General features: G+C 25.1%; 3 protein-coding genes across 3 annotated transcripts; all 3 read right to left on the bottom strand.

Moving 5' to 3' along the window:
- Window positions 1-29145: 29145 nt before the first annotated feature.
- Window positions 29146-46764, bottom strand: LOC145844188 (staphylococcal nuclease domain-containing protein 1-like). The gene is made up of 22 exons (XM_082951557.1): window positions 46640-46764; window positions 45745-45894; window positions 45201-45315; window positions 44594-44681; window positions 43831-43991; window positions 43538-43619; window positions 43135-43312; window positions 42412-42518; window positions 41516-41698; window positions 39492-39627; window positions 36786-36876; window positions 36497-36623; window positions 35799-35915; window positions 35146-35237; window positions 34738-34847; window positions 33130-33318; window positions 32449-32622; window positions 31950-32114; window positions 31641-31754; window positions 31158-31271; window positions 30201-30332; window positions 29146-29598 (listed from the first exon to the last, which is right to left on the bottom strand). The coding sequence occupies exons 1-22, from the start codon at window positions 46733-46735 to the stop codon at window positions 29527-29529; spliced, it is 2793 nt and encodes a 930-aa protein (XP_082807683.1). The 5' UTR covers window positions 46736-46764; the 3' UTR covers window positions 29146-29526.
- LOC145844189 (EEF1A lysine methyltransferase 2-like) lies at window positions 46762-47919 on the bottom strand. The gene has a single exon (XM_082951558.1). The coding sequence runs from the start codon at window positions 47906-47908 to the stop codon at window positions 47201-47203; it is 708 nt and encodes a 235-aa protein (XP_082807684.1). The 5' UTR covers window positions 47909-47919; the 3' UTR covers window positions 46762-47200.
- A 9862-nt stretch (window positions 47920-57781) lies between these two features.
- LOC145844457 (calmodulin-like protein 4) lies at window positions 57782-64317 on the bottom strand. Its single transcript, XM_082951860.1, has 7 exons — window positions 64260-64317; window positions 63923-63953; window positions 63425-63466; window positions 62703-62801; window positions 61459-61559; window positions 60043-60133; window positions 57782-58241 (listed from the first exon to the last, which is right to left on the bottom strand). Exons 1-7 carry the CDS (start codon window positions 64260-64262, stop codon window positions 58144-58146), a joined length of 465 nt encoding a protein of 154 aa, XP_082807986.1. The 5' UTR covers window positions 64263-64317; the 3' UTR covers window positions 57782-58143.
- Window positions 64318-72089: the final 7772 nt, after the last annotated feature.

The following is a 72089-nucleotide window of genomic DNA, read 5'->3' as shown; positions in this document are numbered from 1 at the left end:
GAAATGAGTGGGAATTGTGCGCGGAAGAATATTGATTATACCTTTCTGATTAAACATATTTCTTTTTTGTATAATCAGATTTAGAAAAAAACTCTTAATTTTATTTATTTTTTAATCAATTTAGTTAGTTGAATTGAGTGAATAAGATAGTAAGTAGTGAAGAAATTAATAAAAAAATAGTTAAAGGAAATCTAATTTAAAAATACATTTGATGTTGATTATTGAACGATAAAAAAACGCTAAAAGTGAGTGGTCCTAGGATATGGTTCACAAAAAAAAACCTTTTGATTATCGGACCGTCCACCACTTAGATACGGTTTGACGTCATGTCCTAGACATTTGTAAGATGCAATATTTTTGTCTTATAAATTTATTTAACATTAAAAGTTAAAGTAAAAAACTTGACTATTAATTTTCAAAACGAATAGCTTTTATTTAAAGTAGCTTCTAAACCCATAATGCATATTTTTTTTTTCTTTTCGCTAAAAAAGGTTTGTTTTCAAAATTTAATTTTTGCAAGATACATTAACTTCATATCTAAATAGACGTCTACGGAAAGTTATTAAACTTAAAAAAAGTTTAAAAGTATTTTCTGACAATTAGTAAAACTAATAAAACATCTTTAACTGTGTAGTTACTTATCTAAAGCTTAGATTTGTTTTTTTTTTGATTTTTGATTATTCAAATCTACTACTTTTGACTTTTTGATAAGGTGGTGTAATAAAAGTAGTTCAGATTTTTTGTCATATCTCTCAACTTTTTTTAAGTGCTACAATTATTTTTAGTATATTTTAACTAAGTAAAGTTAAGCGACAAACTATTGTGTATTAAAGCTTTGAATGTTTTATTTAGCTTAAATATTCATATCTTATCAACTAAAAAGACATGTTTTTTAAATTTATGAGTATTGATAGCTTTATTCACAAAACTTTGATAACGTCTAGCACATTAAAAACCAACAAAATCTAAGTTAATCTAAAAACTCTTGTCCTGGACATGACATTAAACTGTATCCAAGTGGTGTACGACTCGATAGCCGAAAGATTCTTCGTGCAACAGGTCCTAGGACCAAATATTTTGAGCGTTCTTTTTTTGTCGTTCAATAAAATACATACTCAAAATAATTCTTCAAATCATTTGAATATAACAAACACAACATCTATAGTAAAAACTTTAGATTACAATTTTTTAGTGTTTTAGAAAAATGAAAAAGGGTTTTGGTTTTTTTTTTTTTTCTTGTCTGTGTTTTTATCTAAAAACTTCTGTTAACTACATTAATATACAATAAAGTACTACTTATTATCTGAAACCTAACAATAAAACAAAAATAAAAAGTTCAAACTTAATCCAAATTACTTTTTTAAATACTTAAAAGCTAATATGTTATATATAAGTTTAAACTAGTTTTAATAATGATTTAACAACTTTTTACAGGCAAAATATCAAACACGTATATCTAAATTTTGCAAAATTACATTAATCGTAAATCAGCAAAATTTATCACAAAGTACAACTGTTCAACTTTTTTTATATAAAGTTTCTCAGCACTGTATTATTAAATTAAACTACTGAAATTTTCCTTGGGTATAGTATTTTCGTTTCATATTTAACAATTATACATAATCATTTGTCAAAAAACTATAAAAGAACTAAGTTTTAACATTAACGTTTTATGTATACTTTGCATACATTTTTCTAAAAAACTATTAAATTAAACCTTTTTTATTGGTTAATATCTTTCTATTACATCTTTTCTAGAATGTTTGAAATGTTTATGGGTGAAAGATTAAACAATATTTCTATTAAACAATTAACTGCATAGCAGATAGTCTAGGAAAACATTACAACTTAACTTTCGGTGAAACAGATTATTGATGAGGTAATTGTAGATACTGAATAAAATGATTCAATTTTCTACATTTCTAGACTTCTTAAAAGCATTTAACACTGTTAATCATAATAACCTTTTCTTGAAACTTAGAAACTTTAATATAAAGATTCGGTATAAAAAATTTTTTGGAGTTATTTTATAAAAATTAGAAGTCAATCTACTCTAGTAAATAATGCTGTTTCTGAGCGTTAAATTGTAAAAACGTTGAAACACCTCGGGGTTCTTGTTTGGATACATAGTTGTTTCTTCTGCATTTTGATGATACATTTTCTTTTACAGATGATTTAAACGGAGATTTTCAACAAAACGATTCTGATCATGTTAACAGTGCCATTAACAAAGACTTGAGTAGTTTCGATAATTGGCTGAGTGATAATAAGATTGTTGTAAAACTCAATGTCGATTAATTTCCTGTAATGCTTTACTTAAAAGTTTTCTTAAAAACAAAATTAAAACTTTAAAACCATCTCGAGTTTGCTTTAAAATGTCAAAATAAACAATCAAAAGTCAATCAAAACAACTAAAACCAGAATTAAAACGATCAAAAAAAAATTAAAACGAATTATTAATGTTGAGAGCCTGAGAGAACTAATTACGTATTAAAATTTTCTAATAAATCTTTGTTTTAGAATATGTGAGAATCGAAACATCGAGTTTTATTTTGGGGATTTACCCGGATTTTGTACCCGAACTCTCTTGCGTTTTCAGCATTTTAAGCAACTTAAACTTTCCCTGGGTAGGCACTTCTTCAAAAGGGGTTTTCCCTAATTTATAAATTTTTCATTACATAACATATACTTAATAGTAGATTTATATTTTTTACTTCTTAGCTGCTTAAGTTGTTATTAAGCTGAAAATGAACTTACTTGTTTTAGTAAAAAAATAAAGTGCTGACTAATTAGCGCATAATAACCTAACTCTCAATTAAAAGAGATAAGTAAGTAATCAATATAAAATTCCAAAAAAATAACATTAACTGTTTATTAAAGTTTATTATATTACAGCAATAAACTTGTCAAACAGTAAAAACTAAATTTATTTAACAATAGTGAGACTGATTTTAAGTCGCTTTTAAAATAGTTCTTAACTTATTCTTAAAATATTATCATTTTTAGTTATTCAATTTCGCGTTTGTTTATAATCCAAATCAAAAGACTAGCTTGTATACAAACTTCAATAACCGAAAGGTATTTTCGTACACGTCCTTAAAGCAAATTGTTTGAAAGCTATTTTTTTCTTTTAAAAAACAATATTGTATATCTAAGTATTTTCAAAATTTTATTAAAATCAAATTTAAAGATTATTTTTATGTAACCTGGTGTAATGAATACGTGCATATTCATTATTCAAAGTTGAGCTCAGAGAATATTTTGAGTTTGAAAAGCTTCATTGCACTAGCCAATGAGAATCATCTGACGTGTTTCAAACTAATTCTGATGCAACTAAATATCAGAAAATGACAGCCAGTGTATTTGTAAGCAGTTAGTTTGGTGTGCAGCTGGAAGCAACAACATATTTGAACTGATTTGTGAATTTTGATTGTTAGTATTGTTTTAAAGTGAATATTTCAACTGGTGTTTTATTGTTTGAACATTTAAGCCAGGTTTATATTTTAATAGTTTGTTAAACCTTTTAAAGTTTATTGTTTACTAAAAGTTTTATTGAATTTTTAGTTTATTGTTTTAAGTCTTTTGATAGATTAAAATAACTTCCAGTTTTTGTATATGCTTGTATTTCTTGTTGTGTTTTATATAAAAGATTCATCACTCAAAACTGTCTTGTCTGATTTATATAAAGTAGCATTAAGTAGTGTATAGTTATTATGTCCAACTATAATAAGATAAATGAGATGTATGAACAAAAAGGTCAGGTTGACTATCTGCCCACAGGAAGTCACCCTGACCCAACTGAGGCTTTAGATGTTGGGCCACCAACATCGTTAGCCCACAATGGCGTCCTCTTAAGTAGTGAGAACTACCAATCCTTTAACCAACAGTTAAATAAGTCAGAGTTTGAGGAAAATAAGATACAAACCACTTGTAATAAAATTGGGCCCTACAGAATTGAAAATGAAAGTAAGGTAAGCACCAATAGGCAGCAGCAGGCTTTAGATTATGAAAATGCACTAGAAGTGGAAGACTTGGAGATAGAGAAACTCACAAAGCTAGTAGCCCAAGCTAAAATTTTAGAAAAGAAGGCCATCTTAAAAAAGGAATTAAATTCTATTTATAAAAGATTAGATGAAGGTCAAAACAAATTCCAAAGTAAGATAAGTTATAGTGACAGTAGTCCTGTATATACTTCTTCCAACACTGTAGGGGCTACACATAACATCAGTCTGAAACAAAGGACTTTAGAGAACTGCAAACTTTTTCCCCAGATTGAAGCCATAAAGGACCCTGTTATTGAGTTAAGATTTTTTGAGGATAGGTGTAGTACTTATGGCATTACTGATGATACTGAAAAGTTTGAAATACTTCAAAGAATCTGGCCACGTAATCATATAATAGATTTTTTTGAAGCTTATGATGAGGACAGAACATACTTTAATCTTTTCAAATTTTTAGAAGGCAAAGGCAGTAAATTGCCAAAAATCTTGGGAGCCCATCCAACATGGGTGGGGCCAGTAAAATTCCAAAATTTATACTTGTCAGCAAAAAAGTGGGCAAAATCAAATGAGCAAGATAGAATAAAGTATTTCATGTATGTTCATGCCCCTGATAAATTAAAAAAGAAAATTAGGGAAAGTTTTGGGTTAAGATATGAGGAATTTTTAAGGCACACAGAATCAATATGTGAGATAGAAGAACAGAGAGTTGTAGAGCAAGCCAAAAATGTTTCATATGAACCTCACAAACCATACTATGGTAGGAACAGAAGTAAAAGGCACAATAATGTAGGTTGGCAGGAAAACCAAAATCTGTTTCATAATAACCACAGTAGTAACCAGCCTAATCAAGAGTACCATAGGCTGGGAGAAAACCAATGCATAAATAATGGCAGAGACCACTATAACAACAAACAAAATGAAGGCTATCAAAACCAAAATTTTTCCCAAGTACATGAAAAAAATGATAGAACAGTAAAACACTGTAATTTTGCAACAACAAAAACTCCTTCAGTACATTCAACCAGAAAGGCACAAAAAATTAAACCAAAAACTCCTAGAAAAATTATAGCATATGGAGTTACAGGCCGAGTTGTGTGGTTTAATATTAAAAAGGGCTATGGATTTATTCATTGTGATAATAAGGACAGTGATGTTTTTGTTCATCACACTGAAATTAGTAAAAACAACCCTAACACGCTTATAAGGTCACTTGCACAAGGTGAGTTAGTTGAATTTAATGTTGTAATAAGTGAAAGAAATTTACCACAGGCTGTGAACGTAACAGGTCCTAATAACAAACCGGTTAAAGGTTCCAAATATGCTCAAAACAGGTGGCCAAACTATAATCAGAGTTTTAAAAGGCAACAGAGGCCTCAACAAAAATGTTATTTTGTCAGTGACTATTGTAAAGTTAAAAACCACCAGCAAAGAGAAGAGCAAAAATGTTATGAGATAAAACACAACCACCAATTAACCCACCAGGTTCAAACAACTGATGATAGACAATTTGCAAAAGAAAGTACCCATACTGATTCTCCAAATGACTTATTAAAAATTAGCTCTACAGGCTATCAACCTATTAACAATGAAAAAGAACAGTTTGAACCTCAGAGTGAAATTTTGAAATTAATTTCAGAAAAAGATGAGTTGATTAAAGAAGGTCTAAAAATTGAAGAACATGTTGAAAATATTAAACTTAAAATTAACAAATTAAGAAATAAAGTTTTAGAAAGGCTGACTTAAAATTCTTTGTATTCTAGGGTTAAGTTAGGCATGACAGTTGAGTGATGATTCTGTATGACTAAAAAAAAAATTTTTTTTTTTTTTTTTTTGTGAAAAAATTTTGATTCTAATACCAATTGATACTATATTGCCTAAGATTTTTTTTTGAGTTTAATATTTTAATTAAGAGTTGTTTATCTGTTTATAGTAAAAATAATATTTAGAATTGTAACCGTAAATTTATTGATATTTCATTTTATTTATTTTGCAAATACTATTATGTTAATACCATTTTTTTTTACCATGTTGTCTAAGATTTTTTACTGAGTTAGTTATTCTGATAAAACTTTTGTTATTATATAAATTTTTTTTTATTATGTGAAAACCAAATACTTAATTTTTCTTTCTCCTATTAATATTCTACTTAAGTTTGATTTTTAAATTAGTTCATGACTATTTTGAATTTATTTGTTCTTTACACTGTTCCTTTTATTTTGTTTTTTTGCTGTTTACCAATTAGATTTAGGTGAACATCACCTTAGAATTCTTCTAGCAGGAGGCAAGCAGAGGATAGAGTGATATTCCTCTTCAAAAAAAAGGACTACAGAAGATAGTGTAATGAATACGTGCATATTCATTATTCAAAGTTGAGCTCAGAGAATATTTTGAGTTTGAAAAGCTTCATTGCACTAGCCAATGAGAATCATCTGACGTGTTTCAAACTAATTCTGATGCAACTAAATATCAGAAAATGACAGCCAGTGTATTTGTAAGCAGTTAGTTTGGTGTGCAGCTGGAAGCAACAACATATTTGAACTGATTTGTGAATTTTGATTGTTAGTATTGTTTTAAAGTGAATATTTCAACTGGTGTTTTATTGTTTGAACATTTAAGCCAGGTTTATATTTTAATAGTTTGTTAAACCTTTTAAAGTTTATTGTTTACTAAAAGTTTTATTGAATTTTTAGTTTATTGTTTTAAGTCTTTTGATAGATTAAAATAACTTCCAGTTTTTGTATATGCTTGTATTTCTTGTTGTGTTTTATATAAAAGATTCATCACTCAAAACTGTCTTGTCTGATTTATATAAAGTAGCATTAAGTAGTGTATAGTTATTATGTCCAACTATAATAAGATAAATGAGATGTATGAACAAAAAGGTCAGGTTGACTATCTGCCCACAGGAAGTCACCCTGACCCAACTGAGGCTTTAGATGTTGGGCCACCAACATCGTTAGCCCACACTGGGAACAAACAAAGAAAAAATCAAAAAAAAAAACTGTAGAAAACTATGAAACTAAGCAATAACCCTAATTTTTTAATTTATTTTTAAAGTTTTAAACTCTATAAAATTGGTTTAGGTTGATAATTACAATAGTTTATATGTTTTTGTGTTTGTGAAAATTAAAGATGTGCAAATATGAGTTAAAATTGTTTAACTTCAATATCTCCTCTTTCTAAAGAAGTTTAGATATTACATATATAAGTTTGTATGCTTAAATAATTAAATTTAGAAAACAACTTACTACTTTTAACACACTTACTATAAAACAATAACTAATTAAAGACTAATGAGTTTTCGAAGGAAAGCAGGGTGTTTTTTTTTTCTTCATTGTTGTTTGTTTTGTATGCTTAAATAAAATAAACGAAAATGTTAAAATATTGTCTGTATACACACACTACTTGATAAAAAAGTTTTTTTTTAGTTTTCTTGTTTGAGTTATATTATATAAAATCAAGTTTTAAAAGGGTGAACACTGTTTTGATGTCTTAAAATTTTAAATAAAAATGTATTAAAACTGTGTACATTTTTTTCACTTTTTTTTTGTTCTATAAATGTTTTTTTTTTATTAATATAACAAAACATATTTCATTTTTCTTAAATTTGTTTGAGTACTTTCGTATTGAGGCTCGTCAGAAATTGTATCTTACTAAGTTTAATTGAATTGATATTGAAATAAATTTATTCTGTAGAAAAAAGTTTTAAAATATAAAATATCATAATAATCGAATGTTATAATTAATTAAAAGCTTAAACTATAGAACTTTGCTGTACTAATAAAACTCGTTAGATTAAAATCAAACTAAACTAAACCAGCAATAAAAATGAAAATAAAACTACACTTAAAAAACATTTTAACGGAAAACCAATTACTTTAGAATTACCTAATATAAGGAATCAAAAAGTCTAGTCTGATATATAAACTTTTTCTGCTTACATATGCTTGGCCTCAAAAATAGAATGCATAAGGCTTCCAGAAAATGTAGCTGAAAAGAGTTTTTCGCTCTCACTAAGACTGAAAAGCTTTCCTTTTTATAGTTTTTAACACAGTCAGGATTGTCCAACAAATGTTGCCCAATCGCCGAGAAGTATTTTTTCGTTGGTAACATTGTTTTTTATAAACTTTTTTTTCTAAACCTTTAACTGTAAATAAAAGTATTAAAGAAAGCATTTAAAACTTAATTTAAATTTTACACAATGTTAAAGAAACTAAGATACAAAATAACAAAGCTTTTAATGTTGTTATAGTTAGAATAATAAAACCAATATTTACATTGTAAATTAACAACAATAAAACTTTTTCTCATTCAATTGAAACTGTTTAATTTTGTACTGGTTTTCATTGTAATTGAACCTTCAAGCAGACTTAACAGATTTTGTTAATTTTTATAAACTAAAATGCCTTGAGTTTTAGTTTCTTGGTTAAATTTTGTTTAAAACATTTTAAATTAATTTATATTAATATTTCGATTGGTTTGTATGTTTTATTTTACTTTTTTTTTGCTTTGAAACAGATATACTGTTATAACTAGTCTTGTACAATAGCTTCACGTAATTTGTTGATTTAATACGTTTATACTTTATTTATTAAAAACAAAAGTGAAGACTAAAGAGCGATAAGTATTTGGTAGTACATACAATAATTTCTTTTTTAGTTACATACAATAATTTCTCTTTTTATTAAAAAAGAGGTATACATCATAAGTTCAAACTTATCATGTTGAAATGTTTAAACAGTTTTTCTATAAAATAATACAGCGTAGGTATTAAATTAAATTTTTATGCAGTTTTCCTGTTTTGTTAATGTTTCCCTTTTTAACAGTTTAAACTAGGTTAATATTCAAAAATACTTTACATAACACATTGATGCATTAAAACTTGTGTTGAAATTTGAAGTAAAAGTTATTTGAGATTAGAAATACACAGAATATAAAAAATCTTGAATTTTTAACGTTATTTATTTTGAGGAATTGACATAAATTAAACTAATATAAAGCAAAAGTATTACAGTTATTTCTTTAAAAAGGCAAACTGAAACTGTCTTTTTTTATTAAGCAAATTACTTCTTTTAACTTAACATAGATTTACTTGATAAAGTGTTAAGAAATAAAAAAGTTTATAATTCGTAACATTTTTAGTATAAACTTTTGCTTTAATATGCTTAAATAAAAATGTTCTTTTAAAAAGACTTGACTTATGATACTAAGTAATTAATTACATATGTAAGTTTTAAACTGCTTTTAAATTGAATATTTTCTCTTTTTATTTCAAACAAAGGTTTACTTGATAAAATCTTCTTACACGCTATTTTAATTTATTTTTTCTCATAAACTCAATTAATTATATTAAATTACAAAGCTTTATCGCATTTATGGTTAAAATAATTAAACATAATGCTTATACGGTATAATAACAAAAATTTTTTTTTTTCTGTTGTATAATTAAGTTAAGATAATAATATGACTATTGTTATATTTTCAACTCTATAAAACTTGAACAAAAAGTACCTTTTTATATATTTTATAAGTTTGCGCAGTTTTTTTTTTAATGTTTTAGTTGGTTGTAATAACAACTAATTTGCCAGTATTCAAACATAAGTTGATATAAGATGATTTTCGTTAACTCTTATTTTTATTTAAAATTTAGTATCACCTAAATCAAAATAACAGAATTCTCGTTTTTCTTAATTTATATTTGCATATAAATATATTTAGTTGAATATTTTTTGTTTATTACAGTCAAATTATTTTTAATTAATCAGAAGTATGTGTTAAACTGTTTCTCAGGTAGTTTAGTTAATTTTTTAGTTAAAAACAACGGATTACATGGCCTAACTCCTTATAAAAAATATAAATTTATATCTATACATTAAAGTCCATTAACGTAACTAATAGATAAAATTAGTTTTTTGACGCGTTTACGCTTAAAATCGCTCAACTAACTCACAATTAATAATTAAAGGTAGTTGAAACACAAAAAAAAATTGTGTTTCAACAACATTTTATATTTTTATTTTCTATTCAAATATTTTGTTCAGCATTTAATTTATTTGAAGTATTTATGAAAAAGACACTTTTTTGTTGAAATTTATGTTAGATTAGCTAGAGTTTAAACAATGAGTAAACCTACAAAAAAAATATTCTATATGTAATTATAACAACAACGATTAATATTAGTTTTATGGCTGAAATTATACAATTTAATATTCATACTTTAGTAAAACAAAATTTAAAAAATTCAGCTTTTTCATAAACTTTTATGTATAAAATTGTTTATTCATATTAATTCATGCAAGATAAAAAACTCACTTATTTTTTTTATGCCAATTCATTTTTTATTTTTGTTTCAAACTAAATAAGATTTACAGTTTGAAACTTCTAATAATTTTATACTTAATTTTATTTTAGTTTGAAATGTATATTCATATTAAGCTTAACTTATATCACTAATAGCTTTTTAGTAATATTAGTTCCGTCTTTTCTCTTTATTGAATTTAATAACTTAAAGAACTGAATTGTAAATTAATAAATTTTGATTAAGTTTTATAACACTTATTAGTTAAAAGTTTTTAGTTTGTTATATATTTTGTATTTTTAAATTGAACAACTATAAAAAAACCTAAAAAATTGTTTTCAAGTATAATTTTGTTTAAACATTAAAAATTTATCAGTGATTGTTGTTTAATTTATAACTGTTATATAAAAAATATATATGTTTTAAAACAAGAAAGAAAATCATTAGTTGTAGATGTAAAATAAAAGGTAAAAAGTATTTTCTTTTTTCAAAACAAAAATTGATTAATTAGAAGTAAACCTCATTATAGCTAGCTTAGTAAACAACATACTTTTGAGTTTGTTTTTTAAGTTTGTTTTAGTTCTAAGAGAAATAAATGATTTAAATATTCATTTCTTACTTGTTACTTTTTTGTTCAAGTCATTTATAATTAATTTTTATATTGTGTGTGAACTATTTGTTTAATTAAAACGCTTTCTTTTTTAAACTCTTAAGTAACTTTTTTCAATTGAAAAAGTATTTTTTTGAACTTGACTTCTAACACTAACTGAAAGATTACATACAAGTCAAATGTTTGTTTTTAAGGTGTTTATGTTTGCATATCGTTTGTTGCTAAAAAAGCTTTACGAAGTTGAACAATCAAGTTGAAATTATTACCATTTGTCAACAAAATGCTTTTTACAGCTGATACTTTATATAACTTTAGTACTTTATTTATCAATTATTTAAGTACTTTGTATTTTGTAACAAAAACAAATCGGGATTTTTTTATTATAACATTTAGAAATTTTACAAAGTTTTATTTTACGTTATTATTCAAAAAGTTTACTTTACGCTTAATTTTATTAAAATTTTTCTAAATCAAAAACTATATATCTCTAGATTAATCAAAGACTATATCCTAAATTATACTTAAGTAAGATTTTAACTTTTTTATAGTTATAGGTTTCTAATATCTTCATCATATAAAGTAGTATATACAACTAGTAAAAGTTATATAAGAAAGAAACATTAACTTTCTTCTTCAAGCTTTGTTTGTTTTAAGACATCAAAACAGGCCGTGTCTAACATTACTTACAAAGATTAAATAAAAAACTAAACAAATATTTTCTTAAAAGTACTTGTCTTTTATAGAACACCATATAGTATTTAATAATTTAAGTTTTACAGTTTTTAAATGTTCTTATCAATTAAGATCAATAAACAATCAAAAGTTAAAATAAACAATCAAAAGTCAATCGAAACAACTAAAACCAGAATTAAAACGATCAAAAAAAAAATAAAACGAATTATTAATGTTGAGAGCCTGAGAGAACTAATTACGTATTAAAATTTTCTAATAAATCTTTGTTTTAGAATATGAGAGAATCGAAACATCGAGTTTTATTTTGGGGATTTACCCGGATTTTGTACCCGAACTCTCTTGAGTTTTCAGCATTTTAAGCAACTCAAACTTTCCCTGGGTAGGCACTTCTTCAAAAGGGGTTTTCCCTAATTTTGAAATTTCTCATTACATAACATATACTTGATAGTAGATTTCTAGTTTTTACTTCTGAGCTGCTTAAGTTGTTATTAGGCCAAGAATGAACTTACTATTCATAGAACAAACATTAAGTGCTGACTAAGTAGTTATAAGCGCACAATAACATAACTCTCAATTAAAAGAGATAAGTAAGTAATCAGTATAAAATTCCAAAAAAAAGAATAGTAACTGTTTATTAAAGTTTATTATATTACAGTAATAAACTTGTCAAACAGTAAACTGAAATTTATTTAACAATAGTGAGACTGATTTTAACTCGCTATCAAAATAGTTCTTAACTTATTCTTAAAATATTATCATTTTTAGTTATTCAATTTCTGGTTTGTTTATAATCCAAATCAAAAGACTAGCATGTACACAAGCTTCAATAACCGAAAGGTATTTTCGTACACGTCCTTAAAGCAAATTGTTTGAAAGCTATTTTTTTCTTTTAAAAAACAATATTGTATATTTAAGTATTTTTAAAATTTTATTAAAATCAAATTTAAAGATTATTTTTATGTAACCAGGGAACAAACAAAGAAAAAATCAAAAAAAAAAAACTGTAGAAAACTATGAAACTAAGCAATAACCCTAATTTTTTAATTTATTTTTAAAGTTTTAAACTCTATAAAATTGGTTTAGGTTGATAATTACAATAGTTTATATGTTTTTGTGTTGGTGAAAATTGAAATGTATAAATATTAGTTAAAGTTATTGAACTTCAATATCTCCTCTTAATAAAGAAATTTAGAAATTACATATCTAAGTTTGTATGGTTTAAAAATTAAATTTAGAAAACAACTTACTACTTATAAAACGTTAACTAAATAAAATATCTTGTAAAGGTTAATGAACTCTTCAAGGAAAGCAGGGTGTTTTTTTTATGTTCATTGTTGTTTTGCTTTGTATGTTTAAGTAAAATAAACGAAAATTAAGAATATTTTCTGTTTACACACACTACTTGATAAAAAAGTTTGTTTTAATTTACTTCTTTGAGTTAAAATTAAATTTAAAAGGGTGTACACTGTTATAAAATTTATAAAATTTCAAAGAAAAATCCATAAAACTGTGTACACTTTGTCATATCTTAATACTTTTTTTGAAACACATTTTTTTTCAAACTTTTGTTTTTCAATCTTTAATTATTTAACTTTATAGAAAAAATTTAAAACTTAATTTCAATTTTGCAAAATATGAGAGAAATTCAGATACAATACATTAGAGGTTTAGCGCTACTAAGGTTAAAATAATAAGACTAAATATTTACATTGTAAATTAACAACAATAAATCTTTTTCTCATTCAATTGAAACTGTTTAATGTTGTACTTGTTTTCATTGTGATTGAACCTTTAAGCAGACTTAACAGATTTTGCTAATTTTCATAATTTAAAATGCCTTGAGTTTTACTTTCTTTGTTAAATGTAGTTTGAAACATTTTAAATTTATAGTAATTGATATTTCAATTGGTTTGTACGTTTTATTATACTTTTTTTTTTGCTGTGAGACAGATATATTGTTATAACTAGTCTTGTACAATAGCTTCAGGAAATTTGTCGATTTAATACGTTTATACTTTATTTATTAAAAACAAAACTGCAAACTAAAGAGCGATAAGTATTTGGTAGTGCATACAATAATTTCTTTTTTGGTTTTAAAAAGAGGTAAACATCATAAGTTCTAACTTATCATGTTGAAATGTTTAAACAGTTTTTCTATAAAATAATACAGCGTAAGTATTAAATTAAATTTTTATGCAGTTTTCCTGTTTTGTTAATGTTTCCTTTTTTTTAACAGCTTAAATTGGATTAATATTAAAAAATATTTTTTATAATAGTTTGATAAATTAAAACTTGTGTTGAAATGTGTAGTAAAAATTATTTTGAGGTTATAAAATAAAGAGAATATAAAAAACTTTGAACTTCTAACGTTATTTATTTGGAGCAATTTAAATACAAATTAAATATCATAAAGCAAAAGTATTATAGTTACTTATTTTCAAAGGTATACTAAAACTGTCTTTTTTTATTAAGTAAATTACTTCTTAAAGCTTAAGATTGAAAAAAGGTTAGCTTGATGAAGTGTTATGAAATAAAATATCATTTCAATTAGTATCACTTTTAGTATAAATGTTGGTTTAATATGCTTAAATAAAAATTTTCTATTAAATTCGAATTAATTAATTACAAAGGTAAGTTTTAAACTGTTTCAAGTTAAATGTTTTTTTTTTCAAACAAAAGGTTACTTGATAAAATCTTCTTACACGCTATTTCAATTTATTTTTTCTCATAAACGCAATTAATGTATTAAAATACAAAGTTTTATCACATTTATGGTTAAATTAATTAAACATAATGCTTATACGGTATGTTAGCAAGAGTATATATGTTTTTTCCTATTGTATAATAAAGCTAAGAAAATAATATGACTGTTTTTATATTTTAAAGGTTATATATCTTTAACAAAAAATACATTTTTAAATATGTTAATACTCTGTTCAGCTTTTTTTAATGTTTTAGTTGGTTGCAATAACAATTAATTTGCTTGTATTGAAACATAAGTCGATATACTTTTTATTAAAAAGATTTTTTTTGTTAACTTTTATTTTTATTTAAAATTTAAATTACAAAATTCACGTTTTTCTTAATTTTTACTTGCATACTAATATATTTAGTTGGTTGGTTTTTGCTTATTAAAGTCAAAATTGCTTTAAACTAATCAGAAGTATGTGTTAAACTGTTTCACTGGTAGTTTACTTAATTGTTTAGTTAAATACAACGAACTACATAGTATAATTTTAAAAATATAATTTTGGATATATACATAATAGTCCATTAACCTAACTAATATACAAACTATTATTTTTAACGCTTTTACGCTTAAAATCGATTGAATAATATTAATAATTAAAAGTGGCTGAAATACAATAAAAACTTATTATGTTATTTCTCTTAAATGTAGATGATAATTTTTTTTTTGTAATTGTTGTATGCGTTTTAAAGCTCATTATTTGTGTTTTTTTAGGGTGCAGTAAACATATTTCATCGGATTTTACTTCTACTTCAAATTAAACTACTTTGCTTAGCATTTACTTTATTTAAAAAGTTATGAAAATAGCACTTTTTTTAGTTGAAATTTATGTTGAACTAGTTTGAGATTAAATAGTTAGTAAATCAAAAAAAAATAAAAATAAATGTAATTAAAGAAACAACGATCATTGTTAGTTTCGACTTTAAAAGTAAATACAAAAACTACTTTGAAATTTTTATGTTAAAAGTTCTGAAAGTGTTGTTAGTAACACAGATAATTGTTTTACTTTTGTTATAATATGTTTTTAATATGCTATTATAATTTTATAAACTTTAACTCTGTTTAAACTTTGTAAACGAAGTCTAAAAATCAAACTTATGATTTTTTATTATAAATTGTGGTAAGAATTATAATGAAAAAAAAACTTATTAGATTAATAACTCAAAGTTTAAAATACATGATCTAAAAACTAAATAAGTAACTGTTAGAATTCATATGTAAAATGCTTTACTTTTGACTTACGCATTTTTTTTTTTGCATTTCGTTAACAAATTACAATAATTCACATACTTGTACGTTAATACTATATTAGAATTTTAATGGTAAAAATAATTATATTTACCTTTTATTGGTCACAAAATAATGTTTAAACACATTATTTATATCTTATTACAAATATCTGAACGTTTTCATGGTTGAAATTAGACAACTTAGTATTCATATTGTAGTAAAACAAAATTTAGAATTTCAGCTTTTTCTTGAACTTTTATTTATAAAATTTATTATTCATGTTAATTCAAGCAAGATAAAAATCTCACTTATCTTTTTCATGTCAATTCATTTTTTATTTGTTTCTTACTGGATAATATTTAAAATTTTAAAATCCGCTTCTCGGTTAAACAGTGAATTTTTGTTTTTTAAAATCATAAAATTTTACATCATGTCAACAAAAAATGAAAAATAGATCACAACAGCTGGTTTTTAAATCCTATTTATTTATTTGTATTCTTATTTAGTAAATAGCTTAGACAATCAAAACAGAATCTTTCAATAGCAGTTGATAAAAGAATTTTTAAAAATTATCTGTTTTTTATTGAAAGAAATTACGTGCTATTTATAAGAGATCAGTATCAGTTTTATAAGAGTTCAAAAATATGTTTTAATCATAACCATAGTAAAGTATTTTTTGGTAACAAATATACTTAAATGTAATAAATTCATGCTTAAGCATTGTTATTTTAAATTTTTCAAAATCATAAACGAATACTTCACTGTTTGGCTTGAACGAACGATAGAAGTAACATATTGACGCATTTAAAACGATAAATTACAGTAGTTTCTATTAATTTTTACTTATCGAAAGCATATAAACTTCTAATTTAACTATTTTTAATTTTATAATTCTCACAGGTACAATTAATAAAGTATTTTCATTAAACTTCTTTGTCGATTATCGTACAATAAAATGGAAGGTAATTTTTTCTTACTACATGTAAAAAAAAAATAATTGTCTTACATTTAAATTATTGAAAAGTTTACTTGTAACTACTTAAAAAAATTATCTAAATTTATAAAAACACAACTTGAAACAGTAAATGTGTTGTAGAAAGTATTTAAAAAGTTTTTTAATTAATAATGTAGTTAATATTTTTCAAAGATGACCCAAACCAACCCTCGACTTCAAAGAAAACAAAACTCGATCCAAAAGCTCAATCTAAAATAGGGTTTTTTTTTTATTTTTTATTTTTACTAATAAAGATTACAAAGTTAAAACTGCTTTGTCTTGGTGAAAAATCTTGACGCTGTGATTTTTAAATTTAATCGCAAACTATTACTTATATTCAAAAAGTTTTTGTTTTTTTTTTATTTTTGCCGACCATAAATTTTTTTAAATTAACAGTATAGCCAGCAAAGTTGTCTATACTGACACATTTAACTACGGCAATGTAGCTCAGAGTGACAGCAGTACTGCTAAAAACATCAACATTAATAATGGTAGGAACTTTTGTAACTATTTTTATAATTTTTTGGGTAAAATTTAGCCAAAACAGTAATGTGTATATTCTTTCATATTTTAAATAATGCAAAATAAAAGATTTAACACTTTTTAAAACATAGCTTTTTCTCAGTAAGTATTATATAAAACAGTGTACTTACTCTAGTTATAAACAAATAGTCTGCAGAAACGTTATGCATTCTTAAAAAAAAACTCTAAAATTACTTATGATCAAAATATATCATGCAAACTATGAAACTATAAATTATTAACGATTAAGATAACAAAAGAAATTTTAGCAATATAAAAACAGATATATATGAAAACTTATTAAACAAAATGTAACCGTTTATTTATCAAGGTTAACTTTTTAAAAGCACTTGAACAGCTAAAGTTTAACATAAAATATTTTAATATACAAAATTATAATCTTAGGTTCATCGCAAAAGCAAATATTAGTTAAGCAAACAGTTAAAGAGTTGGTAGATGATACGGTCACATGATTTAAAAAGAAAATAACTAAATTATTTGAGAAACTAACAGAAGCAGAAAAGAGTCTGAAAGAGATTGAAGACAAACACAAAAAGTCTGAAAGAAAACTAAAGTCAGTAGAAATGAAGATAACGAATTACAAACAGAAAATAAAGAGTCTTCGAGAGGAAATATCGAAAAACGAAGAAAACATAACAGCAATGAAAGAAATGAATAGAGTTATAATTGAGACTTTCGAAAAGTTAAACTCAGATGTTGAAGACTACATTAAGAAAATGTCAGACTTAGAAAAAGAAATAAATGATGACAAATTACAAAACAAAGTCTTAACAAAAGAGAATGAGAACCTTAGATTAAAGTTAGATGAAAAAGACAGTCATATAAAAACAATAATGACAAAAAATGAAAACACTGAAAGAAAAAAAGAAGAATTAAAACAACAATTAGATACGGTCCTAGACGAACTTAAAAGAAAAGGTCTTTTAACTTTGCTAACAGGAGAATCGCAAGTTGACAACAATGAATCTATCATAAAGTTGATAACAACACAAAAACAAAAGACTGATAAGGAAATAGAGGATTTGCAAAAAGAACTACAACTCACTAAAGAAGAACTAAAGAGACAAAAGGGTCAAAACTTGTTTATGTTAGCTAAACAAGAGTTTGACATTAACGACATTCCAAGTACTTCAACTTCATTCAAAACGGAGTTTGAAAACAAAAATTATACAGGTTAGTTCTACAGCAATTATTTAATAAGAATAGACAAGTATGAATAATTTGGTTTATTAGCTATAACCTTTATAAAGTATTTTTTTGTTACTTTAACACTCAAATACAAAGAAAACTAAAACTATGTTCATATAACATTAATTAAGCTTTAAATATAAACCTAAATTATTCATTTAAAAGAAAATATTATAAAAACGTGAGAACTTTATTATAAATTAAATCCTTATGTTTTAGTAAAAGCAAAAACACTAATTCATTTTATTTTACGTAATAAACAAACTTATTTTAAAAGAAAACTACAAATACAGATAGTTAACGTTATGAATATTCATAAATAAAATTCACGACTAAAATATTAATTTTCTATTCAAAATCTTTAATACAACTTAAAACTTTAGCTGTTACTTTGTTTTAAAAACATAAACAGAAATATTGCATTAATTAAAAGTATTTTACAACAAGTTTTCTAAAAAAAAAGTAAAAACGAGTTTAAAAAGTAATTAAAATTAAAACAAAGTTTTTGTAAGTTAAAGCCTTGGACTAAAGTTTTAATACTTTTCTAGTCTAAATTCAATTCTAGAAACGTTCTATCCAGTACATAGTTTAAAACAACTAACAACACACATTTCATAAAAACTTATTAATTATAAAAATATTTTGACTAAGCCTTTTCTATATAGATATCTTGGTAAGAACAAAATGAAATATAAATAGAAATGTGTTAAGATTTTTCAAAGTTTTTGTTATATCAAATTTCATAAAAATTTATATTTTTTTCAGCCAAGAGCAAGCTAAAGCAACATTAATGTTTACGATTAATAATTATATATTGTGAGTTCAAGAACTTACTAAAACAACGAAAAAATTTACAATTGTGAAATTAAACTGTTTACTATTAAAAAAATATAATTATAAAACTGGTTAATATGAAGATTTATAATTTCTGGTCTAATATCATTTTTATAGTTAAAAAATGAAAAGCTTTAAATAAAATTAAAGTAAATTTTGATTCTAAGTTTTTTTTTATGTTTCTTTTATAAATATGTCAATTTTTATACTTTCAATATGCAAACCATATCATTTTGTTTTGTGCTTTAATACTTACTCAAGAATTTATAAGTACTACTTTGCCCCGGTTATAAAACAAGTTATTAAATAGATTGATACCAACAAGATTATTTGTAGCTGTTTAATTTTAAGTTTTATTGTGTAGCGTTGTGCTTTAGTCAAAGTGCGAAAATTTGACTAAACTAAACTTCATAAAACTTCGATAATTTAACCAATAGTTTTACATTAACAGATATCTTGTTATTTGGCGGTAAGAGAAACAAAAAATCTTTTTATTCATTCTCACTTGCCAATCAACGATGGACATGGATGAGAGATATGCCAAGACGAAGATTATTGCACGGTTCTGTTACAATCGGTAAGAATGCTTTTGTTGTAGGTGGGGACAATAACAGAACTATTGATAGATACGATAAATTCACAAACACTTTTCAAACTGTTAACAAAATAAACAAATGTCGCTTGCAGTTTGGAATTTGTACAGTCAAGGGGGATATTCTAGTATCAGGGGGATATTATGGTTATCAATTAATGTTACAAAAATCTTGTTTTATGTACAAACCATCTTCAAACACGTTCAAACCAATAGCAAGTATGAATCTTGAAAGAAGCGGTCATGTTCTAGTGAACATGAACGACAAGTTTGTCAATTCCATAGGAGGTTCGAACAGCCAGGGTCGTTATCTGAACAGCATTGAAAAGTACGATCCTGAAACTGATGTATGGACAATCATTGATCAGAAACTGAATATTGCAAGAAGTCGTCACCAAGCTGTTGCATATAAACATTGTATTTATGTAATTGGTGGAACTAATCAAAACTCTGATGTGTTAGACAGTATTGAGCAAATTGATACAAGAAACGAAACCATAATTTTAATAGATACCAAAATGAAAGTGGCCCGAAACCTATTTGCTTTAGCAAAAATAGATAATATTGCGCACATCTTAGGCGGACAAACTAGTGACTACGCAAGTACTGACACAGTAGAAGTTTTTAATATGGAAGATGTAAGAGTAACTGATGGAATATGTATTCCGATTAAAAATCATGGTTTCTCTGCTTGCGTTTTGTAAAAGTTGAAACTTCACTGTTAAATTCAACTTTTACTACTGAACTTAAAAACATTATTTTGTGATTAAAATTGTTTAGCATAAAATAATTGTTTTTATAGCATTTTTCTTTATTTTATGTTATTTTATGTTTTTTTTGTCTACGTTTAAATCATTACTGCTGGGTCGTAAAACTTATTAATAATACAAGAAAACTAAAGTTAATATTCTTTTAAGTTCAAAGCGGTTTTTTAACATTTTATTGTTTTAACGTAGAAATTGATAGTATTATAAGTTTAAAGCTTTTTTTGTATTAATTTTTGTTTTTGTAAAAAGTTCAAATAGTTTTTGTTATATTTGTTTACATCATTATCACTAAAAACTATTACTACACTTAATTAACTTTTAATATTTCTTTTTTTTTAAATTATTTTTGAAACTGATGATTTTTAATTATGAAACAACAGTTTTTATTTATTAGACAATTTTTCTTTTTTATAAGTAGTTGAAATTACCAGTTTTTTTACTCATTACATTTTATAAAACATGTTTTATTGTTAACTGTATCTATATCTTAAGTATACTGATGCTATAAAATAAATTATCCTATTTTAATTTTTACTCAAAATACTAACTATACTTTCTATAGTATTGTACTTTAAAAATTTTATGTTTATTATGAAAACAATAAAAAAGATATTTTATCAACAATAGTTAAATAAACTATTTTTCTAAACTTTTTAAGTGGGCTTTATAAGATATTGGTAAATAAGAAAAACTAATTTTGAGATAACGGCAAGAACAGAAAAACAACAGTTTATATTATTTTACTTTATTTTATTTACTTATTATTTACATTTAAACTAAATTGGGCTAGCGGCTAATTCCAGTTACATTTTTTATTTCAAGATTTTACTTTTAATTTAACTGAGTAAAATACATTTTTAAAATAATGATTAGAAGCTTATAAAATGAGCGCTTATTAAGACTTCTGTAATAAAATATTCATATTATAAGCTAGATTTGGTTTTGTATGCCTCAATAAATAAAATTAAACAAACAACATTTCATATTTACTTACACGTATAAAAGTTTAAATGTTTACTTAGCAAACATTTACTATGAAATTTTGCGCTTCACTAAGCTAACTTACAATTTATTTTTCTTCAATAAAGCATTAGTTCCTACTTGTGGAAAAATTGTTATACTCTAAAAATTAAAAGTTCAAATAAAATTAAACTTTTGTGTGAGTAAATAAACGAAACATTCTATTAAGCTAACTTTAGTAAAACTGTAAAGTCAACAAATATTATTTTAATTGCCAAGCTTAAATAACATTTCACTTTATTTTTAAATTAAGTGTAAATAATTTATTTTAAACAGCGTGAGGGGTATACAACTATGTTAAATTATTTTAAAAATAATAAAATACAAAACATTCAAAGTTTTTTTTTTTTAAATTGATGTTTGAGATCCGTGAAACTGTTAGTTAAATAAAACTTAAATCCTTTTTAGTTGCTTATTAAAATTTAAGTGTTTTTTGTACGGGAACCGCTCAGTTCCCACCCGCACAATTTTCACTCGATCGAATCCGGTAACCGCTTACCTAATTATGGTAAGGGATAAGTAATAGATGAAAAAAATAATTAAAAGACAAATAGTATTGATTGGGAATTGTGCGCGGATAGATATTGAGCGCAGGTCCTAGGACCAAACATTTTAAGCGTTTTTTTGTCGTTTTTATATTTTATTCTATATATAAATTGTAAAAAAAACGTATATATATATTATTTATTCAACGATAAAAACAAGCGCTCCAAAAGTTTGGTCTAAGGACCTGGTGTACAAAGAAATCTTTCGGTTATTGAGTCGTACACCACATGCTTATAAAGTTTCTTACGAGCTATTACACATTGTTTTTTTTAACATTTAATTCTTTAGTAATAGAACAACCAGTTTAACGAAAGGAAAAATGGAAGTAAATAAAACTAAACTAAAACTAACTGAGTTTCGTCTTTACTAATGTACTATGAATCTTGTTTATTAACATAAGAACTAAAAAATATATGTAACTTTAAATTAAGTTTTAAAAGAATATAAACAACACTAATAACAAACGTAGAAATTAAAATGGAATGAAGGTAGTCTTCCTCTTTTGATTTTAAAGACCGGACAGGATTGAATTTTAGATTAACAAAAGTAAAATATGGTTAGAACCAACAACAATTTGAATAAGTATTGAAAATTTTTGTTTTTTAATAAATGAAAGATCTCTTAGAAGTGTTTGAATAAGACTGAGACTGATTTTTTTGATGGTTCTAACAATTTTTTATTCTTTAACAACAAACGTGTGAATACTTGAATTATAGGTTATAACTTCTTTAAAGAAAGTAAAATGTAATACGCAGAAATATTTTTACGAACAAACATTTTATAAGTATTTTGTGCTAAAAAGATAATTTTTATTTTACATAAAACTTAAACTCGAACAGTAAAAATAATTTTACAGTTGAATAGTTAAACAAACTATTTAAAAAAAAATTTAAGAATTTTAAAGAAGTGATTTTTACAATAACTTAACTTAACTTTAATAAATGAAAATATGAAGATAAGTACTGTGTAGTTTATGCTTTTGATTAGAAAAATACAATAATAATTTAAACAATAATGACATTAACTACAACAAATTTCTTCTATTTTAAAAGATTCTTTTTTTTTCTTTTTTTTTTTAAATACTTGTCCAAATCTAAAACAGTTATATTAGAAAGCGGAATACTATCAAAATCCACTTAGTTTTTTTTTAATTTTTTTTTACTTATTTATTTCATATATTTTTTGATTTTTTTATCTATTTTTTATTAATTTTTTACTATCACTGTAACCCCTAACCCTTACCCTCGTTCAGTAAGCGGTTCTCAAATTTGACTAGGTGGATTTTGATCGGGTCGATTTTGAACGCGGGTGGATTTTGATCGCGGGAGGATTTTGAACGCGTCCCATAGAAAGCAAGCAACAATTGCAAACATAAAAAGTAAGATTTTTTTCTTTGATTTCCCTAAAAGAAAAAAATAAAAAGAGATTTTTCAACTTAAGTTTGCTTGAAACAGTTATCTTAGCTTACTATTTAAATACTTTTTTCTGCTGAAGTAAAAACATAACTTTTTTTTTACATTTGCATGCTAAAAAAAATTTGTATGCATAAAAAAAAAAAGTTTGTAAATATTTTGAACTTAATTCAAAACAGTAATATTAAAGAATAATCTTTAAAATAACTATATAGAAAATACTAAAACTTAGACTAAACCAATTTTACTGTGACCAAACAAATCAACTTTCGAACAGAAAATACAAAAATAAAAAAAAATAAAAATTTTTTGATATTAAATGACATACACTATTTACTCCTTTAAGAAAAGTAAACAGACGAGTAGGAATGATTACTAATGACCTTGATAATCACTATTTAAAACATATTTTTTAGTTTATCCTTGAACTTTCCAAAATGACTTATATTTTTAAACATAATGGTAACTTAATCCATAACTTACTTCCTTGGTAGGATAGCGATTTATGACCTATTTTGCTGTTGAATATAGGTAGGAAAAAATTTGTTTCTGAAGACCTCGTATGACAATTATGGACATTTTTTGTACTTTTATAGTAATTTTTAAAGTTATCTGGTAACACGTTATTGTTAAACTTAAACATAAACATACCTATTTCATGTTGATACAGACTTTCAACATTTAATATTTTTTTCTGAGTTTTTAATTCTCTTACACTATCATCATATTTTTTATAATGTATGCATCTAAGTGCTCTGCTTATGAGAACATTAATATCATTTATACATTTTTTATTTGCTCTTCCCCAGCACAATAAGCCATATCTAACATTGCTCATAAACGAAGAGTTTCATTTAAAAAATGTCTCGTTTTATATAATACACCCAATGTTTTTTGTAATTTTGTTTTTAAAGCTTCTATGTGTTCTGTCCATTTTAAGTTTATGTCTAAAATTATTTCCAAGTACTTATAGGCTATAAGTTATAGCTATCTGTGTTTATTATAATTGTTTTACCTATTTTAACATCAAGTTCTATATTTTTCCAAAAACTATTTTTTGATTGATGTAGAATCATCCTTCTGGTTTTATTAAGATTTAGTTTAAGTTTGTTTCCCATAAGCCAATCTGATACCTCTTTTAGTTCTGTGTTAAAATGTTTACTGTATATTATGTATACATTACATTTAGGTATGTGTCTTTTGTGAATGTTTTGTATAACATTGTATCATCTGCAAAGTTGAGGACTTTAAGACTAGTACTATTTTGTAAGTCATTTAGGTGTATTAGGAATAACAACGGTCCTAATACTGAGCTTTGTGGTACCCCGACTTCACATTTTTCACAGGTTGACTCATATCCTCCAAAGCTAACGAACTGTTTCCTTCCATCTAGAAATGAACTGATTAGTAGATGCATATTTGCTCTTACTCCATAGCATTCTTATTTCCTTGGTCAGGTATTTCTATCTACGCGATCATATGCTTTACTTAAATCCAAAAAGACTGCACAAACTGCGTTTCCTTTATCAAAATTGGACAGAGCACTTTTAACAAATTCAAACAAAGCTAAACTGGTGGAGTGATTCTGTCGAAAGCCAAACTGAGAATTATTTAGAACTTTATTAAAAAAAAAACTGTACAGGCGACTGTAGATTACTTTTTAAATTATTTTATTTAAATTAGATAGAAGAGAAATGGGTCTATAACTTCCTGGTAATGTTGTATCACTTTTGTAAGTTTTAGGCTACTTGGATAAGCACCTTCATAAAATGCTTAATTAATTAATTTGCTTAACATTGAGGATATAAGATTGTTTACTTTCTTAAGGATCTTCAGAGATATACAATATTCGCCACTGGCTTTGTTTAGATCTAAACTCCGTTTAATAAAATAAATAGTCTTGTTACTTTTTCAAATCATTTTGAATATAAGAAACACAAAATCTATAGTGAAACTTTAAGATTACAGGTTTTAGTGTTTTAAAAATATAAACAAGATGTTTGATTTAGTTTTTTCTTGTCTGTATTTTTATTTCAAAACTTCCATAAACTATTTTTTTATATAATAAAGTACTGCTTCATTATCTGAAAACTAAGAATAAAGCAAAAATAAAAAGTTCAAACTTAACCCAAATTACTTTTTTAAATACTTTTAAACTAATAAATTATTTATAAGTTTAAACTAATTTTTATAATAATTAACAACTTTTTACAGGCAAAATATGAAACACTTATAACAAATTTTTTTGGAAATGACACTAATCGTAAATCAGTAGAATTTATCACAAAGTACAACTGTTTAAATTTTTTTTAAATAAAGTTTCTCAGCACTGTATTATTAAATTAAACTACTGAAATTTTGCTTGAGTATAGTGTTTTCGTTTCATATTTAAGAATTATACATAAACATTTGTCATACTTTGCATACATTTTTCTAAAAAAAAACTATTAAATTAAACCTTTTTTATTGGTTAATATCTTTCTTACACATCTTTTCTAGAATGTTTGAAATGTTTATAAGTGGAAGATTAAACAATATTTCTATTAAAAAATTAACTGCATAGCAGATAATCTAGGAAAAACATTACAACTTAACTTGCTGTGAATCAGATTATTGATGAGGTAATTGTAGATGCTGAAAAAAAATGAATAGTTTTTCTACATTTCTAGACTTGTTAAAAGCAATTAATGCTGTTAGTTACAACTACCTTTCATAAACTTTAACAACATAATATAAAAGACTCGGTATACTTTTTTTTTGGAGCTATCTTATAGAAAATTAGAAGTCAATCTATTCTAGTAAATAATGCTGTTTCTGAGCGTAAAATTGTAAAAACGTTGAAACACCTCAGGGTTCCAGTTTGATACATAGTTGTTTCTTTTTCATTTTAGTGATACATTTTCTTTTACAGATGATTTAAACGGAGATTTTCAACAAAACGATTCTGAACATGTGAACAGTGCCATTTACAAAGACTTGAGTAACTTCGATAATTGGTTGAGTGATAATAAGATTGTTGTAAGCTGTTAAAAGATAAAACATTTAATACAAGTTTAAACAAAAGTGACTTTAATATTATGATTTTGTTACTAAACAGAATGACAGCTGGTAGAACTGCGATACCTTGATGACAAAACTTCGGACGACAAAATTAACTTGTCGTCTCATTTAAGGTCCCTCAGATCTTTATTTCAAAATTTTTCAAAAGGCTTCTCGGATTCGTTTTGTTTTTTTAAGTTACTACTCGGATATGAGTACATTTAAAATAGTATATTACAATTTTTTTTTCTACGCTTATAAGGTATTGTATATCTCTTTTGGGTGGTGCTGTTGACTGTTATTCGAAACCAATTGTAAATACGCAAAAATAAAAGCTGTTTGTCGTGTGTCTGCTCTGACTATAATAAATTCTTCTTTTTAAAAACTTTTCTGCAGAAATTTAATAAGAAGTTTTATCGGTCTCGTGTGCTGATTAATCTTAATGTGAATGAGTAGTTTAGCCTTGCCTTTTTTCTTTCATTCTAACAGTTTCCAAAACAGAAACTCCAACAAATTCAATTATCGACTGAAAAGACCAAAACAAGTCTTGATCAAAATTATTCTAGGTATTTAGGGCCCCAGATTTTTGTCTAGTGTTGCAGATAATTATTATATATTTTCTTACAAAAAATTAATTAAATCTCTATAGTGTAAAGTTTGAAATTCATCTTATTATAATCTTTTTCGGTTGTTTTACTAATGTTGTGTAAAGCATATTGGTTTGATTATTTGGTTTTATTACTTTATAAAGCAGTAAACATTCTTTATAAATAACAAAATAAAATCTCTAAAAAAACTAATCTATAAATACTTAGCTTTGTCAAATTTTTTACAGAAGTAATATGCAGTAAACTATAAATTATTTTTTTCGATTGATTTTATTTTACTCATAACATTGTTTTACTTAAACTATCAAAGATTTGAAAAATGTTTCTAAATATTAATCTGCTTTTTTTAGTAATGATTCATCAACTATCTGTTTACAGTACTTAAGCATAAGTTCATATTTAACTCTTATAAACTGATTGTTAGTTCTTTTATGTAGCAGCGTCGGTGAACGCTTGCTTGGGGATTAGAGCTTAAATATTTTGCCAAACTCGTCATTTATTGTTGGAATTTTTAACTTGAGAGTGTTCTCCATTGGCTTTTTGTTTTTAAAGGTTCAGATTTTTTTTGCTTTGTAGATAACTTACAACGCGCAATGTTTACTGTTGAAGAGGGGAGAGTGAGTACTGGTATTTTTTCACCAAATTTCAAAAGAAAGAGCGACGGTCAAACTTCAATTAATTAATAGATTACAATTTATCTTGTGTTTAAGTGTGATTTCTTTATTCTAAAATACGTATCTTTTTGTTGGACTTGTTTGAAAAATTCTTGAGGAGCATCGTTTTATTGAAAGATTATATTAAAAAAAACTTTTTGGAACTAAACTGTTGAAAAAAAATTATCTAACACGTTTTTACTGTGAAAAATAACTTAAGCTTCGAAACACTAGTCATAGAAAAATTAACTTTATTTGATTTCCATTAGTTGTTTTCAACTTAGAAAGCCCTTTAGGGTCAGATATTTTTATTGGTGGTCCGTATGTGGCCCACCCTTAAAAGGTAAAGTTAGATAGGAGACTTAATAGAGTTTAAATAATTTATGTATATTAAAAGTTTATAGTAGATAATTATTGGAACACTTTTTGCAGATCAATTTTTTTCTATATTGTTGTGCCTTACAAAAACAGCAAATTAAGATCTGTTTAAAAAGTATTTAAAGACCTTTTTTCATTTTACTTTCAAAAACAATTATTATATGCAGTTGATAGCAAGTTTTTAATATTTTTTTACCACTACTAAAATGGTCAGTGGTTTCTGAGAAATTTAATTAGGGTTTAAAAAGTACATTCGAGTTGTCCTGACTCTTAAAAGAAAAAAAAATCAAATTTAAGGTCAAATATGAATTCAATAGTATAAAATTACTGAATGTTACTGTATAAGTATTTACATAGCTTTTATTATGTTTTGTTGTACAGATTTTATCATTCTTGTAATTAGTTCGTTTTTAAACTCTACTAACAAAGATAATTATTTAATTACTTAAAACGAGCTTAATAGTAAACAAAATATTAATAAGTATATACAGGGTTACCGAATGTTTTCGGCAAATTTTCTCCAGGTTTTTAAAAGTTCACACTTTTAGGTCTATTTTTAGTTTAAAGCTAAGTTTAAGATCAAAAACAGTTTTAAATAGTATTCAAAACATTGAGAAGATACTGTAAGGCTACTTTAAATGTGTTTTTTAATAGATTTTTTTTGAAGATGACAAAATATATGAGATAGATTTTTGTGTCAAATCTAAATTTTACTACTGAACATGTTAAAACTTTTAAGAATTCCAAGTATTTTTAGTTATTTTTGTTCAAAATCCAGGTTTTTTAGCCTAAATTGTCAAATTCCAGGTTTTTCCAGTTTTTTTGCAACGTCTATATATATATCTATTTGTGTGTAATAGTTGTTTTTTATCAGTTTTAATTTAAATATAAAAATTGTTCAAAATTTCAGGATTTCAAGTTAAATAACCACCCTGTACAACAAAAGAAGTTTTACAATTTTTATAAACTGATAAATATAAACTATTCACCGATAAATAAATTTTATTAGAAAAATTCAAACGTAATAAAAATAAAAAGAGAGAGTAAATAGTAATTTCATTCACGCTTAAATATAAAAAAACTTTTCCTATAATGCTTTACTTAGGAGTTTTCTTAAAAACAAAATTAAAACTTTAAAACCATCTCGAGTTTGCTTTAAAATGTTAAAATAAACAATCAAAAGTTAAAATAAACAATCAAAAGTCAATCGAAACAATTAAAACCAGAATTAAAACGATAAAAAAAATGTTAAAACGAATTATTGATGTTGAGAGCCTGAGATAACTAATTACGTATTAAAATTTTTCTAACAAATCTTTATTTTAACATACTTGTCAAGAGAATTGAAACATCGAGTTTTATTTTGGGGGATTACCCGGATTTTTTGTAGCCAAACTCAGTGGCGTCGTCGGCGGAAATATCACCGTATCTCCACAAGTTGAGCTGGAAATATTTTTACATAAAAATTTGTTTTTTTATTTTCATTATTTTAAATTAACTTAAGATTATTGTACTCCATGGGTTCAACTGGAAAATAAAAAATTATATGTATATTTAGTTTTTTCGTTTTGATAGTTTAATGTCATTTAAATATCACCGTATCTTCATAATTTCAACGAGAAAATTAAATAATATAAAATATTTTTGATCTTACTTTTATTTTACTAACTTATACTTTAGTATTTAAAATATAACCCTATTAAATACAAACATATTTAAACTTAACGTTATAAAAATACATATTTTACTTCTTGTTATCTCAGGTATGGCAAACGTTAATATTCCATCTTAATTACAATTTTTATTTTTTCAATACTCTGTTATTTAATTTTATACATTATTTATTTTCGACTAACATGCTCTCTCTTAGCTTTGTTTTATTTAATGTTAACTTTTTACTTAAATTTTATTTTATTTAATTTTTTACTTAAATTTTATTTTATTTTAACTAACATGCCCCTTTTTATCAATTATTTTATTTTAAATTAAGTTAATTAACGAAATATGTTTCTGTTTAATCTATTTATTTTATTATAAATACTAACATGTGCCTTCTTGGCTTTGTTTTGTTCCTTCAAATACTCGCTCATGAGTTTCGACAATCGCTTTTCAGTTCTCCTTGCCACGGTGCACAGTCCTTCTGATATCAGTGATTTGCCTATGTCCTCACTTCCGGACTGTAAAATATATCTAATATGAGATTTTATAAATAAAATATCAATTTTATTATGTATATACATAGCAGATATGTTTAATAATTATGAAATTATTGATTTACCAACGTCTATGCTTCCAGATTGTGAAATATTTAATTTAATTATTATTTTTTATCTATATTAATTGTGAATACTATCGTTTTATTTGTTATCTAAATTAAAATTAGAAAAAAGTGCTTATTATATATAAACATTGTAAATATGTTTAATTTTTTTGAAGTTAGTGATTTACCGATACTTAGTAAGATAATAGTACAAGTTATTAGGTATATTAGATACATTAGGTCGAATTAGGTCAGCCTGTGTGACTTATGTTATAAACAATTAGGTTCTTTATGTTAAATATAAATATGTTTTATTATTGAGAACTCAAAGATTTACCAAATTTCAAAATGTTTATACTTTTATTTGTAATGAAAAAAATAGGAAATGAAAAATAGTTTTATTTAATTACTACTATTTAGTTGAATTAGTAAATGTTTTACTGCTTTTAACTAATTTGATTATTCAATTTGTCTTAATACTTAAGCTAACAACATTTCTTTTGCTTTTAGATTATGCTAACTTTACTGAGTAAATGACCAATTTTACTTCATCTTTTTACTCGATATTTATTTTTAACTAGATTAATAATAAACCTTATTGGGCAATGTAACATGTTCTATTTCATTTTTTTATTCGACATTTGTTTTAAAATATTTAAATAATAAACCTTATTGGGCAATGTAACATGTTCTATTTCATTTTTTTATTCGACATTTGTTTTAAAATATCTAAATAATAAACCTTGTTCAGCAATGTGATATGTTCAACTCCGTCTTTGTATTCGATATTTATTTGGCATTCTTCTTCGCCAAGTTTGCTGCAAAGACCGTAGTAAGCTTCTGTCAGCGAGTCCTCCTGTTAATAGTTTTATATTAGGGGAATTTATGTACATTTAAACTTATTAAACAAAGACGGGGTTTAAAAGCACATGGGTAAAGAGAATTGGAATCAGCCGTATAACTGCCAATTTATGAGAGGGATCTGCTTAGTTACCCGAATTGGGTGTCCTTTCATAAAGATTAAGTAAGTTTGTTTTAAGCAAAAGGACTTTATAAATCTGCTTGTTGTGAAATTAGTTGAGAACTACTTAATATCGATATGGAACCTTCGTAAAATACAAAGTTATTTATTTTCAAGCTGATTTTAAATCCTTTCAACCGGTGGTAAAGTTTTTGCTGTCAACATAGTTAAATACACACGCATTGTAATTAAGCATCAACTTACATCTTCAGGGGCTTGTACAAGTGCCAATTTGTATTCGTGGGCTTGCGGTCCCAATACTGCCACGTTGAATTCGGCTGGCAATTGAGCTATTTTCGATGTTGAAACTTCCTCTCTCTGTTAAAATAAACAAACTTGAAAAGTATAATAAAACAACCATAAACATGGTATTCATCTTAAATTTATGTGAAAACTGTTTTTGAAAAACTTAAATTTTTGCATCTTAGCTAAATATGAAATAAACACTTTTTATTTATCATATAGTTATTTTTTTCATATAAACAGTTATATACAACTAATATAAAAACAAACGTTTCCGTAATCGATGTACAATACAGTCGATTTATCTCCGGTGTTCTTCTCAACTTTAGCCCTGTACCACAAACCGTCCTCGCTGAACTTGCAGCAACAGAATTCGTTTCTTTTCGGCTTGAAAGCGCCCTCCAATGGTGGCGACTCGTTCAGTGATGAGCGCATCTAAAAAATTAAATTTATTTATTGGTCATGTTATCTTTGTTTAAATTAATATTAATTAGTCATACCTGTTAAATAACAAATAAATTTTAAAATTGTCAATAATTTTCCCAAATTGGTCATACTATCTTTTTTTTATTCAAATTATTTCAATTTGTTAAACATTTAATAGTCAAATAATAACCTCAACAACTAACCTGGCTTGGTCATAATAAAGTTAAATATATCAATTAAATAAAATACAAATATTTAATTTTCTTTTTTCCTTATTTTTATCATCAGTTGACGGTCATATCATATTCACATTTATAAAACATATATCTAATATTTTACTAACTTTTGTCATCAATTCTCCCAACTTGGCCATGTTGTCTTTGTACTGGCAGCTGATTGTGAGGTCACCCTGTGTGACGTCACAGATGTAAACTTCCCTGAACTTCTGACTTCTCTCGGTTGGTTCGACGACTTCCACCTTCTCAACCGGCTTCGGCTCCTCGTAATTCTCGAAAATCTGAAATATGTAATTTATTTTAATAAAAAATAAGTTATAACAAATTGTTTAAAAAACTAAATTGTAAAAAAAATAAACATTTTTTTTTGGTTTTTATTAAAGTTTTAATCATTTCATTTATACTTGCGCTAAGAAATTTTTGATTGAAATACTTTTTGTTTGACATTTACATGTATTTAAATTCAATTAAACAGTTTTAAAAACTGAACAAATGCTACAAAAACTCAAAAAGAACTTGAAGAAAATACTATCCAGCTTGAATGTTACTTTAAATTAAAAAAAAATTAAATTTAAAGTTTAAAAATTAATATGTAAATTACATTTATGTATTCATCTTGTATTTTTTTTTAGTTTTACCAAAAATCACATTAATTTTGCAAGCTTGGGGCATGTATAAACACCTGAAGATGCAAATAAACAATAAATGAAAATACATTAATCCTGCTGATTAAAGATGAATACATAAATGTAATTCACATATTAATTTTTAAACTTTTTCATACTCACATTAATCTTGCTGGTCTGAGCTTTCTCCACGGCGGTCTGCAGTTTACCGGCGAATTCGCTCCTAGCCGCAGTGAAGTGGATCTTGGAAAGACCGTGCTCCAACAAGAGTTCAGACAAGTTCTTGTCGTCCACGAACAACCATCCGATGTACGACCCTGCTTTGTCGGTTGTGTCAACTTTCACTTTCACCTGAGGGGAATTTATTTTTTACACCTTAAAATATATCACACTAATTTTATGTATTATAATGTTTTATTGCTTATGTGTATGTATTATATCTGATGTAAGACCCTGCTTTGTCGGTTGTGTCAACTTTCACTTTCACCTGAGGGGAATGTATTTTTTACACCTTAAAATGTTTCACACTTATTTTATTTATAATGATAATTTAGTGCTTATGTGTATGTACTATATCCGATGTACGACCCTGCTTTGTCGGTAGTATCTACTTTCACTTTCACCTGAGGGGAATTTATTTGCTAGTTCTTTCATATTTTCTATTTGGTTTTGTAATATTTTATTGCTTATGTATGTATTCTGTTTACATGTATTTTATATTTATCCGCCGTGAGACCCTGCTGTGTCACTTGTACTTCACTTTCACTTAAGAGGAATTTCTTTGTTACACCCCAAATATTACATTATTTAATATTAATTGTATTTAATAATATATTAACTTATTCATTTTCTTTACAGCGTAAATATTCATAATTTCAGTATTTTTATTTTTTTTAGTTTAACAAAGTTCTGTATAAATAAAATTCATTGAATAAATAACTGAAATGTCACATTTTTTTGTTAATGTTTTAGTTTGAAATTGTGAATTTTAAATGTTTTTTCACAAACGTCTTTGCTTCAAGCATCAAGAATATAATACATTAAAGAATAATTTAGTTATGTAGATGAAAAAATTGTATATTTTTGTTTTACTTTTTGTTCAACCATTTTTTCATTTGAAATTTAAAGCTTCATTTTTCACTTTCTTTTTGTTTTAAAATAAACATTTAAATACTTATCTTATCAAAAACATTTATGTCTTAACCTCAATATAACACGTTGTAATTACTCTAGCATAAAAAAATTGTTATCACAAAAAATAACAAATAATTTTTGCGGATTACTGTTTATGCGGTTAAAATAATATTATCTATAGAATTTACGTGAAAGCTACTCTGCGGCGACATTTAGCGGACAGAATAACCTAAATTAAATGTTTCATTTATACCAATGTAGAAAAAAAAAATTTCTCAGTATTTTTAAACTATTTTAAACTAATGATTACATGAAAATATGTTTTATGAAGTTTAATTATACCTGCTGATAACTAAAGCTCGTATGAAAGTGAAACAGTTACTAACAAGAAATTTTAAACTACATAAAACGTGGTTATGTGATATCTGTACTTGATAAACCCCTTGGAAAACGAAGGCTAATGAAATTCAAATAAGCAATAGGATTTTATAACTAATATTAACAACATCACACTTAAATATAATCTATAATAGTGTACCTCTCTATTCATGACAAGATCTTTAGTGAAGGCCAATGCTATATCGGCGAATAATAAAAATACATATTATATTGTAAAAAATATACTAAGACATTTACCTCTCTATTCATGACAAGATCTTTAGTGAAGGCCAATGCCTCATCAGCGAATGGATCTCCCTTCATCAGTCCGTTGGGTCCGTTTCTTGCTCCACGCGGGCATTCGATACCTTGAAGTAGTATATAAAAATAAATAAAAATTATCAACACCTAAATAGTACTTTAGTTAGTAAAAATTCAATGCCTTTAAATTTGATAAAATAAACAACGTTAAGTTAATAAAGGTAACTTTTGTTTAAAAATGTGAACTTTATTAGAGTCAGGTTTTATTTATTTTTTTCTGGTAAATACATTTTTTGTATGCATTAAGTTATTACCTCCCAACTAAAATATAATAATTTTTGTTTCTTTTAGAAAATGTTTATATATATATATACAATAAATTTAATTTTATAAATTAATTATCACCTCCCAACAAGAATGTAATCAATCTTGATTCTTTAGGAAGGTACAACTTCAACCTAGATCCGCTGAATACATACTCAACAATCGCTTCGAATCTAAAAAGACAATAAATATTACAGTATTTTATTTCCTATTCTAAGAAAATAACTTAAATTGATTGGATTATGAAAAATGTGTATCAGTTTATAACTATTGCAGTGTTTCCTAATGCTAATAATTACTTTTAATTGCACTAATTCGTGTACAAGTAATTGAATATACCACGTAATAATATTTTTAATCTAATTAACGCTAAAAATTACAGCGATTAAAACTGATTCGTTTACAGAATATATCACGTTTGGAAACTTTAAAAACATTCACTTTTTAAACACAATGAACAATTTTAATCTACAACAAATTAAAAAACTGTTACACAAAAAACATTTTCTGCATTATTTGAAAATTATTATTATGTTTGTTGAAAGGAACTTCAGAAATCTTTAAATATGTCAAATTGTATGGCTTGTTGTCCAATTAAATTACTTTCATCGTTTTTTATTTAATAATATTAACTTACTTTCCAAATGTTTAACTACTTGAAACTAACATATTTTGTCTGGCTTGTTATCCAATTTAATATTTTACATTAAAATATCAAATTAAGTTTAACTTACTTTCCAGCCCTCTGAAGGAACGGTAGCAAGTTCTTAGCTTGTTCTCCGGTGACGTCGCTGACATTTCTGGTTGCTGGCTCCTTCTTGCTGTAAAGCCCCTTGGAAGTCTTGATGGCTCTGAAAATATGTAACAAGTTTATACATGAAAATACAAGTTACATTTATACATGTAATAAACAGTTGATATTATTGATAACTTCTTTATTTTCTACTAACAAGCTTAATCACATTCTACACGTAAACTTTAAAATTTTCCTTCACTATTTTTAAGTCTCTGTAGTTAAAAGCCTTTTTTAAATGTATACTACGATATTAATTTGTTTTTAACGACCTTTAAAATGCTTAATCACTCAGATTTTAAACAACATCTTCAAACAACAGCTCTTATGCTAAAAGATCTTTGAAATAAATGTAGTATATTTTCAACATTTACAAATTTAAAAACATACTTGACTGTTTTAGACTGTAAAACGCTCTTACAAGACCCTAGAAACCTTGAATTTAACCCAAAAACCTCTAAAATGTAACTAAAAACCCAAAATTAAATAAAATATAAACAATCAATTATCTCACCTCTGCTCAGCAGCCAACAACGAATCGTAGTGAGCTGATCTTGCATTAAAAACTTGAAAACCCCAAATGTTCACTATTTTTTATTATTTTTATATTTACTTATTTTGTTAAATCAATTATCTCACCTCTGTTCTGCTGCCAACAGTGAATCGTAGTGAGCCGATCTTGCATCGTCGTCTTGTCTGTGCCTGACTACTTTCACCAACCCCTTGCTGACAAGAGCTTCGGCGATGTTAACACCTCCAGATGTAACTGCAGGAAATATGTACTAATTAATATTATAAATTTAATATCTACTGGAAGTCACATTTAAGTAATTTAATAATTAATATTTTTTATAATAGTTTTATAAATAAATAGTATATATATATTCTTTAACAACAACCTCATATTTTTACTGCACAAACAAAATACCTGTAGCGCAAGTTCTTTCACTGAAGTTACCAACATTTTCGCCGGCTCCACCGTTGCTTGCCGGTTTGATGTAATCAACTGATACTTGCACCTAGAATATATATTTTAATAATTATTATTATATAAATTGTATTTACTGATAATCGACTGATACTTGCACTTGTTAGAAGTTAATGAAGTGACAACTGCTATTAAATGATAAGTAGGCAGTTTTACAGATATTTGTACCTGAAGAAAAACTTTGCTGGAAAAACTCATCCGTATTTAGATAGATGTACAGATTAAAGATTTGTTGTCAGGTGAATTGTTTTATTTTTTCAATTTAGAATTAAATTTATTTTTTTTTAACAAATAATTTTTTACTCATCAACTTTAAAACCAAAAATACTATTTAAATTTGTTGACTTAAAAATTAATTAAAAATGTATATTCTCAACTTTATACAGAAAAACTTCTATATTTTTTATACATAACCTTGAAGTACGACACTTTAAAACACTTAAGGCCATAGGGGGGGTCCACTTTGTTTTTTACAACTTGATCTTATTTTGTAGAATTTAATCTGAGCTATCAGATACTTTTAACCGCTTAAAAAAACTCAAAGTAACTTTTGAGATATAAGCGATCAAAGAAAGGGCATTCAATAGGTTCCTTATGGAAGGCCAAAACTAAAAATGCGAAAAAATACTATTTCACTAAAAATCTATCTCCTCCTTCATTTTTTGAGTAATCTTTCTCAAATTTTTTCAGAATGTGTATCATTAAACTTTAAAGAGATCTATTGTAGGAATTTTTTTCATTTTGAGTAAAAAAAAAATTATTGTCAAAAAACTACCCTTTTTTTAGTTTTTTGTGGATAAAATTTTTATTTTTCAAAATTTCAAAAATTCCAACATTAGGATTCTTCAAAATATTAAAAGGAACATTTCCTGAAAATTTGAAGTCTCTAGGTCAAAAAATGAAGGAGGAGATAGGTTTTTAGTGCGTTTTAAAATTTCCGAGAAAATTGACCCCAAAAAATTTGCGGTCCATACGTTTATATTGAAAAATTTTTACAAAAAATTAAATATCTCAAAAGTTAAATGATATTTTTGAATTCTATAAAAACTGGTTTGTAGTTTGTACTTAAAGCTTTCATATAAAAGCCTAAGTTAATTTTTGTAAAAAAAATGTTGGACCCCCCCTATGGCCTTAATTAAATTGGATTATAAAAATTTTATTGTGGTAATTTAAAATGAAGGACAATATGCAAATTTGAATTGTGTTTCACGAACCAAGTATCAAATTTACGACCTACATTGATGAAAATATTTTGACATTTAAATATTTAATGAGAAATAAGTTTGAGCATTATTAGATTACTCAGTACCATATGGAAATTTGCGAAAAAAAAACCTTTAAAAAATATCATTAAACTTTGTGACTACTAAAAAATAAGAAAATTTAAAATGTACATAACTAACTTTGTCTTACTAAACTTTAAAATACTTTTTCTAAAAGATCTGTTAAGCTTTTAAATTTATTTATTCACATTTATATGTAATATTCTAATTACATAATTAAATTTAGAAGTATAAATATATAATTAAATAACTACTTTTAATAATCTATATTAACAAATTTATTGATAGCTTATCTAAAAATAGTTCAACATTTTTACTGTAACATAACTTGATATATTTATTAATTATTTTTACTAAAAACTTTATAAAATAGATATCGACTTTTGGTAAGGTTTGTTGAACACTCTTTATTAATATTACAAACAGTAAAAAATAAATATCTATTTTAGCTAAAGGTTAGTGAATACTTAGCATTAGAAATTGTTTAAACTAAGATGATTAAAGTTCACCTAGTTTTGTTTAACCACAGCATTACAAAATCTATATATCTATTATAGAGAAAAATACAACAAATAAAGACAGAGTATCTTGTTTGTGAAGGAAAACCTTTGATTTTTGTGTTTGTTTGGTGAACAGAAAGGTCTTACACAAATGTCGTGTTTTTTTTTGTAATAAGCAAAAACCTTTTTGATTTTTGTTTATCCTATGAAAAGAAAATGTCATGCTTTTTAGTGATAAGCTAATTTTTTTTGCTATGTTTGTTTTTGTAAAAAAAACAAGAAAACTTATAACAGGTTAAATTTTATTTCTTTTTATTGTAGTATAAAAAGATAAAATAACATTTAAGAATTCATAATTATGTTTAGTTTAAGTTTCAAAATTGCTAACTTTGACGTTAAAAATTGTTTCTAATTCATTTCTGAGACACAAGTTTTAAATATTATTTATTGAAACTATTATTTAAATTCAAAGGTAGTATAACAACTAATGAGTACAAATAAAATTATACTAGTCCTATTTTTAAACACTTATTTAAATTCAAAGTATCAATTAATTCACTTATTACTTTCTTTTAAAGTTTTCCATTATAGTTTCTAGCTTAATTCATAAATATTAACAAATTATACGTGTACATAATAATAATATCGACTGTATAAACCTTCTTTCCAACAATTGTTTTCCTAAAAAATTCTCTAGCTTCAAACATACAGGAAAATTGTATAAAAGTAATAAATTAAATTAAATAAACAAATAATAATCTTCTTTCCAATCAGTTTCTTCCTCAAAAACTTCAGACATCAATAGCTTCAAACATATAGGTAGCACTGTACAAAATATCAAAATTATACAAACAAATAATAACCTTCTTGCCAATCAACTTCTTCCTCAAAAACTCTCTTGCTTCAAACATGTAAGGCACATCGTACAAAGCTCTTGCTCTTCCCTTACCAGCTGAAGTTTTGTCGGACTTGGCTGGCTTGGTCAGCAAATCGTCGAACCTGTGTGAAGAATATTAATTAAATTTACAAAATATATTTTAATTAGATTTATATAGGTAAATTTCAAATCAAAACAAGTGATAATTGGCTTGGTCAGCAAACTGTTTAACCTGGAATTAATTTTAATTGTATAATACTAATGCCATGTTTAACTTAGCTTTACGTTATTTACTAACAAGTTCTATGATATTAATTAAGAGGCATAATAAATACTTCAAGTTTTCTTTCTTTTTTTCGAAACTTGTGTCTAATCTGTTTTTAAATCTTTGTACGATACAAACATTATAAAACCAATTTGAAAAAAATACTTTATTGTTTATTGTGAAAAGTATTTAATTTTTTAACTTCGAAACCTAAAGCTATTTTTTTACAAACTTTGTTATAAATAAACTTTATAAAACATTTTGTAACCAAAACAGAAGCTTATTAGTGTATAAAGTTTATTGAGTTGAAGTTTATTGTGTAATAGAGCTTAAATAAGGAAGTCCTTTTCAAGAAAAACTAGAACTTAATACATCTAATCTGCTTTATTCATTACAAGTAGTTTAAGCATTGTTGTTCTAATTAAATATAATAAAAGAACAAATTACTTGAGTACGTGATTTTTGTAAACAATTAGTGCAAAATTAAAACAGTAAATCGCTAATTACTGTTTAAAACTTATTTCTGTATGCAATTTATACTCTGCATACGTGGTCATTTTTATTTATCCAATTGAAAACATCCTACACGATTTTATATAAATATTTTTACTTCCTGTTTTTATTTCGCTTCTTATTCACTAAGTTAACAAATTATTTAGTGAAAAATTAAACATTCAAGTTGAGATATTTTATGATAGATTTATACATCATTTTTTATTCACGTCATTTAATTAAACTAGACAATAACTTTTTTTTTTATCTAAAGAATAATTCAACTAATAATTGCATAAAATTAACAATAAAATAAGACTTCAGACACTCAAATATTGTGATAATCAATGTAATATGCTTAATTTATATTGGGCAACTAGTCTAAAAGTATATTATCGTCTTAACAGCTGTAAACTGCTTCATTAAAATGCAGAATATCAACTAAAATAAACTCGATAGTATTTAATTCTAGTGTGAAAACTGTTCTACATAGTCAACAGTGAGTATCATTACAGCTATTATGTCTAATATTGGCAACTTTTTAAATAAAACTTAAAAGCAATAACAAATTTTGTTCTATAAGTTCAACTTGATGTTACCTTTTATTTGAAAACCAAAAAACACTCAGTAAAAACGTGCCTTAACTTAAAGAGTTTTTTTCTATACAATTGGTCATAGGAAGTTATACTATTGCAAAACAGAGTTATTAAAGCAGGTTAAAAGTAAAAGACGAACTCTAACAATTAATCTTAAAAAATTAAGTCTAGAATGATTACTTTTTTTAAAATTGTTTGAAAAAACTTAAAGTATTTAACTTTATAACAATAATAATATTTTAAAAACAAACTTTGGAGGTCTGGTACTTAAAGATGAATAGTTTTAATCTGTTTATTGGGTAGTTTCTAAATAATATTAGTAAACGATGCTATACACTTATAGATAACATTTTAAACTATAACTTTTTTATAAAAAAAGGCCTTATTGAAGATGGATTGTCTTGATCTGATTATTAATTTACTTATAATACTAGTAATACTTTAAAAACATACTTAGGAGAACTGATTGAAGACAGATGAACAGTTTTAGTCTTATTATTGGGCAGTTTAACAACGTATCAAGTATACAAACAAATAATCTAAGAACAAACTATAACTACTTTAAACAAAAAACGTACTTGGGGCCTAATTGAAGACAAGTGAATGGTTTTGATCTGATTATTAATTTACTTATTATTATTATAATATTAAACATACTTTGGTGGTCTGATCGAAGAGAGATGGATGGTCTTGATCTGATTGTTGGGCAACTTGACGGCGATGGAGTCGGCGTAGATGATCTGAACAACTTTTCCGCTGAAGTTCTTGTCACCGGGAGCGATCACTGGTGCGGTGTTCACGTAGTTCTTCCAAATACGCACTTTCCTTTCCTTGGCTTGCCTGAATAGGTTGATGAATATTATATTACTTTGTATTTAGTGGTTTCAACTTGTCCTCGTTATTATTGATTAGTTGTTTTACCACTGTTTTAACTTGCATAATTTTTATTTTTTTATTAGGTTGATGAATATTATCAATTTGTATTTAGTGTTTTCAACTTGTTCCCATTATTATTTATTAGTTGTTTTACCCCTGTTTTAACTTGCATATTTTTTTTTTTAAATACGAATTATCATTTTCTATGATCACTTTAGAATACGAATTTTGAGTGATTAGCTGGGTTATTTATTTTTTACAAAAGTGAGTTATGTACACGATTGTAAAATGCATTGAAGAATCATTCAAAACTTATTTTTGAACAAACAAAGGTTGATGAATATTATCACTTTGTAGTCTATTTAGTGTTTTCAACTTGTCCTCGTTATTATTGATTAGTTTTACAGTTTTTTTTATTTTACTTTGCATAAAACGATTTACTAAATATAAAGTCATCATATTTTTGTTACCATTTTAAAAGCTAAAACTTAGATCACCAACAGTACGGTATTATTTATTCTTTCTACAAAATTTGATCATGTTTTTTGTTTGAACTTGCTTTGAAGATTTATTTAAAAACGGAATTTAAATAGATAAACTTTTCAATTTTTCAGGTCCTTGTGAGTTAGAGTTGAACAGATTAAATAAACTTTAATATAATTTTTGAATGAACAAACTTTTCAATGGCCCTCAATTTTTCGGGTCCTTGCGAGTAAGACGTGATCGACCAATCGACACAGCGGGCCATACCTTCTCTCAACAGCATCTCGGTTATGTTTCCTTTCTGTTAATATTAATATATATATACAAAATAAGGTTATTATTTAAACTTCAACACCTTCTACTGTGCCACACTTGAAGGGCTTTTAAATAATTTATTAGAAAATTAAGATTTCAGAATTCCAGTATTTTTGAAATATTATTTTTTTAATAAATTATATAAATAAAATATACATTAACAAAATACCGTTTCTCAATAAAATTTCAGTAATGTAACCTTTCCGCATAAAATAATTGACTTGCATGTAAAAAAAAAATTATTTTTTACAAAGCTTGTAATTTGTACAAACATGGTTGTTTTAATTTTTCTTAAAGTAACACAACTCTTACTTTAAAAATTATTTTTCTTCAAAGAACAAAATGCAAGCAACAATACTAAAAAAACATGGCAATTCGTAACATTGAAAATTCTGTAAATTGAAAAACAAAACAGTAATGTTTATACATAGAATCAATTTACTTTTATAGGCCTTTTATGAAGCTTGTTTCATACAACCAAAAAACTGTATAATTTGAGTTTTCAAATTAACTTTTTCTGAGATATTAAAATGTAAAAAATTAAAAAATAAAAAATAAACAATAATCTAAAAAAAATAATCCAAATAACGCAAATTACTAACAGGATGAAGAACGGTAGCGAGGAACAAGTTCTGGTTGGAGACGCCTTCGAGAACCACGTGACACTCCCTCTGCAGCAGCCTGGATTCAACGAAGAACCTGGCTTCGGCGGCGTACGGTTCGCGGATCTCCTTCTTCGGGTCGTCTGGCGATCTCTTGATGGTTGGACACTTGATGCCGCTGGTGAGGAGTAAACGGTTTTAGTTTATATATAAGGAGTGTAGGTTATAGTTTTTAGATTGAGCTCAACTCAAATGTTAAAGTAATTGATTAGGGAACATTGTCTTTCATTTATGATATTTATTGCAGTTTTTTTGCTCGACTTATAATAATTTGAGGGACAACATGGTCATCTAAAAATTTTTGTAAAAACTATATCAAAGTTTTAAGTACTTTAAAACAAACCTGAGAATGAAGTTGACTTGATGGTGGGAATTGGTCAAAGTAGCTCTCATCATTGAACCGTCTCTTACTTGCTCGATGATTGCTGTGAAAAACAATTACAATAAGTAAACTAATAAAACGATTAGTGAAGTATTATTTAACGGTCTTTTTCTTGTTCAATAATTGTTGTATGAGTTACTTAATGGGTAAAATGTATAAGAACTGTTTTAAAAGCTTCCAAAAAGCTTTCTTTCTAGACAATATTAATATATAAACAAAGTTGGGACTTGGAGACTACAATATACAACACTTACCCGGCTGGGGCTCCATCTTGAGACTGTCGACGAAGTTTCTGGGGTTTTCAACCAGATACTTGATGTCCCTGATCTTCATCTCGGTCGACAGCTCGTTCCATTTTCCCTTCTTATCGGTCTTCGCTTGGTCCTCCAAGTTGCACAGACGCTGGTAAGATTCGCTGCAAAAAATAATATCATATATACTTTTATGTTCATAAAATTAAAACTTGTTTTACATATTTTGTTTGTTTTCTTAACTTTATATAACACAAGTTTTTTTCAATTAGAGGACACTTCATAGTCCTTTCTCTTTTTTTTTATGACAATCATCTAGAATTATAGAACCTAAAATATCTTGTTAACTGAATAAGTGGATAAATTTATCCAACTTGTTTTACACAATTTTTTTTTGCTTGGTGAAATTAATATCAAGTAAATTAAATACTTTTTTAATTACACTTCACAGTGTGTATGTTATTTTTAAATTTTTATCTACAATATCTACACCTATGTGATTTAAAAACTCTCTCAATTAAAGTAAAAAATTAAAAAACACATTAAAAAATAGTTAGGGTGTGTAAACTTATACAACTTGTTTTACATAATTTTGTTTGGCTTACTGTAGTTAATAAAATTAAATTTAATACTTTATTAATTATACTTCACAGTTAGTATCTTGTTTTCAAATTTTTACAACATCAGTATTACGTCAATATCTATAGAATTCAAAAACTCTCAATTTAAGTAAAAAAAAAAAAAAACACAATCAAGCAAAACAAACTTTTCTTCTCTGAAGGTCACTCTTCTAACTTCGGCCATTCCGCTTGACACTTGGAATTCAGCGAGATTTTCTCCTTCGCTGGTGGTACCTATAAATAATTAATATATAATATGTTATATTAAGCAAAACTTTATCTACAATAAAAAATATAATTTTATTATTGATACAAGATTTTCTCCCTCACTGGTTGTGCCTGAAATTATACAATAAAATCTATTAAACATTAACTGCTTTTGCTTGGATATAAATTTAAGTACATTACAAGAAATGTAAGTGTACAAAATATTTTTTTATTTAGTTTCCGAAACAAAATACATTAAATACAATTATTATATGTTTTGATTTTTAGCAAACAAATAAACTGACGAGGTCTTTGACCAAAACTTAGTTTGCATAATAAAGTCTTCAAATAATAAACACAAACAACAATAAATAAATAAAAAAGTAATTATTACCTAAATAAGCATACTTGACCTAACTTTTGTATCAAATACTAATATTTATTATCAAAGTTAGTAGTTGCATATAAAAAAAATACAAAAAATAAATACTTTTAACAAAGTAAATTAGTAAGAAATATAAAATTTTAATATGTTAGTAAACGTACCCAAGTAAGCAGTAGCGTAGCATCTATCATTGTTTGGAGCGTAATCAACAGTGAAGAAGATTTCCTTTCCAACAATCTTTTGACGCAAGTTCTCACGGGATGCCCATGCGAAGTTCTGTTAATAAATAATGTTAGATTTTCATTTATTTTAACAACCAAGCTACAACTATAAAAATTTAAAGTATTTACAATTTTATGCGACATTATAATAAAAAATCCTTCACATTGTTTCTTATACTCAGTTAGTTTTAAAGGTTAGCAACCAATTTAAAGTTTATTAGTATTTACCAACCCACATTAGAATTTATTATTAAAAATATTAATATATTAAATCTAATTGAAATAAACCTCATCATTGGTATCAACGGATCCCTCCACGTTGGGATTTTTAATAAAAAAATACTTAAGTATAAGTAACTATTATAACTACTCTTGGTATCTACCAATCCACCTTAAAAACTATCATTAAAATACTATTCTATTATATAAAAATAAATATAAATAAATCATATAGAAATAAACACATTATATAAAACATAAATACCTCATCACTGGTATCAACGGATCCCTCCACGTTAGGATTGGCTCTCCTGGCGATCTTGGGAGCGGTGATGTTGGACATATTGATCTGCTTCTCCGCCGGTGGACCCTTGATTGGTGGCCCCCTGATGATGAAGGCGTCCCCTGAGAGCACCTGAAAATTTTATCTATGTAGAAAAATGTTTGATGTTAACAAAAAGTGCATTTTAAACGTTTATCTATATGATCTGTGTTGGTAAAATTTTGATTTGCTCACATATTAAGTAAATAAGTAAAAGATTATTGAAAGGATATTAATGCTTATCAGCTTATAATGTGGCACAATTTTTTACAAAAGGGGAAAGAGTGAGAAAAGGTTTAAACTACAGTTATTTCTTTGCAGCTGAGCTATTTTTTTATTTGCTTGAATCACAGAGTATCATCATTTTTGAACAAACTTATATGAAAACCAATAATATTAACATTCTAAAAACTGTTTAAGCACAAATCACTTCCTGGTTTGACATTTTAAATGTGCTTCTAAATTGAATATAAAACTTTATCATTCAGTATATTTTATGAGTTTTTAATCTAGCTAGAAGCTTTTAAAACATGAAGAAAAAAACCATTTAACGACCTTGAAAACATGAACAATAACAAAAAAAATTGTTATTATAAATATTAATAAAAACTTAAATATTATATTCTTTGACAACACCTAGTATCTTGATTGATATACTCTATTAAGCTTTAAAATAATTATAGAAAATAATAAAATCTGCTTTACAATACTTAGTATCTTGTATTTAATACTATATTACATTTAAAAACATACAACAAGTTATTAACTTGCTTTACAATTATGATTAAAATTATCATAATTAACTAATTTTTAATTAATAATAACATAAATTATTAACCTGCTTGACAATACCTCTACCATTCTTGATTTTAGATTCAGTCTTGGTTTCAACTGCAGCTGTAGCTGCTGGGGTCTGAACTGCTGGGCTTGCCATGATTATTTTATTTGACTTAATTTAAATCTAAAAATAATTTGCCTATTCAAACAGCAGCTACCAATGTATTATCTCATTTGAGTGTTTTATAATACAATTATTATATTAAAAAAGTATTAAACCAAGATTATTATTACTTAGTGAACATTTTAAGAAGATTTAATTATTAAAAAATCTTTAAATCATTTAAAGCTAAACCAAGAAACAAAAACTATAAATATGAAATATAACTTTAAAATTTACTTAAATATGATTAAAAAAATTGTACATAAACTTAGTTTAAGACTTTAATCTCAACTTTCTAATTAAATTTAAAAACAGTTACAATATTTTCTTAATAAAACTTTAGCACATTATTAATAATTCCAAACACATTATCAACTATTACCACAACTACAGCACAAAAAGTTTCATTCCATCAATTTTTGTGGGTCTTTTTACTAGCTTTGTTTAAATCTACCCAGTTTATTTCAACTTAAACACGCAAGTTGACACATCTTGTCCCGTCTGACCTCCAAAAGAAAAAGACCTTCCTTTCAATTCTTCAACAAAACTCATCTCTTTGAAATGCTCTTTTAATTCATCTGTGGTCCAGTTGCAGGATACTATCACAAAGAAGCTCTCTTCAGTCATCATATTGAGTAATTTTTTAATATATTGTTTTCTCTGGCCAGCTGCGTCCACTGGGCTGAGACTTATTGCGTCAAAGGTGCCCTTGTCCAAACAGACAGTGAATTTTGCTCCAACATTTTCATCCGCTCTGTCATCAGAAACAACTCTGATTTCTTTTGAATCTTTTGAAACTGCCAAGCTCTGGGTGACAATGTCGTGGTTCAAAAACAGAATTGAGCCTTCTGGAAACGAGGACTTTTTCAAATTTTCACGGCACACTTCAATGGCACTGGAGCAGTAGTCAGTGCCCACCAAATCAGTGAAGCCTCTCTCAAAAAGCTCAATTAGGACCTCACCACCACCGCAGCCAATGTCAAGAATTTTTGCTCTCTGGTCCTCAAATTTCTTTTCAACCCAGTTGACCACCCTGTTGGTGGCCTGTGCCCCGAACCAGCCGGGTCCCACGTCCTGGTCTGGGTTTTCAAGCTCTCTTGAGTAGACGTTTTGCCAGTATTCCTGGGTGCCCAGCTTTGAGGGAGGCAGTTCACTGATATTTGCCATGTTTTTAATTAATCTCTACAATTTATTTGTGTGACGTTAGTGGACAAATTTCAGCTTGAATTTTTTTTTTTTGCTTTTGTTACTTTGATATTTTGTGACTCTTGCTAAGTTTTTTATTTTACTTATTTTTTTATGTTTAACACATATGAAAAATATTTTTAGAGGGAATTGGCTATTGATATGCACCATACTTTTGGTTAATTTCAATAATCAATTAAGGAATGTGAGTAATAATCCACACTGAAACCTAGCAAAAATTTAAATTTTATGCTTTTAACAACTGATACCTGTCATGTTTTTGCCATAGATATTTCACTTATTTTTTTAATACCTTGCTAATGCTTTAATTGTAAATTTGATATTTGTGGCTGTGGCTATTTTAATAAAAACATGTATACCACTTTTTTTAATTTTTGAGCTAAATCTCAAAATTACAAGAGTTATATCTAAAAAAATATGTGTGAAAATTATTCTAAACTAGGTTCTTGAAATTTTATGACCAAAAAAAAAATTGTCTTTTTGGCATATAGGGGGGTAAATCACTTTTTCACAATTTGATCTTATTTTATAGATTTCAACTAAGCTACATAATGCTTTTTACTGATTTTTAATATTCAAAATAGTTTTTGAGATGTAGCAGGTCAAAGTTGGAGGTAACAATAGGTTCCTTATGGGAGGAGCAAACTGAAACAGCAAAAAAAAGAACTATTTCACAAAACATTCCAGAAAAAAATTATTATAACAAAAAAAGTTTTTCTATGTTTTAATGTCATAAAATTTTTATTTTTTATTATTATTTTAATACTGTTCCAACAGAATTTTTTAAATATTGATAGGAAAATATCCTGAAAGTTTGCGGTAATTATCTCAAAAAACATAGGAGAAGATAGATAAACTTTAGTGATTTCTAGTTATTTCCTGTTTTAGTTTGTGCCTCCCATAAGGAACCTTTTTTAGTCTGCGACTTTTACCACCTATATCTCAAAATTTATTTTGAGCTTTAAAAATCTGTAATAAGCAACTTGTAGCTTTACTAAAACTTTATAAAATAAGACTAAATTGTAAAAAAGGTAATGTCCCCCTATGCCTTTAAAGATTTTTGAAAAAAAAATACTTAATAATTTTTCAACTCCTTCTGAACAGATTTATCTAACTTTTTTTAACAAACTGTTTAAAAAATATTTAAGCTATTATTATTAAATATCTAGCTACTTTGTTAAAATTTCTTCAAGGTTTTTTGAATTTTCAGGTATATTTTCAAGTACAAGTTTCTTTTCCTGCTTGAGTATAATATTTAGTCAAAGTTAACAAATGTTTAAACTAGTACAAAAGTACTAACAAGATGCTATAATACAGCTTTTTTTTTAATAATGAAACTCTTCAATCATTTACAAAATATATATGGTATATAATATTCATTTCTTATTTAATCTAAATGTTGTTATTAAATAACAATATTTGTTTAAAACTTCACTTCTTATAACTTTTGATCAAAATTCCAGGTTTTTTAAAAGAGTATCAAGTTTCAGGTTTTGCTAAGTTTACAGCTTAAATAACCAATCTTAACTTTGATTGCTTTTATCTCAAAAGTTACTTGAACATAAAAATTTAAAATTAACTGGTAGTTTTATTATTTATGTAAAAAATTAAGACTAGAACAATAAATTTATGCTGTTTTTTCACTAGACAAATCATACAGAGCACTCTAACACAAACTATTGTTTATAAAGTTCAGATTTCACAGACATGTTATTATATGTTCACTTATGAAACAGTTTGTTTTTATTGCTCCAACTAATGTATGTAAGGTTTCACTACCACTGAACTTTACATTTAAAACACCTTCATTTGTCTAGTCAAAAAACAACCAAGTTGCTGAAAGAAAAATAAGGATGATGTTGCACTAATATCAATCTGAAATTATATTATATTCAATATTTTCTAAACATAACTTTAGGCTAAAAGTTGATATAATTGCTTTCTATTATATAAATACAAAAAAAAACTTTTTTATCATAAACTAATAAAACTTAAATGTTTAAATTTTATTTTACAATATAAGGCAATTATATCAATGCAGTAACTTATATTGATTATGATATTGTAAAATAAAATTGATTAAATATTTTAGCTTATGATTAATAAATTCAATTCTTATTATGTATTTATATAGCTTGTTTAAAACAAGGTACATGGTTGCCACTGATAAAGCTGAGAAAATTTTCCTGACTTTTCCTGACTTTTTACCAAAATTTTCCTGGCTTTTTTAAATCAAACTTTTAAATTAAACTTATTGTAAAATACATAATCTAACACTTGAAACTATATAAAGCTGTTCAATATGTTAATAGAAATTTTTTGCAGTTTTATAAAGGATATTTTACTAATTCATACCAGATGAAGGCATTGGAAATTAAATTAAAAAAAATTGTAAATTTCTAGGAAAATTTTGGAATTTTTTTCTGACTTTAAAGGACTTTTAAGTAATTTTTACCATTTGATGGCTTTGGAAAACAAGGAGTTTTGTAAATTTAAACTGATAAAATCTGACTTTTTTTTAAATGTTATCAAAATTCCTGACTTTTCCTGACTTTTTTTCAAAATCCCCCATTTTTTCCTGACTTTTGTCATTTTTTTAAATTTTTCCTGACTTTTCCTGATTTCCTGACTTTTCCTGACCGAGTGGCAATTTTCTTTTAAGATTAAATATATTATGCTTAAAACATTGATTTTTAGCCTAAAACTATGGTTGAAAAGACAATAATTAAGTTTAACTACAATGTAATTTCAGCTTGATATTGGTGGACATCATCCTAGGTAATGTATTACCAAAAGTTCAACAAACATTGTGGCACCTTAAAAAAGGTTACAAAATAAATTTAAGAATCTTTGAAGGTCATATGCTACTTTTTTTACCAGTGAAACAACTGAAATAGGTAAAATCTGCTTTTTGAAAACCATTTTTGAAAACACATGCACTGTATAAAACTACCATAAAACTTTTAAAAAATGTTTATTTTATAATACATAAACATTTTATACAAAATATAAAATTCAAAGTATTATATTTCAAACAAAACTTAAGTAACAATCAGCTTAAGCAACTTTAAAACAACTGAAGGTCATAAATCACATATTTATTCTATTTCAAAAATACTATTATTAGCACATCTTTTAAAACAAACTTAAAAAACATGAAATTTATTTTTGTTTTTTATAAAACTTTTGTCAAAATTGAATCTATTGTTTATTAAACTGAACTTTATTAGTACTATTCATAGTGTTCTGTAAAAAAATTAAACACAATAACTTATTAAAATATTTATGGAATTCAAAGTTTGAAATTTTAGTTTTACTTGCACCTCTGTAGACCAATGATTTTTGCTGAATAGCATTGCTAGTAAGTTCTACATTTTTCTTCAAACTTATTGTGTTCTACAACTTTTGCCAACAAAGCATGTGAAATTTTGTTGACTTGTATTAAAATGTGATACGTTGAACACCATAATAGTATAACTTTTTCAAAAAACGCCATTTTCTCTCTACAAGCTGAAGATAGGGTTTAACTTAAAAAGTAAAACAATTTTTAATTTAATCAGCTTAAACAGCTTATACTAATCTTAAAAATAGTTATAAATCTTTACTAAATCTGTTTAACTTATATTTATCTTTAAGAAGTTTTAATTTTAGTTAAGTTTAACTTTGAAGGCTAACTATCAATTTTAAACATACTAATTTAGTTTTAACAACATTTAACTATTTAAAGTGTTTTTAGTTTTGTTAGTTATTATTTCAGCATATAAACGATTGTGGTAGTGGTACTAAAAAAAAAATTTTTGCTCTGCTAGTAACTTTTTTGTTTCAACTTTTTAAAAATAATTACTTGGCTTCTGTTTGGTTTACTTTAAGATAAATATTGATCTTATAACTTTTTTAATACTTTTTCAAACTCTGTTTTTTTAAGAACTATATAACTTTAAATCTTAACAAAAACTTGTATTTAATTTATTATTCCTTCAACTTAAATGCTATAGCAATTTGTTTTAATACTTCTATATTTTTAATTATAGGCTAGGTTTATTGGTTGAGCAAACAAAAATTGTAGATTAGTATATTTATTTTAAGCGTTATCAAAAAGAAAACTAATTAGAATTTAAAACATACTAGATTTTTGAAACGTAAGTTTTTTATTTTAAACTGCATGTTCGTTGTAAAATGTAATTTATTCTTTTCTGTTTCTTACTATGCTAACACATCCAATTACGATTGTTTTTAATGTCTTGTAATAATTTATAAGTTCACTATTAACTTTTTTAATATACTTTTAAACTCAGAGAAACATTTTGTTAATACTCTTAAAACTTATTAAAAATATAAAAGGTATTTTTTTTTGTTGGTTAGTTATATTTTTAATATTCTTTTAAATTTTACGTCAAACTTAATAGTTTATTTGTTGCTGTAGAAAAAAATTTTCAACAACAAAAAAATCAAACGTTTTTATGACACATTCGTTCGTTAATAATAAAATCATCAGTAGCAAGTGCTTATAAAAACTTTTTTTTTAATCATTCGGTACTTAAAATAAAATTGATAAAATCTGTCAGAAATATTTTCACTTGGGATTTTGTTTTTACTGTTGTTTCATGGCTTTTGATACTGATTTTACTGCACAATTAGATAACATTACTATTTTATAATATATGCATTGTTTTCATTTAAAACCAAAATTAGACACATAATAGGTAAAACTAAACCAGCAAAGTCCAAATTATAAACAAATATTAGTTTAAATTAATTCTATACATCATTTCCAGATTGTAATAGAAACAGTCTGTATATTATTGGTGTCAAAATATGGTTTAAGGTCAAAGGATACAGTAAAGTTAGTAGGCAGAGTTAATAACAAAGTAATTGGGATGGCTCCTTACAAGATAAGATATTTTGTAAAAAGGAAAGCAGACAAACAAAAATTCGATTTTTTAGCTTATAAGTTTGAAAATAAATAATAAACTGTTGCAGCAATAAGTAAATATTACTATTTTAAACTAAAAAATGTAGTATTTTACTTATAAAGACTCAAAAAAAGAGTTTTTCAAAATGAAATGTAGAAATTCAAACAGTAACAAAAAGTGTCTAAAAGTTTTTAGATATAGGATTAGATATATTTGTTTTAACTTTATCTACAAAAAATACTTTTTATATCTTCTTTACTAAAATAAGCAAACCAAAAATGATCTAAAAGTTCTAAAACAAAGTAAAAACTACAACAACAACAACAAATTTATTGAACAAATAAAAAAGCACTCAAATATTTGGTCCAAGGACCTGGTGTACGAAAAAACCTTTTGGTAATCGATTAAGCAATTCTTACATATGTTACAAATAAGTACAAAATAAATGTTACAAATAAGTAAATGTTATAAGTTCTGTTTTTGATATTGATTAATTAAATAATGTATAGCCTTTTCAACACGTTAAATATTGTTTATTGAACGACAAAAAAACACTCAAAATGTTTGGTCCAAGGACCTGGTGCACGAAAAATACCTGTTAATAATTAAACTGTTAACAGTAGTTAATAGTTAACCCTTTAAACAGTTTTTTATTCTAAATTAAGCGTTAAAAAAATTATTGATAAATAAAAGCTGTAAAGTATATATAAATTTTAACTAATGTTCTCTGAAACTTTTACTTGTAACGAATCAAGTACTTAATTTTTACGAAAAATAAATCATGACAGTCATTGATTAATATATTTTTGATTTATAGTCATTTCAACTTTATCAACTGTATTTCAGCAAATAAAAGTTTTTGTGAAAATATTTATTGTATGAATACTTATTTTCTACAAAATGGTTTTAAATAAGTTATCTTTTGAAACTATTCAAAAGAAAGTATATTTGTTATGATTTAAAACCCTTAGATGAAAATTGATAGAAAACCTTAATAATTAAACTTTATAATATTAAATAGATTATACGAAAATATTAAAAAAAAAATTACTTTTGTATAAAAGGATTTAAACTATGAAGTCTTAGGTTTATATGGAACTTTGTTGCATACTTATTTACTGTTTATGTATAAATAACATTTAAATAAAAACTAAAAAAGACCTTATATTTAGAAACTATTGTTTAGATTTGCAATACACAACACTACATTTTATGAATATCTAAGGAACTAGAGTTTGTTTTTAGCAAAAGACTTTGTATAAATTTTCAGAATATACAAAATATAAATAACTAAACATGATAGTAAGTACAATTGTTAACCATTTTTAATTTTCAAATTCAAAGTCTATTTTTATTGAAGTATATATAGTATAATATTGTAAGAAAGCTAACAATTTAATACAGTTTATTCTGATAAAACAATTGAATAAACTTATAAAAGTTTATTTTAATTGACACTTTTTTAATGTAGAACTGATGATTTTTGCAAGTTTCATAATAACTATTATTATAGAACGTAAATGAAATGTGAGTAATGTTTACTTGTTTGATAGGATTGTTTTATTTGCTTTTTTTTCTTAGTTTTTGTAAAACTAATAGTGTTTTATAGTTATTATAACATTAATAATCGCTTAGCTTTCTTAATTCACGAGAAAAGTTAACTTAAAAGAAATTTAAACATTTTTTTATTTACCAAGAAATACTTTAGACAAAATCTAGTTAGCATAAAATCTAAGTTATAAGTTTATGTTTTTATTTCTAAACCGTAACCTTGAAAGCTTATGAAACGATTAAAAAATTTCAATTGATTTTCTGATCTAAAAACAATAGCCGTAAAAACATTAAACATTTTCATTCTATATTTTCTATTTGAAAGCTCTACTTTCTTTTATTTCATTTGAATATTTATTCTTATATTCAAAAACTTTATTAACATTATTAGAGTTTATAATTTAGTATTATATGTTATAAAATATTAGTTTATTAGTCCTTGGCTAAGTATAGTTTTCAAAAACTTAAAAGCTCTTTTCTAAAAAGTTATAAAATAAAAAATGGTTTTATTTCTTTCATAAAATAATCTTATTACTTCAATATCTACTTTTTAAGATATGTTAGTTGATAAATAAACATCTATAGAGCTTCAAACACTGTGTTTTGATAACTTATTTAAAAAGAAACAGAAAGGTATATATCTACCCAGTAAGTTTATAAAAAAATATGTTCAAAAAATCTACATAAGTCTTCCATGTAAATTTAAAAAAAAAGAGTTAATATACTTTCAGTAAAAAAAATGTCTTGGTTTCTTTACAGCACCAAGTAGCAAAAATGTTATAAAATATAGAAGCAGTAAAGCAAACTTTGCTTTTGTAAAACTGCAAATAAAAGCATAGAAAAATAAACATTTAAAAAATGCATTTTTGAACAGCGTTTTGCGAAATGTACTGTAAGGTTCATGCTAATTAAACTAACAAAACTTATAGAAAAAATTCAAAATTTGTTCTTCTTATACAAAAAATAGTGACAAACAGCTCATGTTTGCCTATAAGTTAGAAGAGGCTACCGTTTACTGAGGTAGTACTCTATGTAAAACTAATGAAGCTGAAAAATGTTTTAGAATAAAAGAAGTTTAACAATTATTCGAAGCAATCTTCAGATATTGTGATTTAGATGCATGAAGTAAACCTAGCTTTCTATTATTTTTTTAAAGTTTGTTTCTATATTTTCTACAAATTTCGTTATATTAACTGTGGCAAGTCTATCCAATATAAAAAAAAAACTTAAAAAAATCTAAAGAACAACTATGCAGATTTTTTAGATGTGAAAATATTCAATTTTAAATTTAGTTTAGTTATTTTTTTATTAACAGCCTTACGTGTTTTCGTTTTTACTACATAAATCTAAATGTTTTAATTTAAATCTTATTCGATTTTTTTTTTTAGTTTTTTCAACTCTAGTTTAAACGGGAACGGGTCTAATATATACGAAGAGATACTTTTGCACGGAGGGTCATTTTTGCACGAGAGTAAAAAGAAAAAAAAAGTTACCGACCGAGGGTAAGAGGGATAACAGTGATAGAAACAAAAACTAATAAGAAACAGAAAAAAGTTACTGACCGATGGTAAGGGTTAGGGGTAACAGTCATAGGAAAAAAAATAAAACTATTAACAAAGAAGTTAATAAGAAATAAACTATAAAAAACCAAAAAAAACCGATCGAGGGTAAGGGGTAATAGTGATAGTAAAAAAAATAAGTTGAAATTATTCAACTAATGCAAAAGTCACACCTTGTGCAAAATTGACGCCATGCAAAAGTGTCTTTGTGTAAAAATGTCCCTTCGTAAAAAAGCGTCTTCGTGCATCTTAGACTTCTACCCAGTTTAAACTGACCTAAACAAAAAAATAATCTTAACTTGATAAAATCTTGTTTCTAACTACTGTGGTAAACTAATTAAAAAAGTTTACTACTATATATAAATTACTAAAATTTTTATAATTCTTCTTCTTTCATAACTTAACAGGGTTGCCTTTCCTTTAAGCAAAAGGGTAGTCTAATTTTATGCGAGTATTAAAGCTTAAATTTTAATGAAATTTATAATAAGAAACGTACTTGTTATCTACAAGAATAAATATTTTTTTTAAACTCATTACGTTTATCCTGAGTGTGTGGCAACCATGACTTACGAAAAAATTCTACAATATAAACTAGCTTTTTTGTGTAAAAAAGGATAAATTTACTTAGTTGTAATATTACTTTTTTAACCATTAATTTTCATTTTATATAAGTTTTCAATGTAGATGGTATGCGAAATAAAAATGTTTCAGTAAATCACATTTTAGAAAGAATAATACTAGGCATGTAGCTTAAACGAATTTGCGGTACTTCAATTTCCTTAAATAACCATATTTGATTGTGAATTTTAATTTGAATGTTCAAAACTGGAAGTTAATCTTTTGTTAGTAAAGGTCCTAGCGAAGCAAGCTCGCTGGCATACTTTAAGATTTTAATCTTTTATTTAAGATAAACTACAGCCAATAGTCATAGCAAAACTAATTTTTTAATAAGTTGGTTTAAAGCTTTTTAATACAGTACTACTATATGTATATATATACTAATTTCTCGAAATAGAATTTTTGATTCTAAATAAGTTCAACAAACTAAAATTAAAATATTAAAGACAAATTTTTATAGTACTCTTTCCTTATTGAACTGACATATATTTCTGTGTGTCAGGAGAGTTAACACAATTCAAAGGAGTTATGTAAAAAAATAATAAACACTGCAAGGAAAAGTGTTTAAACTCTCCTGACACACAGAAATATATGTCAGTTCTACAAGGAAAGAGTACTATAAAAATTTGTCTTTAATATTTTAATTTCGTGAACTTATTTTGAATCAAAAATTTTATTTCGAGAAATTAGTATATATATATACATATAGTAGTACTGTATTAAAAAGCTTTAAACCAACTTATTTAAAAATAAGTTTTGCTATGACTATTGGCTGTAGTTTATCTTAAATAAAAGATTAAAATCTTTAGTAAAATAGGTGTGCAAAAAGTACAATAAGTTTGTGTTACTTTAAAAGGATAATTAAAAAAAAAATATTTGAACACTTATTAAAACTAATTGTTTTGTAGTTACTTGAATTTCAATACTTTTGTACAAATTTTAACAAAAAAATAAAATATTTTGATAATAAATGATTAAAAATTGGTTATAATAAAGTTTAAGATGAGATAATCAATGATATCACTGGAGAAAATCTTATTATTTGCTTCAACATTTTTTTTGTTGAAATTCAGACTAATATGAAGTGCATTTTTATAACATTAAGTTTAATTTAAAAATAACTCTGATGAAAATTTATTTGTTTATTGCAAGATATATGCAAAAGAGTTGAATTAAAAGTATATGAAGCAGTTTCGATTGCAAATAAAAAATTGGAATTAAAATAATGATAGTACGAATATAAAATATAAATGATTTACAATAATTAAAATGCTGCAAAATATGAAAATAACAAAATTTACAAAAAATTACTGAATTACTTATGAGAAAAATGATGAAATTTTATAAGGGCACAAAAATAATTCAACTATATAAAACTTCAGAAAATTAATTATTTTTCTAAATTGTGTTATAAAAACTTTTATTAGTAGTAGCCATGTAATAAAAAAATGTTATTAGTAAAATAATTTATCACTAAAGAGCATAAAATATTTTAGTATAAAGACACAATTAAATTATTGTAATTAATACAACTGAGATTATTAAAAATTATTTTTTAATATTCTGGAACAGGGATCGTGATTATTCTGATAAAATCTTTGTATTTTATCATCTGATTTGGTGAGATCTTTGCAACTCTGTACATCTTGTCAACTGAAAAAATCAAATATTAAAATATTATCTATTGTGCAATGTTGGACTCAGGCATCAAAACCTGAGCCATTTAAACAGGACACACAATGAGAAAAATGAAAATAAAAACATTTATATTCAACAAAAAATAAACATAAACATAGTTAAAACTATAAAAACTCAATGATAAGTTTAAACTTATTTGTTTGATATAAAAGGCGATAACCAAAGTACATACAAAAAAGAAATAGTAAATGCACACCCATAAGAAGGTACAAGCAAATAGACTATTTTCTAGAAGCATTGTTTATAAGACATAACACATCTGTACAAAATTAATGTAATTTAACTCATTATATTTACTAAATTCTATCATTTCAACAAAGTCTTAGAAAATACCCAAGTACAATAAAGAATATTTTTTGTTAACTATTTGTAATATAGTTATTCATACAAAAGGTGAACTTTCTATAGTTAGAATTTTTAAAGTACTAAACACGCTTAAGTTTAAGAAAATTTATCAAAAAATATATCTAAATAAATATTATAAGGAAAACAAATAAATAAAAAACAAAAATTTTATATGATATCAATACTTACTACTTCGTAGAAAATAGTAGTAAATTGAAGCTATTATAAATCTAAAACTCGAAATAACTTCAAACTAAATTAAAACAATGCTAATAAAAGCTGAGTTTTGATCTAGTTTTAAACAATATAATAGATTAATTACGTATCTTATTTTATAAAAACACTGGAGAACAGTATTTTTAAAAGTTGAGAAAAATTTAAATTATTGCCTAAAGTTTTGTAAAGTTGTATAAAGCTATAAGTTTTAAAAGTTATGTAAGATAATACAACTAAGCAATTGATAAACCTTTAAACTAAAATATGGAAAATTTAATAAAAGAAAAATAAAGTATATGTTAAAGTTTCTCGCAGAGGAAATACTTTGTACATTTTTTGGGTATCATAACATAATTTAAAATTAAGAAAGTTTTAAAATTAATTTTAAGTAGAAAAAATTTTGCAGAAAACATTAAAAAAAAATTTAAGTATCTTTTATTTTTGAAAACGTACCTTTTTATGCCCATTAAAATTAAAATCAAGAAAATTTTGCACCAAAACTATTTGATTTAAAACAATTTTCACTAGAACTTTTTATTGGGTAACATTTTGAATGATAATTTTTTATAAAAAAAAGAAAAAAGTATTTGTTAGGTACTTTTATATTTCATCAGGTATATTTTGAAATCGTTGAAAACTAAATTATAAATAAAATACCAAAAAAATAATGATATTCAAGTCAGTTTTCGCCAACAATAATTAAATATGTTTACAAATCTTAAAAATTAAGAGTAATAATAAAAATAAACTTTCTTTTGATGTTAATTTTACCTAATATTTATTAAATATCTTTTTAAATCAGTAAAAACAAATTATTATGAACAACAACAAATATAAACCTTCACTTTATGTTAACTTTCCCTGACATTTATCAAATATCTTTTTAAATCAATAAAAATAAATTATCATAGCAACAACAAATATAAACCTTTATTTGATGTTAACTTTCCCTGAAATTTATAAAATATCTTTTTAAATCAATAAAAACAAATCATTATAACAACAACAAATATAAACCTTCATTTGATGTTAACTTTCCCTGACATTTATCAAAAATCTTTTTAAATCAGTAAAAATAAACTATAAAAAACAATAACAAAAATAAACCTTCAGTAGATGTTTATTTTTCACCAACAATCATAATTTAAAAAAAAATCATATAAATTTAGTAATAATAAGAACAACAAAAATAAACCTTCGGTAGATGTTAGTTTTTCTCCGACATTCATTAGGTATCTCTTCAAATCAGTGGCTTTAACTTTCCCTGTGTTTCCTACATCCATTGCCTGATAAAAATGTTGGAGTTTTATACTTAAATAAAGTTTACAAAAAAGTTTATGCAACTAAATGAGTATTATGAAAGAGCAATAATTATTACTTGTTAATATGCTTGTAGATACTTTGAACAAAAATAACGATAGTTTATATTCCTTAAGTTAAACTATATACTGTAAATTAATTTTTGTTTAATAACAAAACTTCAATAAACTTTTGAAATATGGCCAGCTTTGAATACAGTTTTTATATCAGGTTTCTAAAAAAACTAATAAAACCATTTTTAATAACAAATTATACAGTGTCCTTTATTTATTACACTAACGCATGATTCTGTTGTTCAACTGATTAACACACTTCAACGGAGCTCTGTAAAAAATACTGTAAAGAATGAATAAAGGTATAATAAAGGTAAAGAATGAATAAAGTATCTATATATACACCTACACCATATTTATTTTCTTACAGTAATTTTTTTTACAGAGCTCCGTTGAAGTGTGTAAACTTGTTAACACACAGAAACATGTGTTAGTGTAACAAAGAAAGAGTACTGTCTAATTTTGTTATTATCAAAATCTATTCTTTATTTTTCCAAAGCTACTTACCTCAAAATTTCTTAAAATATTTCTGGCAATATTGAGAACAAACATTTAAAATTGGTTATTTTTGTAACTACAAAAAAAAATTGAATTGTAAATTAAAAAGTTTTAAACTACAAATTATTTGTAAATTTCATATAGATAAATTGAAAAGTTTAAAAAAAATGCTCATAAACATTAAAAACAAGTTATTTTTATTAATTAACTTTTTAGTCTGTGAAATCCCCAATGAACTCTCTTGTTTCTCAAAAACTACTGATAACATTTAAAAATAGTATTTAAAATATATTGATTGTATGTATTAAACCAAGACTAACTTTTTGTTACCCCAAAGCATTAAATCATACTTTTAACAGACTATATTTTGCTTTTTTTTAACCCAGAACATTTAGTCTGAAAATTATTTTTTAACTGAAAACGAATTTATAATGATTTTAATTTTTCTTTAACTTAACATTATGATAAATTGTAAATGATAAAGAATAATAATTTTACAAGGTATTTACTGAAAATATTTTAATTTGAAATGCTTTAAAAACAACTGTAAAAACACTTTTCTAGTGTATATTATGTTGCAAAGGATTAAAAAATAGGCACAACTCTGGCATTAAAAATCTTTTTAAAATATAACATACTTAAGCCACACCATTGCATACACTTTACACAAGTTGTTTTTTTTGATCATGGTTTCTGAGCAACAATAATAAATATTATGAGCTTTTAAAAGTTTAACAAACCTGAAAAGCCTTGAGAATTTCAATTTGCGGTTCATCGTTAGACTTGTGTGAATGAATCAGGTTTAAAAATTGTGAAAAATCAACTGTATCCTTAGCAGGATCTGAAAAATAATACAATCAGGTTTAAAAACTGTGAAAAATCAACTGTATCCTTAGCAGGATCTGAAAAATAATACTATCAGGTTTAAAAACTGTGAAAAATCAACTGTATCCTTAGCAGGATCTGAAAAATAATACAATCAGGTTCAGAAACTGTGGAAAATTAATTGTATCTTTTGCAGGTTCTGAAAAATATTATAATCAGACTCAAAAATTGTCAAAAACCAACTGTACAAGGTTACAAAAAGTTTTTCTGAATTTCTTGCAAGTTTAAAAAAAACAAGTTGTTTGGTCTTTTTTTAGTATAAAATTAAACTTTGGTTAAAAGACCTGTCTTCAATAGTATGACAACATTAAAAAGGTACTGAAAAACTACTTTTAAGGTGTTTTTTAATGAAAAGTATTTCAGATGATACAGCTTTATTAATGTTTGTTATAGATTTTTTGTATCTAAACAAAGTTTTGTTACTTTACATGTGAAAATAGTTTAAAACTCCAGGTATTTCAGTGATTTTTAAATTTCCAGGTTTTTCATTTTTTTGCCTAAGTTGTCAAATTCTTTTTTTTTTGTCAACCCTGAGTGTATTTTTTGTAGGATCTGGATAATATTGTTATTAAATATGAGAAGTGTGAAAAATAAACTTTAAATAATAAATTATTTTAACTTACAAAGATTGCAAAAAAAAAAAAAAAAACTGTGCCTACAGGTGAGTTGTTCAAAATGTTTTCAAAATCTAAGAAAATCAACCGTGAAAAATTTATCTTACATATTTTAAGCATTAAATACTTTCAATGTTAGTTTTAGTAAAAATTAGGGTTCCTAAGGATTGAGCTGAAAAAAAATCATGATGTTTTAAAATTAAATTCTTAACTAAAACTGTTACGAAAATATATAACCAATGACTTAAAAACTAAATATAGATAATAAAATATTTTAATCTATTCCAAAAATTCATTATACCCAGAAAAAAAATTGATCCAAAAACAGTTAAAAAAAATATAAGAAAAATGCAGATTTAAGTGATAAACTTAATAAATTTTTAATAACATTTGAAAATGCAAAGTCTACTGGAGCTTTAGCAAATTACTTGGAAAGAAAAAAGTACTATCTTCTTGTTAACTAATTGTATGAATAATAAACAAACTTTTTCCAATTTTTTTAAGTTCCTTGTTAATTTCCAATAAAGTTGGAGTTGTTCCCAAAGCTCTCATGACAGAAACTATCTCAGTGCAGTTCAGTTTACCTGAAAAAAAAACAACATTAATCATTTTATTACAACTTAATTTGCCTATAAAAGTAACAAAATTAATATATAAACTATTTTCAGCAGCTTACCTTAGAAGTTAATAAATTATCAGCAATTTTTTTAGCACATTTGAGTTTATCTTAAAAAAAAACAATTTAACTATCTGAAAAAATCATAGAAAAATGAAGTTTAATTATGTGCCATTTAATTAACCTGAGAAAAAATAAAAATATTAAAAAGGATTATTTGATCAAGCTCCAACTTGCTAGTTTTTTTTATTAAAATAATAAGAATTTGCATAATATGAACACAAATCAATGATAATTTTGTTTATTTTGAATAGTTATAAAACTTTTTGGTGAATAATTACAGGTTTAATTTTAGTGCCAACCTAATACTTTATAGTTTAAGTAAAATAAACATTTTAACAGTTTATTTGAAATTGACACTACTAACACCATTCAAAAAGTTTCATTTAAATTTATCTAATACATTTATATGCTAAAATTTTTATCAAAAACACTTGTTGAAATCAAGTTTCAATTAAAAAAAAAACCTTTAAATTGAATAAACATGCATTGATAAAATAGAAAGAAAAAATAAAATTTAAATTTACTCACCAGATTTAGACTTGTCAAATAAGTTGAAGCAGTCACGGTATTCTGTAATTTTTTATTAACCATTAAGTTACTATTAATAAAACAAAATTAAATTCCTAAGTTAAATGCTCTTTTTAAAACATGTACACTTAAAATAAAATATAGAGTTCTACATTTTTTAAACCCAAATAACTGAACAATAAAAACAAACACATTGTTTTCCATAGTTTGGTGTTGTGTTTCAGAGTTATAAGAAAGTTTTACAGCTTCACAAAGTTTTAAAGTATTATTTTTAAGTTTAAAGTTTTTTGAGATAAAAGGGATTAGTAGCTTTAAAAAAAATAACTATAAACTATGTCTTTAATATTGAAAACAATTTGTCAAACATTACTAACAAAACATTTCAACAAAAGTAATTTCAAAAAGTAAAAAAATAATTATGTAATATAACATTTAAAAAAAAAACTTATATATATAATAAAATTAAACAAATTTATAATATATATTAAAAAAAATTACCTGATATTTCTTCTTCATCCATATAGCGAGACTAAAAATATTAAAGTTAGTATTAAGGCAAAATTAAAAAAAAAAAAGATATATCTTAAAAATTAAGTACTTTTATAAAAATTTACAAAAATTAATAAAACGAAAATTATATTTTTAATTAGATCTATTCAATATTGGGTTAATGCATGAATTTTTACAACATTTAAAAGCTTTGTTATTATCAAAATAGTTTTTACGAAAAAATAGTTCTCAATTAATTCAATCAAATTATCATTTTGCATAAAAAACAATACCACATAGACTAAAGAAAGACTTGAAAATTTTAAATATACATTAAGCTTCTTACCATTTTTCAATATTTCTGTTTTAATGAACTCTTTGTAAAACAACTATTAAAAACACCTGTTATTAGAATATAACTTTTATTCTTTAAATGCTTAACGTATATGGAATGGATATTAGTAACTGAAATTAAAATTATATTTGTATACTATCCTAAAGAAAAAAAAGACAAAGTATTGTGTTAATATTTAAAATTTTACTCTTTCTGTACAAACAATTAAGTACTTTAAATTAAAGAAAAAACAAGTTTTAGTTAAAAAAAAACTTAATGTGTTTAAACTACTGCTTTAATAATTGTCACAAAAAATTAAAACACTTTATTTTGTGATATATTAGTTTTAAAAAGTCATGTATATTTATTTTTAGCAATTTTAAATACAAATTCTCCTATGGTTTATTTTCATGGATAACTATTTTACAAACCTAATTATATCTCAAAAAATAACTGAATTTCTATACTCTATGAAATGTCAAAATTGTCAAAACTGCACAAAGATACTTTTGTATGCAGACATTTTTGCATAGGTTAAATTTTCTAAAATTCTTATATTAATTTTAATTATTTTGTTTTTCTGTCATTGGTTGGTAACTTTTTTTTGTAGTAATTATTATTAAAATTTTTTTTTTACTACCACTGTTATTCATAACCCTTACCCTCAACCAGTAACTTTTTTTTTCTTTTGTTTTTTTATTAATTAATATTTTTTTTTTTTTATATTTTCTCTTTTTTTTTTTACTATTGTGCAAAATTGATCTTTGGTGCAAATTTGTCTTTGTGCAATTTTACCTACTCATGCCAATTTGTCTTTGTGCAAAACTATCTCCATACAATTTTGTATTCAAGCAAACTTTGTGCAATATTGTCTTTGTGCTTTAGACCCGTTCCCATGAAATGTATCTTATGGTATAGACTGAATGGTTTTAAGCCACCAATGTTTGTTTTTGTAAAAAAATGTATAGCCTTGAAATAAGTCTACATTTCAACATTACATGATAGTCAAAAACTGCACTAATTTCAAAAATTTTCATAAAAAAAAGTTTTTCTGACATAACTTAACTTAGTTTTTTTATTAACGTATTTCAGACAAACAGAGTTGTGTAAAAATTATGTAATTTTTTTTAATGCAATATATTAGCATTGCACTCTGCAGCAATGAACATTTTCTTTAAGGTTTTACAAATAAATTCTGATTTGTGAAGTTTTACATTATTTTTTATAATTAACTTTTTGCTAGAGCCATAGACTGCGTTGATTCTAAAAAACTGCCAGCGTAAACTAGAGTTTTACAACACAGAACTAAAAAAACAAGCTCTTCAAGAAAACTGGCTATAAAATAACAAAATATTTAAACTAAATCAACTAAATTTCATTTAAAATCTAGAAAAGAGTCTATCCTGAGATTTCAAAAACATCTTAAAACTATCCTGAGTTTTTTACATAAAACAAAATTTTCCTGAGTCAGTCTGGTTTAAAAAAATCATAATATTTTGAGTCATCTTGAGTGTGTGACAACCGTGCATAGGACATTTTTCTAATAAATATTTGTAAAATTGTGGTTTATACTAGAAATGGACAACTTCACTAGTCAAAGGGTCAATGTAACAGCCTTTTGTACATAGAGGCCTGATCTATTAAGACTTATTAGATACTTTATTTTGTGAATTTATACTAAAAAGAGTTTTAACTTCTTTAACCACAGAGTTATAATCATGTGGCCATTGAAATATGACCACAGTTAAAATATAGTTAAGTTTATATGATACATAATTCTTTGTTACATATATAAATCAATTTGTTCAACTTGTAAGTTTGTAAAACTAATACATAGTTGTGACTTATAAAATTTTACTTAAATCACAGTCTATCATCCTTTTACTGTAAGGTAATTTTTAAAGAAAATTAAACTTGTTATAGGTTTTAAAAATACAGTCAGTTTTGTATTTTTTTTCTAATAGGAGCATACAGAAGACAAATTTTTTGTGGTTAAGTTGTTTATAGAAGGTTAACTTATATTAGGAACTTTTTAAAGTGTACCTCCAAGCGATTCACCCATACACTTATTTTTGAGGCAAAGTTACTTCATGTATAGAAATATGAAAAGAAATATTTATAAATATTATTAAAGGCCAGTTATATTACCTTATATAAATTTAAAGTTAATGCACTCTGTAATTAAAACATTATTATAAAAAGTTATCAAATCTAAAAGTCTACATATTTGATAAATTTCTGTGGATCAACTTAATTTTAGTTAGGTAAAATAATGATTTTTGATAGTAAATACAGAAGTTTTCATAACTACATGAACAGAAAAAAGGTTCTTATAAGAACTACATTTCAACTGTCATCCATAAGAAGTCTAACAATTTACCTACTGTGAGCCCAAACTGCATTAGTCTGGAAATAAAGACCACAACTTCATACATAATCAATATTTTAAAACTAGAAAAAAATGTGTAGCTGAAGACTGTATCAATTGAATTTGTCAAATTTCAAAATCTTAAAAGATCAAAAGTTATTAAGATTAAACAGGGAGCTACTGTTTTTATAAAAATATTCTTTAAAAAACTGTATTCTGACATTCTTCCAAGTTTCTTAAAGTACTAAAGTTGGTTTTTAGAAGAAAAACATATTTAAGTTAAAAAATGCTTACTATTTTGGAAAGTTACAAAAAAGATACTTTGATGTTACTTTAAGTGTGTTAAATAGTAGATAAAATTATAAGCAAGTGATATATAATTTTTTACTATATACAAAAGTTATCTTTTATCATATCAAAATTTAATTGTTCTACATATAAAATGCTAGGTGCTTTGGAATGCTAACAATCTACCAGGACGCTTGAAATTGTGATGGTTGTCAACCAAATTCTATACTGAAGAGTCAGTGCCTCTTCTGGGAACCAAAATACATGTAGCAACAAAAAAAACAGTTCATTACCTACAGGGTTGCCAATCTTTGAGTCAAAAAATCTTCCCTGAGTGACCAGAAACCTCCTTGAGTAACCTTAAACTTCCCTGAGTTTTTTTTCAAATTCTTAAAAATTTTATTTTTTTGTTAAAAAATTACAATGTTAATTCTAAGAATATTGAAGAACTAGCCACAAGACTAAAAAAATTCTAAATAAGAACTTGAAAATAAACAAAATTAACTTTTTTGAACAAAATGTTGGAAATAAATCTCATTCTAGATCTAGAAAAAAATTTCCCAGAGAATTTTAAAAAATCTTAAAATTTCCCTGAAGTTTGAAAAGTTTCTTTGAGTTGAAAAAAATTATCAAAACTCCATGAGTTTCCCTGATATTTTCTATAACTTGAAAATTCCCTAAGTTTCCCTGAGTGTGTGGCAACCCTGTACCTAGCATGATGTGGTGCAAATATTGAGCTGAAATTATACAGTAAGTCTTATATTCATATTTTTTTTAAAGGTAGAAAAACATCAGAAGAACCCCACTCTCCCCTCTACACGTTAAACATTTTCTGAAGGTCATGCAAGTGAGTTTCACCTCATCACGTGTTATTCCACCTGCCCTATCTTTTATATTTACTAAGAAAAAAAAAACTTTTTAATTAAATATAAAACTAAATCTGTCTAAAAACTAAAAAAAAAAATTAACTAACCTAACCTAAAAAAACTAATCCTAACCCTTTATTCTAAAAACAAAACCCTTGGTGACACGCCATTTGGCAAACATTTACAAGGTAAAAATCTCAACATCAAAAACCACAAAGTGTGGGAAAACAATGAAGCTCAAATCCCCAAGTAAGTATCCGCCAGCGCTACAACAAAAAACACATCAACATCCAATCATGTGATCACTGCCACCAGTGTGAACTCACAATCAGCTGTTGCAAACTCAGATAAACCATTATCTAATTTAAAGTAGTTAGTTCTAGAAAAAACAAGCTAGATTAAAGAAAAACTGTAAGTAGGACTAAAAGTAACTATTTGTATTGAAAAAAATAAGATATATATATACATTAACACTAAAATCAATAAAATAATAAGTGTTTTACAACTTTTTTAGTATTAACTTCGTTCAAAACTCAAAAAAAATAAAAGAAATAAGTTAAATTAATAAAATAGATATTAAATAAATAAACAAACTAAAAATAAAAAAATAAACATTTTGTACTAAATTTAAACTTTTACCTATAATTTCTAATATAAAAATATATATATATATATATATATAAAATTAATAAATGAAATGAACTATCTTAAATCTAACACAATAACAAAGTGAAAAACAAATAAAATATGTTAACAATAAACAAAACTTATTTCAATAATTTATTACAATCACTCTTACATTAACAGGACATTCAGAAAATAAAGACCAACATATCACAATCTGATGCCCCAATAACATCAATCAAATTTCAACACAAACAAAACATACTTGCAGAAGCACTCTAGATCTACTCCTTGTAGTTATTAAACAAAAAGTTTTTATATCTAAATTTAAAACAATCTTTTTTTAAGTTTTTAAAAGTTTCAGGGACACTAGACATGACCCAAATACCTAAAGCAGTTTAGGCAAATTCTTGTTCTAGGTCTTTCAGTTATAAAATTCATTTTCTTTGAAAATCTTGTATGTGTGAGTGAACAGAGCTAGCAAGTGTAAATCTATTGTGTTCTACATCAAATAGTGTTATAGTATTACGCATCAACTTAAAAATTTGCAATCTATACACATCATTTAGTTTTAGTACACGAGTTTTTTTAAACAAAGGGTTTGTTGTGGTCAAGGCAGGCACACGACAAACATACCTAATTACTCTTTTATGCATACAAACAATTGGTTTTAAGTAACAGTCAGCAGCACCACCCCAAGCAGATATACAATATTGGATGTGAGGATAAAACAAACTATAATACACCATTATCAAAGTACTTATATCCAAATAAATTAAATAAGTTAAATTAGATATTGGTTTATCTGAGTTTGCAACAGCTGATTGTGAGTTCACACTGGTGGCAGTGATCACATGATTGGATTGTTGATGTGTTTTTTGTTGTAGTGCCGGTGGATACTTACTTGGGGATTTGAGCTTCATCGTTTTCCCACACTTTGTGGTTTTTGATGTTGAGTGTTTGCCAAATTGTGAGTGTTTGCCAAATGGTGTGTCACCAGTTTTGGTTTTTGTTTTTTGAATAAAGGGTTAGAATTAGTTTTTTATTTTTGGTTAGTTAAACATTTTTTTTTTTTTTGTTTTTAGACAGATTTAGTTTTATTTTTAATTAAAAAGTAATTTTTTTTAGTAAATTTAAAAGATAGGGCAGGTGGAATAACACATGATGAGCTGAAACTCACTTGCATGAACTTCAGAAAACGTTTATTGTTGTAGAGGGGAGAGTGGGTTTCTTCTGATGTTTTTCTACCTTAAAAAAAATATATATCTCAATTTTGACAAAACATAACAACTCCTAGACAATTTCGATTTCAGAGAACTCAAATGTTTCTTCCAATTCAGCTTATCATCCAAAACCACACCCAAGTATTTCATACTATCACTCTGCTAAATTAAAAAAACCATTAACCTTCACACTAAATTAACTACTTTTTGAAGTTTTATTGAAAAGCAAAAATTTTGTTTATGAATAATTAATAAAAATTTTATTATCACACAACTATTTATCAACTTTAACCAGCTCTTTATTAATAACTTCATTTAAATACTCAGGGTCACTATGTTGGTAGCTCAAGTAGGCATCATCAGCAAACAATCTCATATTTATCTCAGTGGAGTAAAAAATATCATTAATATACACAAGAACCAACAAAGGACCCAAACAAGAACCTTGTGGTATTCTAACATTGACAATTTCACGCTCAGACACAACATTGTTTATGACAGTTGTTTGGCTTCTATATTTTAAATAGTCTTTTGATAAATTTAACATTGTACCTTTTATATTATAATTTTTAAGTTTAGATATTAAAATTTTGTGATTTACCGTATTAAAGGCTTTAGAAAAATCCAAAAATACAGAGCAATTTATTAATTTTTTCTCACCAGCCTCAATTAACTCATATTTTTAACCATAACTTTAGGCTATAAATCAATTATTTTAGTCTAATACAATAAAAAAAGTTTATTTTTTTATTTTTTATTTTTTTTTTTTTAACTTAAGTTTGTTAACTAACTACTGAAAGGTAGTCATACTGTAATTACCCACCATATTTATAAGTGTTCAATGTTTTTAATTCCTTTTTATTCCCAATTTAATTCAAATTGTTTTTAGTTTATTTGTTTGCTTAGATATAAGTTTTGGCTTAGGTAAACAAAAAACATTAATATGGTCAAAAACATTGTTAGTTGAAAAACAACTTTTCAGGGTTAAAATAAACTTTTCAGGGTTTAGTCTGGTCTGATATGAGTTTACAATACTAAAACTGTTAAAACTACTTATAAACATTTAAAATATAAATACTCAAAAAGTTTACTAAATTGACCTGGGGATTATAAAAAATCTTGATTAATTATTTAAAACCATCCTCAAACAGAATACAATAAAAAAAATTGCTTAATTACGTGTCACCAAAGAAAATGTTAAGTCTTTCGTTTTATTTTTGGTTAGTTTATTGTAAGTTTTTAAAGGAGCAGGTAGAACACTCATGATGTAACTTACATGCTTTATCCAAATTAACGTAGAAGGAAGAGTAAGACTGTTGTTTTTCTGGAATAAAAGTTTGTTCGAAAGCAAATGAATTTCTAAAGTACTTGAAAATAACTAATGTAATAGATATTTAAGTATAAAAATATTTAACAATTTTTAAGCTATTTTAAAACATATAATTTCAAAAATTGTATGTATTTTAATTTTAAAACTATTTAATTGCTGAGATTGTTATAAGTTACTTGTAATAAAAAACATTTAAGCTTTAATTAAAACTTTAGAAGTTCTATATTATTGTAAAGCTAGAAGTAAAGCTTAGAAAACAAATGTAGCATCAATGATTAAAAAACAAACTGTTACCGAAATTTATTTTTTGAAAGACGTTGTTTTACAAAAGATTAGTAAACAAGTTCTTTTCGTCGCTTATTTTCGTAGTTAAATTCATTCACCCCATACAAGCTAAATGAAAAGTTTCGTTAAAGTGGTTAACAGCTGTTACAAATTTTTTCATGAAATTCAATTAATGAAGAAGTTATTTTCGTATTATTAAAAAAACTTAAAATACTACAAAAATAAAATGATACAGATAAAATTATAACAAATAATTAAAAGTTTTAAATTTCGTGTACTCTTAATGATTTTAGCACAGACGAATTTTACTTTTAATACTTGAGAAGATGTTTGTAAATATTATTTTAAATTTAGATAGTTTGACCGAGTTAAATAGACAAAGCTGTAATATTATTATGTTATCTGATTTAACACTTATCTGCTTGTTTTTGGTTATAAGAAAAGATGTAACGTAACTTGTTTAATTAATTTTTACGTATATGCATTATGTATGTACATGGTTATAGCAAATAAACAAAAACGTTTAAATTACAAAACAAATAATTAAAATTGACTAAGGTGAGGACTTTAAGTAACTATCAAAACCAATTCATAAAATTTATTTAATTAAAGTAGTTTATCTTATGGTTTGTATAGTTTAAAAGGCGATTTTCAAAACTTGTATTTTTTAGATGGGATAAAACATTGTTATTTTTATTTAAAACAAAATAATCTAACATGATATCAAAAACTTACAAAAAGTTATCAAAGAACCGGATAACAATGTATTTTTGTTTTGTAACACTTTATAAAGCTGAAATTGAAATAATGTTATTAAAAGTGCGGGAACTTGACAAAAATTTTGTTTTTATCAAAACT

Source organism: Thalia democratica, chromosome 9 (assembly GCF_965202585.1).
Source record: "Thalia democratica chromosome 9, ktThaDemo2.hap1.1, whole genome shotgun sequence".
NCBI classification, from domain to species: Eukaryota; Metazoa; Chordata; class Thaliacea; order Salpida; family Salpidae; genus Thalia; species Thalia democratica.
This window is presented reverse-complemented; position numbering and strand designations above follow the sequence as displayed.

What these genes read in the sequence shown, in the direction of transcription:
- LOC145844188 (XM_082951557.1), bottom strand. Translation starts at nt 46,735, where the DNA reads ATGGCAAGCCCAGCAGTTCAGACCCCAGCAGCTACAGCTGCAGTTGAA. An exon ending in CTACGCTACTGCTTACTTGG is followed by an intron (nt 44,682 to 45,200) that starts GTACGTTTACTA and finishes AATTATTTATAG; the next exon opens with GTACCACCAGCGAAGGAGAA. An exon ending in TCTTCGATCAGACCACCAAA is followed by an intron (nt 39,628 to 41,515) that starts GTATGTTTAATA and finishes TTCTTCACACAG; the next exon opens with GTTCGACGATTTGCTGACCA.
- LOC145844189 (XM_082951558.1), bottom strand. Translation starts at nt 47,908, where the DNA reads ATGGCAAATATCAGTGAACTGCCTCCCTCAAAGCTGGGCACCCAGGAA.
- LOC145844457 (XM_082951860.1), bottom strand. An exon ending in GGATGAAGAAGAAATATCAG is followed by an intron (nt 63,467 to 63,922) that starts GTAATTTTTTTT and finishes AAAAAATTACAG; the next exon opens with AATACCGTGACTGCTTCAAC. An exon ending in AAATTCTCAAGGCTTTTCAG is followed by an intron (nt 60,134 to 61,458) that starts GTTTGTTAAACT and finishes CATTTTTATCAG; the next exon opens with GCAATGGATGTAGGAAACAC.